The following is a 72089-nucleotide window of genomic DNA, read 5'->3' on the forward strand; positions in this document are numbered from 1 at the left end:
AGCCCTTATCCAAACTAACCAAAAGATAGAGAGAGAGCATTCAAATTAACAAAATCAGAAATGAAAAGGGGGACATAACAACAGAGAATGATGAAATCCAGAGAATCATCAGGTCATACTTCAAAAACGTCTACTCCACAAGAGTTGAAAATCTAAAAGAAATGGATAATTTTCTGGATAGGTACCACATACCTAAGTTAAATCAAGACCAGATATATCATTTAAATAGTCCAATAACCCCTAAGGAAATAGAATCAGTCATTACAAGTCTCCAAACCAAAAAAAGGCCAGGACCAGATGGTTTCACTGCAGAATTCTACCATATCTTCAAAGAAGACTTAATATCAATATTCTTTAAATTCTTCCACACAATAGAAGCAGAAGGAATATTACCAAACTCCTTCTATGAAGCTACAATTACCCTGATTCCTAAACCAAACAAAGATGCAACAAAGAAAGAGAACTACAGACCAATCTCCCTCATGAACTTTGATGCAAAATTACTCCATAAAATACTGGCTAACAGACTCTAAGAACACAACAAAACAATTATCCACCATGATCAAATAGGCTTCATCCTAGAGATGCAAGGGTGGTTCGACATACAAAAGTCCGTCAATGTAATACACCATATAAACAAACTCAAAGAAAAAACCCACATGATCATCTCACTAGATGCAGAAAAGGCATTTGACAAAATTCAACACCTCTTCATTATAAAGGTCTTGGAGCGATCAGGAATACAGGGAACATACCTAAACATAATAAAGGCAATCTACAGCAAGCCAACAGCTAACATCAAATTAAATGGAGAGAAACTCAAAGCAATACCACTAAAATCAGGAACAAGGCAAGGCTGTCCCCTCTCCCCACACTTATTCAATATAGTACTGGAAGATATAGACAGAGCAATAAGACAACATAAAGAGATTAAGGTGATACAAATTGGAAACAAAGAAGTCAAACTTTGCCTATTTGGAGATGACATGATAGTATACGTGAGTGACCCCAAAAATTCAACCAAGGAACTGATACAGCGAATAAAAACCTTCACAAACATAGCAGTGTACAAGTTTAACTCAAAAAAATCAGTAGATCTCCTATATAGAATAGACAAACAGGCTGAGAAGGAAATCAGATACATTACCCTTTACAATAGCCACAAATGATATAAAATACCTTGGGGTTACTCTAACTAAGCATGTGAAGGACCTATATGACAAGAACTTTAAGTCCCTGAAAAAAGAATTTGAAGAAGATGACAGAAAATGGAAAGATTTCCCATGCTCTTGGATAGGCAGGATTAACATGGTAAAAATGGCAATCTTATCAAAAGCAATCTACAGATTCAACCCAATCCCGATCAAATTACCAACACAATAATTCACAGATCTGGAAAGAATAATACTCAACTTCATATGGAAAAACGAAAAACCCAGGATGGCCAAAGAATCCTGTACAATAAAACAACCTCTGGAGGCATCATGATCCCTGACCCCAAGCTCTATTATAGAACTACAGTAATAAAAACTGCTTGGTACTGGCATAAAAACTGAAATGGGGACCAATGGAATCAAAATGAAGACCCTGACATTAATCTGCACACCTGTGAACATATAATTTGTAACAAAGAAGCCAAAAATGTACAATGGAAAAGAGAAAGCATCTTCAACAAATGGTGCTGGCATAACTGGATGTTGCAAATAGATCCATATCTGTCCCAGCTGGATCAAGAACAGAAAGGGAAACAAGGAATAACAGACCATGATAAATGAAGACCACATGAGAACAGGAATAGGCAGAGTGCTGGAGAGGTCCCCTGAAATCCACAATGATAAATCCTCTGTTGACTGCTGGCAATGGTCGAGAGAAAGGCTGATCTGACCTAGTCTGGTGATCAGATGGCCAAACACCCTAACAGTCAAGCTGGAACTCTCATCCAATAACTGATGGAAGTGGATGCAGGGATCCTCAGCCAGGCCCCAGAAAAAATGGTCAAGAAATCTCAAAAAAAGATCATCATCCTTATCTATTAGGGAAATGCAAATCAAATAATTCATCTTACCTGAGCAAGAATGACAAAGATTAGTAAAACAAAGCCCAACAAATGTTAGTGGTGGTACAATCCTACTCAAGCCAAGGAGTCTTCAGGGAGTGGAGGTAGGGTGGCAGGAAGATCTTCTGAAGCTAGACTGTTAAGGTAGAGGAGGGCAGGAAGGATAATGAACCTCCTGTGACCTAGCCCAGTAATATTGATTCATCACTATCAAGGGGAAGACAATATGATTGATACACAATGATTCACATTCTATGTGGTGCACAGTTTTCATTGTGGTCACCTTGATATTAATATGCATCATGGCTACCATGTCACATACATAGAGTCACAAACTTAACTCATCCCTCTGCTTATGGAAAGAGGGTCCTTCTCTGACAGGTTTGCTCAGTGTTTTGAGGGGTGAAAACCTAAAATATTTCTAAGGTATTATACTTCTTAATGACACTATGTTCTAAGACATAAACAGTGGGTTGACCCAATGTTCTAAGATTAGGGAATATCATGACAATATGTTGGTTCAATGCTTCACAGTGGATAAAAGAATATAAGAGAAGTCAAAGTTTACTCAAACAGGAAACTTGATTTCTGTGTCAGCATGAAGTTGATATTTAAAAATCAATTTGGCAGAACCATTAGTTTCATCAGAAGAAAGAGTCACAAATTGTTTAGGAAGGGGCATGGATATAATACTGATGTTCATACATACATCTGTAGAAAAGGATTCTGTGACACATGGAAAACAAAACTAGGATTGAGAGTCTCCAGTTCTACAGAACACGGTGTCTGCTATTGTGTCTTGGTCAGGCCTGGCATTTTTCATTTTGACCCTTTTCTCTTTTAACTACCATGGTATCTTCTAGTATAACAAGTTTGTGTCCTCATAAGAGGCTTTCCCATGAGTCCTTTCTTGATTTACACTGTGGAAGAATCTACTAAGTGGATTTCATGTCTTGGGACTGGTTCTCTATGGTCTTGGATGAAATCATACTGCCCCTGGCTGGATAAGATCCTAAAAACTATTTTTGTGCATATTGTTTGTTATTGTGAATTCAAGGCCTCGGATTCAATGCCTGAGGGTGGAAAATATTGGATAATTCCACAGGTGAGTGAAGAATCCTGTCAGAAAGGACTTGGGATGATTCAAGGGAAAACTCCAGTCAACAATACAATTATAATCAAACATTTCCACACACATGAGCTCTGTATATATGTGCTGGACCCTGCAAAGTCCACCTCATCATACTCATGGGTGGGCAGATGTTTGGTTAATATGCTGCTCGCTTGGATTTTTATCTCTTGCTTTCTGCAGCTTCCTATTCTTATGTACTCCTACAGAAATACTGGGTGTTTAGTCAGAATGAATTACCATTTAACTGGTGAAGGAAATGTGGTGATTGTTGGACTTTTCCCTGCTTATGCTGTCTACCCACTCAACAAAACAATTGACTGGAGAATGACTAAATTTAACAGAGATTTTACAGTTGAGTAAGTGCTTTAATTAATTATTCTTTTTCAAGGTTTGACATTCACAAGCCCTAGGGGAATAGAGATTCAAACATTGTTTTTCCCTCTTTACCCATTAAGAAGTTCCCACTCTTCCATTTCTATATGTTTCCAATGCGCTGTCTTCCTAGTGACTCATCTGGTATTTTCAAAAGGGAAGAAGGAATTTGGGTTTTATTCTTTTCCCTTTTTTGTGTCTTATTTTTTTATAATTTAATTTAATTTTATATATCAACCATGGATTTCCCTGTCCTCCCTCCTCCCACCTCCCCACCCTCCCCCCAGCCCACCCTCCATTCCCATCTCCTCTTTTCTTCAGTAGACCCTGGGAATTTCTTCCATATTCTCTACATTGCCTGTAACTCCTCTGGATTTGGATGTTTGCAATGCTAGCTCTGAAAAAGAAAGTTTATATATTATATACGAGAGGATTGACAGAAGGGGATTCTAGAAGTCTAGATGCTTCTGTGATAATGGATGATGTCACTAAAATTAGTGGCCAGTAATTTCCTTGAGTGTTGCTGGTGTGACAAATATTGACTCTGTTTGCTGCTTAAGATTTGGGAGTAGAAATGTCAGAATTAGACACTGGGACCTACTCTCTGCTTTAGAAATGCCATCATCTCTCTCAGATTCTTGTATCTGACTTTTAATATTTGTACTGTTTGTTTGCTTACCATGTTTACCTGTTTGCTGCATATATAATATATCCAATGTGTATTTGTTCATTGTTATGAATGTGTTTCTGTGCATACATTGACTGTGATAAGGCCTCTGAGAGATGTTTCTGGGCATTCTCAAAGATGCAAGATTAAGACATAGTGTCAGACAAGTCTGCTTGAGTAACTTCAGTCCTGCTAAAGAGAAACAACCAATAAGTTAGGATTTAAAAGGTGTAAGGTATATTTTATCCCAGGCTGACACGCTCCTAGCTGGAGGTAACTATATAATAAGTATCAGAAAATGAGAAGTGCAGCTTTCCCTCAAGTCTTAACTCAACAAAGCCAACATGGAAATACATGTTCAGGATCAGGTTGGAGGCAATGAGTGGAACACCACCTGAAACAAATATTGGAATGATGGATTGTTGTCCATGTGACATTACTGTGTCTGCTGAAATATGGCTATGGAGTAAGTCTTCAGTTCAGCAGTGGTAGAGGAAAAGTATTCAAGTGTGAAACATCATTTGACATAAAGGATATTGTGTAGGTTTAGTCTGGAATCCCATACCAAAGGTAGCTTTGAAAATTTAAAAACTGGCATGTAAATAAAATATTCTGTGGAGGAGTTTACTGTCTCCAGGGCTTGTCAAGTTATAAAGAATTCTAGCCTTTTTCTGTTTTTTGTTTGTTTGTTCGTTTGTTTGATTGAATGAATTATGGAACAAAATGTTGTCTAACTAAAATGAATGCAAATTGCTGAGCTGCCTTGGTTTATTGCAGAAAAGGTGTTGAAAGTTCTAAGGAAAGTATAGTTTTAGGGAATTTCCTGTAAGTTCCCTTCACCCCCTCTGCAGGGCCAGAGGAAACACATTTTACCATCATTATAAAAAACAGGTTTAAAAGAGGAAATCCAATACCCAAGTGATCAAATTTCTGTGGACTCTAAGTTTAAATTGCCATTTGATTAGGAAACTTGAATGTGGTACGACTAGTTGAATCTTTAAATGACAGAACTGCCCGGAATGGCATATAAGATGCCTGATGTGCTGCCAGCAGAGACTGGAGAAAATAGGACCCAAGATTGTGGGCCATCAACCCTCCGTGTGTTCCCCTCTGGATATTCTCCTTAACGTGCCTCTAGAGGGTCAAAGCAGAAATGCCTACGTGTCCCAGGGCCATGCTTTATGGCGTGCACATGTCATGTCCAAATAAATATTTCTTGTAATACTATTCTTTTTCTTCTATCTGATCTTCATGTTCTGTGTTTCTTAGATCAATGGTGATTTCTGTGAAGTAAATTTCACAGGAAATTATACAGAGATGATTGATCACCCAGGATTGGCTTTAGGCAATTATGCAGCTCATGGAAAAGAACCTGCAGCCCGGGGAAGCTTTTTAGGCTTGAATAAATTGTGCCGGATGTGTGGTCAACTATAGCACATGGTATGATGTGTATCAACACACTGGACTTAAATTGGCCATGATGAATAATTCAGTTTCTGATGATATTCCATAGACATTGTATAAAACTTGAGACTCTAAGGGGTATTGGCTAAAGACTATGGATGGAGTAACATATAGTTAGGATGACAAACTAAAAGTGTGGGAACCTAAAATAGGAGGAGAATAGTGACCTCGACCAAGAAAGGGAGATGGCAACTTTAATTCAGATACTTTTTATTCCTCCTCAAGGAGTGTGGAGATAATGTGACACATTGATGGAGTGATTGCTACAAGCTTTATTGGGTTCCTAGATTGAAAAGTGCTGCCAAGAAAGGTGAGCTTCTTTTCATAGAAGCTCTGTAAATTAGATTAGGTCTTCCTTGGAATTGTTGGATATAGAAGGACAGAAGTTACTGACTGGCAGGGACAGATTTCTTGTCTGAGGTCATTGGAGTCCACCAGTCATGGAGATTAGTGTTTGCAGAGGGGTGAGGAGGATCTTAGGCAGCTTCAGGGGTCTTGAGGTCGGAGCAGGCTATGTGAGAAGGAAATGACTGCCTGGTACATTGACCACTGTTCTTAATTTTACCTTTTTTTGCAAAATTCCAGGGATCATTGCTTACTTCAAGTAACGTTTCAGCATTGAATGCTCTACCAAACATTTGACCTTGCATGATAGCAGGAGACTCCTCTGCTTTACAGCAGATGGTGTTCCTGTTCCTCCCTGTTCCTCCTCTTCTTCTCTGCTCTCCATTACCAGCAACTCAGGCACCACTGTACATCAACCTGAGTCCCTCTTCAGGTTCTACAGCAGCCCCATGCCTGCAAAGATTACAATTGCAACTACATGAGCTCCTGTGGCTGGCTTGTCTAATATGTACAAGAAGAGGGTGCTGTGTCAATGTGATTTGATATCTTACAAAGTCAGAAAGAAACTAAAATAAACTTATAAAGCTATAAGCAATTAACCTATTTGATTTAGGCAACCCATTTTTAAATTTCACTTTTCATAGAGAATGAAGCACATGCAAGCATATACAAATCAAGGCTCACAATAATTTCATGCTTTTGATGAAATCTTTTATATAGGTTGGGAAACTATGTCTGTAATGTGGAAGAGGAATTTTTGTGACTTTTTCCAGTTAAATTTCTTCATTGTAGATGCATAAATATATTTATCATAATTACCATGACTACAAAAGGCTAGAAGTTTTGCAGCTAGCATTAATTTCTATCACACTAAATTTGTGTGTTCTAATTTTATTCAATTTTAATTAATTCTCAATATTAGGGAGATGGTAAATTAATGTCTATTAGCTGCAAAATATGACTACCATATTAAAGCAGATTAATCTACATAAGCATATGTTGATGCACACTACAGAATCTTTGATGCATAGTGGTTAATTTCCCTGCAAAGTAATGATGGCACTTTCTCACTGTGTATGAGAGTGCTTTTCCTTAACACTAACTTAAAAATAAAGTTTACTTACTATGTCCACGTTGCATTGCATTAGCTAGGTGTGCATTTGTATATTAATAACTTGAAACAATTTGTTTTAGAAAAATATGAAAACTCATATTTTAAGATTTTTTTTCTGTTTTTCTATGGATATTTTCCTTTTTTAGTTTTTCCAAATGAAAGGGCATAAATGTCTGCTTACTGGTTACTTGAAGATATTTCTACAATGTAACATTTATTTTAAATATTTACACTATGTCATACTGAAGGTGTAAATTAACACAAACTTTTAGTTGTGCAAGGCATATGTACCAGTTATCAAAACTGTATTTTTCAGAAATAGCACAGATTTCATGCATGTTTTAAAACTATGTGCAGTAATTTCTTTAAGTTTTGCATTGTGATAGTTATCAATAATATTTATACATGTCCATTTATTATCATGACATCAGTATCTGTTTATGGGGTATAGGATGATTATTCATCATATTTGAAAATGTGCAGCAATTGAACCATGGAATGTAACATGTCCTCCTTTTCAAATTTAATCATATTAATTGTCCAGTTAAGTACAAGTCATATGCTATCAGAACCAAGCATCTCAATGGCCATAATTGTGGTTCATGCCTTTAATCTGAGCATTTGTAAGGCACAGACAGGTGAACCTGTTTTCAAAGCAAGCATAGTCTACAGAGAAATTCTAGAACATTAAATAAATATAATGAGTATTCTTCTAGAAACATCTTTTTAGATTCTCTTACTTTACAAGTAGAACTAGTAAAACAATATAGTTTGGAAATAACTTTTAGTGAAAATTCGCACATAATATTTGGTGAGGATATATATTCCTCTTGAGTTGCCCACAATGTGTTTGTATCTTGGTTCCCAGGACAACAAAATGTCAAGCTCTAAGCCTGTGTGCTCACAATGAGTTGGAGAACCATCATCCCATTCAGTTTTGCATTGTTGTGTTCATAGTGCATATAAATATAAAGGAGTCCTTATTAGTATCATATGATCTCTGTAGATGTGAAAAAGCTTTTAAAATAATGTATTTTAATTAAAATTGTCTGCTCAAAATATTGAGCCTCATTATCCCATTGGTTGGCAGAAAATAGGAGGTTTCTTGGCCAGAATGCTCATATTTTGAAGACATTTTGAAAGTATTGTTTCTTGTGAGTGGGTTATTGAAGGGTACAGTGTGGATGGTGGACAAAAAGTACATTCTGTAAAAATCATCTATCTAGAGCATTGCAAGTGAACAGGGTGTGTTAAATGTAGAGTTATGATGTCATTTAACTTCAGAATATCTCTATTTACTTTTTTCCATGTTACCTGTCTCTTATTGAAATTGGGGTATTGAACAAACCCGCCATCTCTGTCCTAAGGTTGATCTGTTATTTTAAATCTAAGACTGTTTCATTAGAGAAGTTGGGGACTCCTGTATTTGATGTCTATTTGATTAGCATTGTTATACCCTGTTGTTGGATTTTTCCTTTAGTGAGTAGAAAGGACACTTCACTGCCTCTTCTGAATACGTTTTGTTGGATGTCTGTTTTGTCACATTTTAAGATAATTGTGCCTGCTTAGATTTGTGGGGATGGTCTGATTTTTGTTTTGTTTTGTTTTCAGTACATCCTGACTGCAGTTTTCTTTCCCTGCATTCCTCCCAGTTCCCTGCTTTCCCTCTCCCCCAGATCCACTCCTCCTCCATTCCCATTCAGAAGAGAGCAGGCCTCCCATGGATATCATCCCAACAGGACATAACAAGATACAATAAGACTAAACACAAACCCTCATGTTGTGGCTGGGAGAGGCAACACAGTATGAGGAAAAGAGTCCCAGAGCAAATGAAAGAGTCAAAGTCAACCCCACTCCCACTGTTAGGGGTCCCACAAAAACAGCAAGCTAACAATTGTTATATGTATGCAGAGCACCTAGTACAGACACATACAAGCTTTGTTGTGGCTGCATCAGTTTCTGTGAGCCTCTGTGAGTCTTGCTTAGTTGACTCTGTCAAACTGTTTTCCTGGCGTTCTTGACCCCTTTGGATCCCGAAATTCTTCCTTCCACTCTTCCATGGAGGTCTCCAAGCTCCAAGATGAGGGACCCAATGGAGATCTCCAACTGGGCACTAACTCTGCCTAATGTTTAGCTATGTATCTCTGCATCTGCTCCCATTAGCTGACAGTGAAGAAATTTCTGATGACAATTGGACTGGGCACCATCTATGAGTATAGGAGAATATCACTAAGAATCATTATACTGACAGTTTATTTATCATAGATCTCTGGGCTATCCAGCTACCAGTTCATAGTCATCTTGATAGTTTCAGTTCCCCTCTATGGCTTCAGGCTCAAATTGGACCAAGTCATTAGTTTGTTCAGTCACATCAAATTCTGAATCTCCACTGAACCTAGGATGTCTTGAAGGGCAGGATTAAATTGGGTAGGGGGAAGGTTTTGTGGCGGTGTTGGTGTCCGCAGTCACAAGCACTGGAAAGCTTACCTGGTTCTGAAGACTGGATAGTTCATTACCATGTCCTCCTAAATTACTAGGAATCCCCCAGGTACCTTCAATAAATCCAGGGAGCATCTACTGGACTAAGGTTGCTTCCACAATGTACCCCATTCCAGTTACTCTCCCAGTACTTTTTCCTTCATATCTTCCCCAACCTGATCCTCCTGTTCAGATGCCCAACCCAACTCCCCACTCCTTATCCACTCCAATAAAATATCAGTTTCAATTTCCCCTTCCCTGAAGAGATCATGTGTCCACTTAAAGCTCTAGCTATTATTTTAAGCTTCTGGTTTGTGGGACTGTAGCATGATTACCATTTGCTTAACAACTAATATCCACCTATAAGTGAGTACAATCATGTTGTTCTTTTTGGGGTCCATGTTACCTGTCTTAAAAAGGATTCTTTTTTCTAGTTCCATCCATTTGCCTGCAAATTTCATGAGGTCGCTTTTTATTCTAACAGCTGAATAATACTCCACTGCATAAATATATACCAAATTTTCTTTATCCATTCTTTGGTTGAAGGGCAACTAGATTGTTTTCAGCTTCTGGCTATTGGGAATAAAGGCACAATGAACATAGCTGAGCAAGTATCCTTGTGGTAGGATAGAGCGTCCTTTGGGTACACACCCAAGAGTGGTATAGCTGGGTGTTAAGTTAGGTCAATTGTCAGTTTTCTAAGAAACTACCATATTGATTTCCATAGCTACTGTACATGTTTACACTCTTGCCAGCAATGGAGGAGTGTTGTCCTTCCTCCACATTCTTACCAGCATGAGTTGTCACTTGTGTTATTGATCTTAGCCATTCTGATGGTGCAAGACGAAATCTCAAAGTCTTTTTTATTTGCATTTCCCAGATAGCTGAGTATGTTGAACGTTCTTTAAGTGTTTCTTGGCCATTTTGGGTTCTTCTTTTGGGAATTATCAGTTTAGCTCTGTACCCCACTTTTTAATTGAATTATTTGTTTTGTTGTTGTCTAGTTTCTTGAGATCTCCATACATTTTGCATATTAGCCCATTATCTAAAGTAGAGTTGGTTAAAAAAAAAAAAAAAAAAAAAAAAAAAAAAAAAAAAAAAACACTTTTCCATTCTGTTGGTTGATATTTTGTCCCATTGATGGTGTTCTTTGCATTACAGAGGCTTTTCGATTCCATGAGGTCCCATTTATTAATTGTTGATCTTAGTGCCAAGACTAGCTATTGATGTTCTGTTCAGAAAGTCATCTCCTGTGCTAATGCGTTCAAGGCTACTTCCTACCTTTTCTTCTGTTAGGTTCAATGTATCTAATTTTATTTTGATGTCTTTGATTCACTTGGACTTGAATTTTATACAGGGTCATAAATGTGGAACAATTTGAATTATTCTACAAGCACACATCTAGTTAGACCAGCACCATTTATTCAACATGCTTTCTTTTTCATTTCCTTTTTTCATTGTCTTTCTGGATTCTTCATTAAAACTCAATTGTCCAAAAGTTTTTGATCATATAATTCTATGGCTCTGTTGCTTGGTTCGACTTACCCAAGTTGTTTTATATTATCTGTGGCTGTTGTGAAGGCGTTCTTCCCCTTTTTTTTCTCAGTCCATTTGTCCTTGTATATAGGAAAGCTACTGATTTTTTTAGATAATCTTGTATCCAGCCACATTGCTGAAGGTTTTTTATCAGCTGTAGGAGTTCCCTTGTAGAATTTTGGGGCTCACTTATGTATAATATGATATCATCTTTGAATAGTGATACTTTGAATTCCTCCTTTCAAATTTCTATCCCCTTGATCTCCTTTGGTTTTCTTATTGCTACAGCTGGAATTTCAAGCACTATGTTGAATAGATATGAAGAGAGCACACAGCCCTTCTTGTTTCTGATTTTAGTGGTCTTCACTCAAGTTTCTCTATATTTAATTTGATGTTGGCTCTAGGCTTGCTATAATTTGACTTTATTATGTTGAAGTATGTTCCTTGTATCCCTATTCTTTCCAGCATGCTTAATTTTCAGTTATATTTTATTGGAACCCTTTTCTCAATCCTTGAACCCTAACTTGGGGTCTGTTTATGATTGTGAATTGTGTTGCTTGGAAACAACAAAAACTTGTGTATTAATTTATGGTTCAATATCTATATCTTGTCTCTTAATTAACATTATGAGACCATAAATATTAAAAGATATTATTGAATGGTGTATATTAATTCCTGGCATTTTGTTTGGTTTTCTGTTGTTGTTGTTGTTCTATTAGAGGTTTATTATTCAGATTTATTATTTAGAAACAAATTCTGGAATTGTTTATTGTTCCCTGTGCAATCTTGAATATGTTTATACTTTGTTTCAGACCTAACAACTCTTTCATTTACCCTCTACAAAATTGGTTTAGTGCTCATAATTTTGTTCAACCTCTTTTTATCATGAAAAGTTCACCTTTCTCTTTCATAGTGATTGATAGTTTTTGCTGGGTATGGTAGTCTGGAAGAGCACTGGTGCTGTTCTATAACTTGTAGAATAATAGCCCAATCCCTTCTGTCTTTCTAGTCTCTACTGAAAGAATTTGTTGCTATTCTGATGGGTCCCTCTTTGAATATGACTTGAGTTTTCTCTTTGTAGCTTTCCATGTCCTTTCTTGATTCTGTACATTAACTACCACTATTCTTTTATAACATAGGAAGATTCTTTTGTATTCCTTTATATTTGGATTTCTGCAAAATCAAACAGACAACACATATCTAGAGAATTTTCCAACCAAAACTAAAGAATATAAATTCTTCTCTGCATTTCATAAGATTTTCTCTAAAATAAACTACATAATTGGATAAAAGCAAGTCTCTAATGTACAGGAAAATTTAAATCACATCCTGCACTCTATCAAACCACCATGAACTACCAGGATATAAAAAACAGAAAAGAAAGAACACAAATTCATGGATGCTAAGTTACACAAAATAGTACCAAAATTGTTTGAAGGGAGAAACCAAGAAGGAAATTGACATTACTAGTATTAAATAGAAATGAAATCATAACATACCAAAACCTATGGAACATAATGAAAGCTGTTATAAGAGGAAAGTTTATGGAACAGTGAATCCATGTCAGAAAATTTAAGAGATCACAAATTAATGAATTTATGAGATAACTGAAAACTTTAAAAATAGGAAAACGGCCAACACTCATAAAGGTAAATGGGAAGAGTTCATCAAAATCAGGGCAAAAATTAATAAACTGGAAATGAAAAATTCAATACAAAGAATGAATAAAACCAATACTAAGATTGACATGTTAGCCAAATTAACAAAAGAAAAAGGTAGAGAATTCAAATTAATAAAATTAGAGATGGAAAAGAGACATTAAAAGAGACACTGAGAAAATCCAGGGAATCATAAGGATGTGCTTAAAAATATATATTCCTCTAAATTAGAATATTTTAAAGAAATAAATGAACTTTAGATACACATATGACATACCAATGTTAAATATAAATCAAGTTAATATTTCAAATTGGCCTATAACATACAGTGAAATTTAAACAATAATTAAAATACCCCAATTAGAAAAAAAAGCTTAAGTCAGATAGAGTCAGTGCAGAATTCTACCAGACCTTCATAGAAGAGCTGACACTAATACATCTCAAATTATTATACAAAACAGAAAAAGAAAGAACATTTACATGGGAATGTGGTATTACCCTGATTTAAAAAACATACAAAGACCCTACTAAAAACAAAGAAAAATTATAGGACAATCCCTTATGAACATAGGCACAAATAAAATGCTTGAAAACTGAACTCAAGAACACACAAAAATAATTATACACCATAATCATGTTGGCCTCATCCAAGACATGCATGAGTGGTTCAACACCTCTGAATCAATTAATGTAATCCACCATATAAACAGACTAAACTGCATAAAATCAGTAATCCTCTGGTTAAATGGAGTAAGGTCCAAAATCATCTCCTGGTGAAAGTTTAGGAGGCAATAAGTACCTGCAGAATATAGCCTGCTTTCTTATCATGTGAGCTGAAAGTGTTATTCTTCTCCTTTGCTGTACAACCCAGCAACAAGAAGAAGATAACATCGCATGCATATGAATCACTAAAAGCATGTCAACATAGGACTGAACTTTGGAACACAAACCAAACAATGATTTATAAAACACATCTTTAATAAAGCAAACATTTCTGCATATTATATTTTTGTGAAATGACATAATATTCTTTCACGTGTGAAAAATTGGTTGTTACAGAGTGCGAGTTATTTCCTCACTGGTGACTAATATTAAGAGACTGAGTAGACAGGTCAAAAGGTAACAAGTTTGCATTGCAAATATAGCAACTGAGTTTACTTTTGCAGATCACAAAAGCAAAAACAGAGGCGGGGGACATCGCAGTGCAGATGTGTAAACCTGTTGCTTTTGGAGAAATGAGCTGCAGAAGGAGGAGAAATCCCACAAGTTTATGTGCCACAAACAGACCTATTCTTAAATACCATGGAAGATAACTCCTCTTTGAAGTTTTCTCTGTCCAGCATCATGTGCATGCACACACACCACAGAGAAATATATACATGTATCACACAATTCACATATAAAAACAAATGGTTATAGAAATATCCACTGCTGTTCAGACAGGTTGAATGGCCTGGATGTTCTTGAATTAGGCACTTTCTTAGTAACTGATAGCTTGATCAAGAAACATCTGATTTTTTTGTGGTTGTGAAGATTGAAAGTTGAATTTGAGGAGATTTGAAGACCTTGTCCTAACTCATAGAGAGCATTCATCACTGATATAAAGCAACTAAATCTTACGTTACTCTCTTAGAGCTCAAGTTATTGGGAGGTTCACATTCAGGGTTTTACATAGTCCTAAAAAATAAAACAAAGAGCCTCCTAAGCCATATTGAAACTTAATACAGAAGAAACTTCTTAAAACACACACATATGAGAGAAATCTCAATGGAATCACCAAATAACAGGGAAGACAGTGAGATATTTCTTACCACCAAGCAAAACATCCAGTTTGCAGAAGGGTTAATTGAGTTGTTAGCAAAACAGGGCCATGAAAATGCCCAAACAACCCAGGATACTGCCAAAGCTATTGGATGCTCTCCACAAATTGATGGTAAAGCCCCATTACTGAAGACAACACTACAGGACTCCTTGAGCATGGAGAAGTTCGTTGCCTACCTAGAGCCTTTATTCCAATGAACTAGTGTTCATGGAAGGGACCCTGCATGCAACCAAAGGAGAAATGTAAACACCAATATAACTATAGACCCTCCAATCTACAGTGGTAGTCTCCTTGCAAGATATGCTGGTGCAAAATGCCACAAAACTTGTAGGACTAAGCAACCGATATCTGATTGGATTTTAGGTTCACTCTGAGAGATGGTACCCAACACCTCTCAGATTGTCAAGAACCTGAGACTAGACAGACCATGGACCCAGGGGGAAATCAAATAATATTGTTTTGCTAAAGAAATATAGCAATAAAATGTCTCCTAAGTATATTCTGCCATATTAATAGATCATTGGAACACTCACTTCTAAATGGGATGTCCTCTTAAAGTCCCTTCCCTCAGGGTCAGGGAACCCAAAAGAAGAGGAAATGGAAAGATTATAAGAGTCAGAGAAAGTCAAAGACACTGAGGAAACAAGACCTTCTAAACATAGCAGGATTGATACACACATGAACTCAAGAGACCGGGAAGGATGCACAGGACCTACACCACTAAGACAGATGGGTTGCCAGCACTGAGAGGGGAAGTGGACACAAGCCCTCATCTTTAATTCAGAAGCCAACTGCAAGTTGTCTCAAACCTCCATCTAGAACCCAGTTACAAATAATACAAAAATTAGTTTCCTCCAAGGGAGTCACCCTGGGTATACAAACAATTCTTAAAGGCAGGCCCCACGCTCAATAGTAGATGGAAAACAAAAATAGTAACTCAATGGCAATTTGGGAGGTTAATTTATTCAACCTTACATGGCTTTTATATATAATTATGGTATCTAATGTTTTGTTTTTATGATTTTCTGTGTATGAAAACACATGTGACTCTACATCTATGTTTGTCTTGTCCTGGTTCTTTGGCTCTTTTTCTTATATTTGTTTGTTTGTTTTGTCCAATTCTGGCTTGTTTGTTTTCATTTTAATTTATTATATTTTAGATATTTGATTGTTTTCTAATAAGAGAGAGAAGAAGAAGCCTAGATTTGAGTGGGAGGGAAAGAGGAGAGAATGTGGAAGGAGATGGTGGAAGGGAAACTATAATTAGAAAATATTTCATCAAAAAGTCTATTTTCAATTAAAAACATTTAAAAAGCAAATAATACTCCCATTCTAATTCCAGTAAATACTGAAAATATATTTAAACATGGATTTGGGTAAAAGCCAGTGCACTAAGCTTGCACATATATAATTTGTTGTGTGGTATGAATCTTCCTCCTAAATATTGTTCTGCCTTCTCTGCAGGTTTAAGTTGAGGAACTACCAATGTATTTTGGCCATGATGTTTGCAATTGAGAAGATCAACAGCAATCCATATATTTTACCTAATACATCCCTGGGATTCGAGGTCCAAAATGTCTGCCATGGTCAGAGGCGCACTCTGGTCAATCTCTTTGGCTTGTTTTCAGGTACTGGTTATGCCCTCCCTAACTACAGATGTTCAAGAGAGAGCATGTCAGCTGCTGTACTTACAGGACCATCATGGGCAATAATTGAATACTTAGGGACACTGCTGGATCTTTACAAATTTCCACAGGTGAGAGAAGGTGATGGACTATGACATGATGTCAGCTCTACTTGATGGTATTTCAGCTGTCTGTGTGGGAAAGGGGGAAATGAGTAGCTCTTCATGGATAGGGAAATAGGCAGACATAGTTGATGATACATATGTATTTTTTGTAGCTTAGAATAGAGATAAGGGGAAGGAAGGGTGGAGCAGGCACACCACCCTATTGAACCTCTAAATATTGTCTGTACTGTCAAGGGATATTCAGTCATAATGTTAACCCTAAGATTGTGTTTGTGTTTAATTTAAAAAACAACCTTAAGGCTGGAGAGATGGCTCAGAAGTTAAGAGCACTGCTTGCTCTTCCAAAGGTCCTGAGTTCAATTCCCAGCAACCACATGGTGGCTCACAATCATCTGTAATGAGATTTGGTGCCCTCTTCTGGACTGCAGGAATATGTGCAGATAGAATACTGTATACATAATAAATGAATAAATCTAAAAAAAAAACCTTAGTTTAGGGGGTGAAGAGAAACTAGGTGACTGGAATTAGCCATAGAGAGTCTGGATGATCCAGGAATGCAGATAGACACACAGGAAGGGGTAATGTGGGACTAGGAGTCTGGTGCTTTCTTTTAGGTTTGGGATGAATGAAGAGACATGTCTATTGCTGGGTCTCTGGCAAAAAAGAAGGTCAACTGGTTGCTTCTCATCCTCTCTGACATGACAGGTTTTCACCCTCACATCTGACTTCTGAGTATTTGTTGATAAATAAAAAAAATTCAGACTTAGTTTAAACCTATACTTAGCAGCCAGGCCTATACTTAGTACCCAGGCCTTGGGACTGGAAGTCCCTCCAGGCTGAAATCTGAGTAGCTGTTGGCACTATGGGACTGCAGACAGCACTTAAAATATCAGTAGATTCATGTGCAGCTGCTGAGCTGACAGAAGAACATCATTGTACTTTTCTGATAAACCCATAGATATATGGATTTGAACTTCAAAGCAGTATTGATCTAAAGGCTTCAAACCATTGCTGTAGGATTGAGTTAAATTTCATGACAATGTTCTTCTTTCTGACTGTTTCTCCCTACAGCTAAGTTTTGGGCCTTTTGATACCACCCTCAGTGAAGAAGGACGGTTTTCTTCCCTATACCAGGTGGCCCCCAAGGACACATATCTGACACTTGGCATTGTATCTTTGATGCTTCATTTCCACTGGAACTGGGTGGGGCTGTTCATCATAGATGATCACATAGGTGCCCAGATTCTGTCAGATTTGAGAAGTGAACTGGGGAAAAATGGAGTCTGCATAGCATTTGTGGAAATGATGCTAACCATCAGGGGTTCATTTCTGACCACACCCTGGAAAAATCAGGTGCAGATCCTGGAATCATCAGCAAATGTGATTATTATTTATGGGGACACTGATTCCCTATTAAGCTTAATAGTAAATATTATGCAGAAGTTAGTCACATGGAAAGTCTGGGTCCTGAACTCACACTGGGATCATTCCACATTTGATAACTATTTCCTGTTAGATGCATTGCATGGTGCCCTTATTTTTTCACACCACAATGAGGAGATCAATAATTTTACAGATTTTATCCAGACAGCCAATCCTTACAAATACCCACAAGACATTTATCTTCATGTATTGTGGCACTCATTCTTCAATTGCTCATTTTTTGGAGAAGACTGTAAAATTGTGGATAACTGTCTGCCTAATGCCTCCTTGGAATTCTTGCCAGGGAACATATTTGACATGGCCATGAGTGAAGAGAGTTACAATGTGTACAATGCAGTGTATGCTGTGGCCCACAGTCTACATGAAATGACTCTCCATCAAGTACAATTTCAAACTCTTGGAAAAGGAAAAGAGATGGTATTCTTCCCCTGGCAGGTAACAGCCTTTCTGTAGTATTATATCATCAACAATATGCCACCCCAAGAGTTGATAAATACCCTAAAACTAAGTAATACATTAGATTATTTTGTTAAAAAGCTGCAAGAGAGACTTACAAGGAGTCTGTTTTAAGTCGATATGTAGTTGTATTACAAAGGTTTGTGCAATATTTGTAGGGTAAATTTTTCAATATAAAAAGTTCATTTACCTCGGAGATTTCACATAACAGTAAAGACAAAGACAAAGAATTGTCACAACGGACATGAAGACTTCTAAAACGGTTATGTTACATAAATGAACACTCATAAAATCATTTATTTTTACATAGTGAAACTCTAAATATTTTCAAAACTTAATTGGGTATGACTACACTTCCTCTTTCTATTTTATTTTTTCATTTTGTGAACATTAGTGTTTTGCCTACATACATGTCTGTGTGAGGGGGTAGGGTCCCCTTGAACTGGAGTTATAGGCAGTTGTGAGCTACTATGTGGGTGTTGGGAATTGAACCAGGGTCCTCTGGAAGACAAGACAGTGCTCTTCACCTCAGAGCCTTCTCCCCAACCCAGGTATGAATATATTTTCTAAGAAGATGAGAGTTTTTTCATTCATATTTATAATTTAGGAGTTCTGGGTTCTATGTTTTCTAAAGGAACTGATTGGAATATATTACAAGTATAATGATGTTTCCAATACTGTTGAGTGTAGTTGAAGAGCTTTTCTCCAGGTGCCACCAAGCCCTGTTAGTCCAACAATCCACTTGTAAAATAAACATACAGACATTTATATTATTTAAACTGCTTGGCCATTAGCTCAGGCCTACCATTGTCTAGCTCTTACTCTTATATTTAGCCCATTTCTATTAATCTATACTTTGCCAAGTGGCTCGTGGCTTACCAGTACCTTATTTCTTTCTTGTCATGGCGGCGGCTGGCAGTATCTCCCTGCCTCAGCCTTCATTTTCCAGAAGTCTCCTCCTCCTTGTCCTGCCTACCCTATCCTTCCTGCCTGGCTACTGGCCAATCAGCACTTTATTTATTTTAACCAATCAGATCAACACATTTGACATACAGAACATCCCACAGCAGTTGAGTATCATTTGTTTGATACTAGTGGTACCTATATTAAAGGTGCTTGTCACAATAGGGATTAAAATCAAGAAGAGATGCTCCCTGATTCTGCCTCTGTTATATTTCTCTGAAGTTATGTAGCATAAAGCATGTATCTCTTTTAGCTTCACCCTTTTCTAAAGAACACACAACTCATCAATCATGCTGGAGACCAGATGGTCCTGGATTGGAAAATGAAATCTCAAGCAGAATATGACATTCTCAATTTTTGGAATTTCCCAAAAGGTCTTGGGATAAATGCAAAAGTAGGAACATTTTCTCCAAATGTTCCAGAGGGCCAGGAATTGTCCTTATCTTATCACATGATACAGTGGGCAACAGGATTAACAGAGGTGGGTTGCATCTTACTTGAGTAATTTGACCTATATAAATTTCAAAAAATATATATATATTCCTGTGTGTCATGACCCTTCACTGCTCACACAGAGTCCATTTATAGACACATAATGACCAATATAAAACATTGTCTTCATACCTAATTTTGCTGAATGAGCTATTTTCCAATCTTCTCATTTTTTTAACTTTTTTTAAAGATTTATTTATTTATTATGTATACAGCATGTTTGACTGCAGGCCAAAGAGGGAACTAAATCTCATTACAGGTGGTTGTGAGCCACCATGTGGTTGCTGGGAATTGAACTCAGGACCTCTGGAAGAGCAGTCAGTGCTCTTAACCTCTGAGCCATCTCTCCAGCCCCATCTTATCTTTTTCTAACATATATACAAGTATCTTTTTCAGGATGATTTCCATCATTTTCACAAATCACCTAACAAAAGACTTAGTTTGATCCCATCTTGTAAGGTTTCAGTCATTGGTCAGTTGGCCTTTTGCTTCTAAGCCCTGTCAAGATAGAAGAGCATGATGGGAATATGTAGATGTGTTAGTTATTTGTTTTGCTGTTGCAAAAAGGCTACTTAACAAACAGTATGGGAGACTCTTCCTGGCTCACAGTTTGAGAATATATTCACTCACTGCAGGAAGCCATGTTTTTAGGTGATAGAGGTAGATATTCACATTGCATCAACAGTCAGGATGCACATAGCTGAACTCTGCTGTTATCATCATTTCTTCCTTTTATTTCACTAGACAACCAGGGCCAATAAATTGGGGCCACCCATTTTAAAGAAGTGGTTTATGGGGTTTTTTTGTTTTTTGTTTGTTTGTTTGTTTGTTTGTTTACCTCAAGTAAACTAATCTAGAAAATTTTACACAATAATTTCTGCCAGATTGGTTTACACAGTGGTTCTAAGATGACTCTCTACCATGGAAGACAAGATGAACCCTTATCATGGAAGAAAAAAACTTATTTGCCTTTCTATACAGGAGTCAAGAAACAATAGTTTTGTAGCTATTATGTCACCAAGACATGCTACAAAGGACCTAAATTCTTACTTTTATGCCTCACCTCATAATCTTTGAACAATTTTCCAATAAAGCAATGTTATTAGGGTCAAACATTTACCACATGGGTCTGTGATGATGCACTTTAGCAATAAAAACTTCAACATTCTGCATTTAAAAATACTAACATAAATAAACTAACAGTTCTATATTCAAAAACACTCTACTAGAGATTCCATAAAACATGGGTATTTGCTAACATTCATGTTATTATTCTCAGATTCCTCAGTCTGTATGCAGTGAGAGCTGTCATCCTGGATTTATGAAAACCCACCGAGAGGGTGAGGCTTACTGTTGCTTTGACTGCAAGCAATGCCCAGAGAATGAGATTTCCAATGAGACAGGTATGTCAGTCATGTAGAAAACATTCACAGTTGTCCACAGCTGCAATATCCAAACAAATGAAAAATATCTGTAAGTGAACTCACTTCAGTGAAGACAATCCTCTTCCTTCCAACTGTTAGAAAACCACAGGTTACAGTTCATTTTTCCCACTGAAATAACACACTCTTCACATTGAAATCCATACCTGCTTTGTGTGCCTGAACAATTGTGGAAATGTCTGTCTACAGAAAACTACCTTCTCACACCAGAGCAGTATGCTTCATGTCACCATGCACTTTGTCTCTGTTTGTTTTCTATTGCTATAAAAAGGCACCATGACCCCGCATCTGATAAAAGAAGACCTTTCATTGGGTTACAGTTTCGGACTGTTAGAGTTCATGAAGGCAGAACAGAGGCGTGTGTGGCAGTTTAAATGAGAATGGTCCCCATAGGCTCATATGTTTGAATACTTGGTCTACAGCTGTGGAACTGTTTTGGAAGGATTCGGAGATGTGAGGATTGTCATTTACACTGGGAATGGAGCTGTGAAAAGTCTGCTTCATTCTCATTCTTTCTCCCTCGCTCTCGCTCTCTCTCATCTCTGCGTCATGGGTATAGATCAGGTGTAAGCTCTCAGCTAGTTTTCCAGCTCCATTCCTTCCTGCCTGCAGCTTGCCATGTTCTCCATCTGGAACTGTGAGCCTGCAAGGTGAATTCCTTCTTTTATTAGTTGTCTTGGTTATGATGCGTCTTCATAGCAATAGAAATTTAACCAAGACAGCATGACAACAGGAACAGTTGGGACTTTACAGACTGATCCCCAAGTAGGAGACAGAGAAGCCACACTGTGAACAACAAGATCCTTAAAACCTTTCCACAGCAACAGGCCTCTCTCAAAAGGTCCACATCTCCTAATCCTTTCCAAATAGCTCCACCCCCTGGGGACAAAGGTTACAAATACGTGATGTAAGGAGGGACATTCTCATTCAAAGCACCACAGTTTGCTCCCTTACACCCATAGTGCCTATCATAGTTTTATTTTTTTTACTTTATTTCAATTTTATGAAAATTCCATATATTATACAATTTGTCCCAACCACTTTCTCCCATCCCTTCCCTCCACCTAACCACCCTCACTACCTCACATTCTTCACCAGATCCACTGACAGGCCTCCCAGTGATATCAACTGAACATGACAAAACAAATGCAATTAGACCTAGCATAAAGCCTCATATCATGGCTGGACCAGGCAACACATTAGAAGGAAGACAGGGATTATTGATTGGTGTGTAAAATGATTCCTGCTTCAGTCTCTGTGAGCCCCTATGAGCCCTGTGCATGTGATCCTTTGGGCCCTGTTCTCCTGTTGATCTCAAACTTTCTGGTTTCTACAATCCTTTCTCCTCCTTCTCTGTGTGGTTCACGAAGCTCCCTATAATGTGTGGCTATGCGTCTCTGCATCTGCTCTCATCAGCTGCTAGAGTAAGACTTCCTGATGAAGACTGGACTAAGCACCAGTCAATGAGTATATCAAAATATGATTAAAAATCATTTCGTTGACTTTTTCTTTCTTTCTCTCTCTTTCTTTTTTTTTTCTTTTTTTCTTTCTTTTTTTTTGTCAGCAGTGTGTGGTTCTATGCTAGGTCTCTGAGCATTCAGATTAAGATTCCTGGACATGCAGACAATGAGACAAAGGCAAGCATGGGCTGTTTCTCATGACTTGGGTCTCAATACAGATCAGTCACTGATTGGCCACCCCCACAAGCTCTGGGCCTCCATTGCTCCAACACAGCTTGCTGGCAGGACAAGTTGTGGTTGGAAAGCTTTCTGGCTGGATTGTTGTCCAAGTCCCACCAATGAGAGCCTAGCCTGCTGAAATAAGATGGCCAGTTTAGGCTCCATATCCTCCATTACTAGGAGTCCTCTCAATGGTTACCCTCCTAGCTTCCAGAGAGTATCCACTGCACTGGATTTCCACATAGCTCCCTATGTATCTACCTATTCCAATAGTATCTTCCCATACCCTCTCCCTGTGTCCCTCCCTCCCATCCTGATCACTCTGTTACCATCCCCACCTGACCCAGTATACCCACAAAAATCTATTATATTTCCCTTTCCCAAGGAGATCCCTTTGTCACCCCTAGAACCCTTCTTGTTACTTAACCTCTCTGTGTCTGTGAATTATACGTGATTATCCTCTACTTAACAGCTAATATTCAAGTATAAGTGAGAATATATCATATTTCTCTCTCTGGCACTGCGTTACTTCACAAAGGATGATTTTTTTTCTAGTTCCATCCATTTACCAGGAAATTTCATGATGTCATTTTTTTCTAACAGATGAATAATAGCCCATTGTGTACCACATTGCTTTATCCATTCTTTGGTTGAGGGGTATCTAGATTGTTTCCAATTTCTAGCTATTATGAATAATGCTGCTGTAAACAGAGTTGAGGAAATATCTTTATGGTGGGATGGAGCATCCTCTGGGTATATGCTCAAGAGTGGTATAGCTGGGTCATGAGGTAGGTCAGTTCCCGGTTTTCTGAGGAATCACCATATTGATTTCCAAGTGCTATACAAGTTTACACTCCCACCAGCAATGGAGGAGTCTTCCCTTTGCTCTGCTTCGTCACCAGCAAAAGTAGTCACTTGTATTATTGATCATAGCCATTCTTACTGGTACAAGATGGAATCTCAAAAAAAATTCTTTTTTTTTTTTATTGGTTTTTTGAGACAGGGTTTCTCTGTGCAGCTTTGTGACTTTCCTGGATCACACTCTGTAGACCAGGCTGGCCTTGAAGTCACAGAGATCCACCTGCCTTTGCCTCCTGAGTGCTGGGATTAAAGGTGTGTGCCACCACTGCCTGGCTAACTCAAAATATTTTTGATTTGTATTTGCCTGATGGCTAAGAATGTTGAACATTTCTTTCAGTGTTTCTCAGCCATATTTGTTTCCTTGATGGAAAATTCTGTTTAGATTTGCACCTCATCTTTTTTTTTTTATTAAGAAAATGTTTTTGGGTTGGGGATTTAGCTCAGTGGTAGAGCACTCGCCTAGCAAGCCAAGGCCCTGGGTTCGATCCTCAGCTCCAAAAACAAAAACAAAAAAAGAAAAAGAGAAAGAAAAAGGAAATGTTTTCATTCATTTTACACACAAATCAAAGATGCCCCTCTTCTTTCCTCCCACTCCTCAGCCTCCACCTCCCAATGCACACTCCACTCTTCCCATGTGGAGGCACATTCATTAGAGGCAAATCCAAGCCCTTCCCCTGCCTCAAGGCTGCATGTGGTTCCCATCATAGGTAGTGGGGTCCACAAAGCCAGCTCATGCACCAGAGATGGATTCTGATCCTACCACCAGGGGGCCTCCCAAGCATATCAAGCTACATAACTGTCTTGCCATGCAAAGGGCCTACTCCAGTCCCATGTAGGATCCATAGCCATTGATCCAACTTTCATGAGTTCCCTCTAGTTTGGTTTGGTCATCTCTGCATGTTTTCCCATCATGATCCTGATGCACTTGCTCATAGAATCCTTCTTCTCTCTCTTTGACTGGACTCCTGGAGCACTGTTTAGTGATTGGCTGTGGATCTCTGCATCTGCTTCCATCAGTCATTGGAGAAAAGTTCTGTCATGACAGTTAAGGTATTCAACGGTCTGATCTCTGGAGCAAGCCAGTTCAGTTCAGGCACCCTCTACACTACTGCTATTGGACCAGGCTGGGGTCATCCTTGGGGATTCCTGGCAGCTTCCCTAGCACTGGGTTTCTCTCTATCCCCGTGATGTCTCTATCATAGTATCTCTTTCATTGCATTCCCCCTCCCTCCCTGTTCTAGCTCAACCATCCTGTTCCCTTATGTTCTCATCCCCTGTCCCTTACCCTCCATTACCCACCCCTCATCCCCAGTTCAATCATGGAGATCTCATCTATTTCCCCTTCCCAAGGCAGCCCATGCACCCCTTTTTGGGTCTTCCCTGTTAGTTAGCTTCTCTGGAGTTGTGGGTTGTTGCCTGATTACCCTTTGCTTTATGTCTAGTATCCACTTATGAGCGGGTACATACAATGTTTGTCCTAATGAGTCTGGGTTACCTCACTCAGGTTCATATTTTCTAGTTCCATCAATTTGCCTGCAAATTTCATGATATCAATGGTTTGTCTCTGCTGAATAGCACTCCATTGTGTATATGTGCCACATTTTCTTAATCAATTCTTCAGTCGAGGGGCATCTAGGTTGTTTCCAGATTCTGATTATAACCAATAATGAACATAGTTGAGCATGTGTCCTTTGTGGTATGATTGAGTATTCCTAGGGTATATGTCCAAGAGTGGTATAGCAGGGGCTTGAGGAAGATTGATTCCCAATTTTCTGAGAAACTGCCATACTGATTTTCAAAGTGGCTGTACCAGTTTGCACTCCCACCAACAATAGAGGAGTGTTCCCCTTACTCCACATCCTCTCCAACATAAGCTGTCTTCAGTGTTTTGGATCTTAGCCATTCTGACAAGTGTAAGATTGTATCTCAGTGTCATTTTGATTTCCATCTCCCTGATAATTAAGGATGTCCTTAAATGTCTATTGGCCATTTGAAATCCTTTGAGAATTTTCTTTTTTTGTTTTATAATTTAATTTAATTTTACATATCAGCCATGGATCCCCCTGTTCTCCCTCCTCCTGCCTTCCCCCAAGCCCACCCCCCATTCCCATCTCCTCCAGGGCAAGGACTCCCCTAGGGATTCAGCTCAACCTGGTAGATTAAGTCCAGGCAGGTCCAGTCCCCTCCTCCCAGGCTGAGCAAAGTGTCCCTGCATAAGCCCCAGGTTCCAAACAGCCAGCTCATGCACTAAAGGCAGGTCCTGGTCCCACTGCCTCCAAACAGTTCAAGCTAATCAACTGGTTCACTTATCTAGAGGGCCTGATCCAGTTGGAGGCTCCTCAGCTATTGGTTCATAGTTCATGTGTTTCCATTAGTTTGGCTATTTGGCTCTATAGCCCATTTTTTAATCAGATTGTTATTTTGATGTCTAGTTTCTTGAGTTCTTTAAATATTTTGGATATCAACCCTCTGTCAGATGAGGCATTGGTGAAAATATTTTCCCATTCTATAGGCTGTCATTTTGTCTTGTTTACTGTGTCCTTTGCCTTACAGAAGCTTCTCAGTTTCAGGGAGTGCCATTTATTAATTGTTGTTCTCAGTGTCTGTGCTACTGGTGTTATAATTAGGAAGTTGTCTCCTGTACCAATACATTCAAGACTATTTCCTCCTTCCTCTTTTATCAGGTTCAGAGTAACTGGGTTTATGTTGAGGTCTTTGATCCACTTGGACTTGAGTTTTGTGCATGGCAATTGATATGGATCTATTTGCAGCCCTCTACATGTTGATGTCCAGTTACGCCAGCACCATTTGTTAAAGATGCTTTCTTTTTTCCATTGTACAGTTTTCACTTCTTTGTCAAAAATCATGTGTTTATAGGTGGGTGGGCTAATGTCAGGGTCTTCAGTTCGATTCCATTGGTCCACATGTCAGTTTTTATGCTAATACCAAGCTTGTTTTATTGCTGTAGCTATATAGTAGAGCTTCATGTCAGGGATACTGATGCCTCTAGAAGGGGTTGGTTGTACAGGATTCTTTTAGCTCTCCTGGGTTTTTTGTTTTTCCAAATGATGTTGAGTATTGTTCTTTCCAGGTCTGTGAGGAATTGTGTTGGTATTTTGATGGGGATTGCATTGAATCTGTAGATTGCTTTTGGTGAGATTGTCATTGTTACTATGTTAATCCTTCCTCTCTGTGAGCATGGGAGATCTTTCCATTTTCTGACATCTTCAATTTCTTTCTTCAGAGACATAAACTTCTCTTTATACAGGTCTTTCACTTGCATAGTTAGTGTTACCCCAAAGAATTTCATACTGTTTATGGCTATGTACAGGGCGGTGTTGCTCTTATTTCTTTCTCAGTCCATTTGTGATGATTTGTATATAGGAGAGCTACTGATTTTTTTTAGTGAATCTTGTATCCTGCCACATTCCTGAAGATGTTTATCAGCTGTAGGAGTTCCCTGGTATAATTTGTGGGGTCACTTATATATATACTATCATATCATCTGAAAATAGTAAAAGTTTGCTTCTTCCTGTTTCTATGACCTTGACCTCCTTTTGTTGTCTTATTGCTCTAGCTAGAATTTCAAGTACTATATTGAATAAATATGAGGAGAGCAGACAGCCTTGTCTTGTTCCTGAATTTAATTGAATTTATTTGAGTTTCTGTCCATTCACTTTAATATTGGCTATAGGCTGGATGTAAATTGCCTTAGTAATGATTAAGTATGTTCCTTGTATACCTAATTTCTCTAAGACTTTTATCATGAAGGGGTGTTGAATTTTGTCAAAGGATTTTTCAGCATCCAATGAGATGATCATGCTATTTTCTTTCTTTCAGTTTGTTTGTGTGGTGACTATATTCACTGATTTTGATATGTTGAAACATCACTAAATCTTTGGGATGAAGCCTATTTGATCTTTTTGATATGTTCTTGGATTCTGCTTGCAAGTATTTTATTATTTTTGCATCTATGTTCATAAAGGAAATTAGTCTGTGACTCTGTTTCTTTGATGACACTTTTTGTGGTTTGAGTATCAGGGTGACAATGGCCTCATAAAATTAATTTGCCCATGTGCCTTCTGTTTCTGTTTTGTGGACTAATTGGAGGAGTGTTGATATTAGCTCTTCTTCAAAGGTCTGGGAGAATTCTTTGATAAAGCCATCTGGCCTCTGGCTTTCTTTAGTTGAAAGATTTTTAATGGCCGCTTCTATTTCCTTGAGGTTTATAGGTCTGTTTAAATTGTTTAATTGATCTTGATTTCTTTGGTAAGTTGTATCTGCCAAGAAAAATACCCATTTCTTTTACATTTTCCAGTTTTGTGGAGTATGAGTTTTAAAAGTATGACCTAATGTTTCTTTGGGCTTCCTTGCTGACTGTTGTTGTGCCCCACTTGTCATCTCTGCTTATGTTAATTTGGGTATTCTCTCCTTGCCTTCTAATTAGTTTGGATGGAGGTTTGTCTGTCTTGATGATTTTCTCAAAAATCAATTGTTTCATTGATTCTTTGTAATGATCGTTATGTTTCTGTGCACTAATTTTAGCCCTCAGCCTGATTATTTTTTCCATCTACTCCTCTTTGGTGTTCTTGCTTTGTTTTGTTCTAAAACTTTCAGATGTACTCTTACATTCCTGTCCTTTTTCATGTAGGCAATTAGTCTTATGAACTTTCCTCTACACCACTTTCACTGGGTCACATAAGTGTAGATGAAATTATAAACGGTCTTATTAAATAAGAAACAGAGAGCCAAATACACAGTTAAAAGCCCAAAAGATTGGAACACTAGCAAATAGCCTTTAGCTTACAAGTCGCTGCCATCCTTCACCTGAGAGAGAGACCTTCTCATGTGTCCTGTCTTTTTATTGCCTTTTTGTTCTACATTCTCATTGGCTTTAAACCCAACCACATGATTTCCTCATCACTGCCTGTCTATACAGATCTCATACTGGAATATGGATACCAGAGAAAGGGATGCTTTGGTCCCTAGAACCAGTCTGGCCCCTGGTAAAGCAAAAGTCTTTTGCTGAAGTTGTGGGCAGATATATTGAGCCCAGGGAAGATAGTGCAGTCTGGAGATTTGGGGCAGGTTGGAGTCTCTAGGATGAGCTGGCCTCCAGTAAACCTGTCAGAGTTGTGGGCTAGAATATGGGGCTCAGGGAAGGAGATGCTGTTTGAGGCTGCAATTCTTATTATTTTCTTCTGGGCTTTTTGGACTTTTCCTTTATACTTTATACTTTGGTTTACAGCTTTGTGTTTAGTAGATTGTGTGCCTGTGTGAGAGAGTAATTTTAATTGTCATTTTGTTGGCATTTTATTTATTTCTCTCTTTTAAAGAAAGAGAGAAAGAAAAGGGGTGGAATTGGGTGGGCATGGAGATGGGGAGAATCTGGGAGGAGTTGGAGAAGGGTAAAAATCATGATATGAATATATTATATAAGGATTATGAGTGGTAATGTGATGTTATAAAAAGAATTAAATATATATCACAAAGAAAAATGTATATAGAAATATGGACATTATTAATATATTGAAAATATTGCAGAAAAATCCATAAGCATAAAATCATAATCTAGGAGTAAATTGATAAGATATCAGGAACACAGTGTTAAAACACTGTTCCATAAAGACATAAGAATACATGAGCAGTTCTGTATCAATGCACTACATAGATACTATTTTACAGAGCTATGAGAAAAGTGTCAAGGCTGCAAGAATTTGAGAAATTAAATTTACTCAGATTCCTTCAGAGAATGAGGAAACTTAGATAATACTCTGGACTTCATCAATGTAGTTGCATTTGGAATATATATAAGAAAACAGGATTATAAGATAAGGATTTCAAGGGACATCCTCTCTATCACACTGAAGTCCCATACCCTCTTAAGAATGGAGATGTGCTGGGCAGTGGTGGCGCATACCTTTAATCCAAGCACTCGGGAGGCAGAGGGAGGCGGATCTCTGTGAGTTCAAGGCCAGACTGCTCTCCAAAGCGAGTTCCAGGAAAGGCGCAAAGCTACACAGAGAAACCCTGTCTCGAAAAAAAAAAAAAAAGAAGAATGGAAATGTATTAATGAAGAGGCAATGTCAGAGCAAAATTAGGTTCATGCAATGTGTTCAGTGCTCTAATAACTTGTAAAGCAAATACAACAGTGTCAGTAAAGGTGAGGATACCATACAAGTAACAACAGAGAAAGCATTGGTGCTATTTAATTTCTGTTAGCATGAAGCAGAAGGCAAATGGAGTTTAATTTTTCTGTATTTATATCTGAAACAAAGCAATATGGTCCAGATAACATTGCAATGTTACAGAGCATAGAAGTGGCTTAGGATAAAAGAGAAAACATGAGTATGCATTCATGATTACCTGCATTTCTGCCAGATGTGGAGCAGTGTATGAAGTGTCCAGAAACTCATTATGCAAATACAGAGAAGACACACTGTCAACATAAGAATCTGACATTTCTGTCCTATGATGACCTCTTGGGAAAGATACTCAGCTTCATATCCCTGGGCTTCTCCTCACTCACAGCTGTTGTTCTTGGGGTGTTTCTGAAGCACAGAGACACTCCCATTGTCAAGGCCAATAACCGGCATCTCAGTTACATCCTGCTCATCACTCTGACCCTCTGTTCTCTCTGTCCCTTGCTTTACATTGGCCATCCTAGCACAGTCACCTGTATCCTGCAGCAGAACACATTTGGACTTCTGTTCACTGTGGCTCTTTCCACTGTGCTGGCCAAAACTCTCACTGTACTTATAGCCTTCAAGATCACTGCTCCAGGGAGAATGAGTAGCTGGCTTCTGATAGCAAGGGCCCCTAATTTCATCATTCCCATCTGCACCCTACTGCAAGTTGTTCTCTCTGGAATCTGGCTGGCAACCTCTCCTCCATTTATTGACAAAGATGCTCATTCAGAACATGGACACATCATCATCCTTTGCAACAAAGGCTCAGCTATTGCCTTCTACTGCATCCTGGGATACCTGGGAACATTGGCTATAGGCAGCTACCTTATGGCTTTTTTGTCCAGGAATCTGCCTGACACATTCAATGAAGCCAAGTTGCTGGCTTTCAGCATGCTGGTGTTCTGCAGTGTCTGGGTCAGCTTCCTCCCTGTCTACCACAGCACCAAGGGGAAGGTCATAGTGGCTATGGAAGTCCTCTCTATCTTGGCCTCTAGTACATCACTCTTAGGCATCATCTTTGTCCCCAAGTGCTACATCATATTATTAAGACCAGAAAGGAACTCACTTCATCACATCAGGGACAAAACATATACTACAAGAAAAACCCTTAAAACCTAGCTCACATGTGTCTTAAATTAAAGAGCTTTGAAGCATGATAGTTCTTTACTATCTGAACACTCACACATGAAGCTGTTATTTGGCATTTGATCCCATAGGCTGTTATTTCCTTAAGTAGTCACATTAGGCTAACTAATTTCTGCATCATCCCTTTTTTCATGGTGACATACATCCTGCATGTTGAGTCCTCCTCTTGCATTCACTATCACTTTGGGGTTATTGATTTCATTTGCTGCTGAAATTCCAATTTGTGAGTTCCTCCACTTGGAACATTCACATATTTTATTAACTTGACAACAAGATTATTCAAAAAAATTATTTCCTTTGTCAATTACAAATGCTGATGAACAGATTCAAGAGTTATATATGTAAATATTATTAGACATTGTGTAAATTTGACATACAGTATAACAAACTTGTGTCAATATAATGTATTGTTTCTGAAGTCCTTAAGACATCTCACCAATTTGTCATGCTTTCATTTCTTATGTATTTTTATTCTGGAGAAATCCAAATTCTTTACATTAGTTGTAACTTTTTGTGAAGATTGTACTATATAGGTCACTGCATAATGAGCTACATACTAAGTTATGGCAAACTTAGGACCTCATTTTATAACCTATCACTAAATGTCAACCAGAACAACCAATTTGTAGTCAATACATGGAGCTTCTCTTTGAATTATGGTGCCCTGTGTCAATACCTAGATGTAACTACTCCCACTGACTCTGTACTCACTTCTCTGTGTTACTCTATCCATCCACACAGCCTTTATCTTGTCACTTCCTCACAGTCCATTACCTTTTGCTAAATTGGTGCATATTCCTTCAACTCATATGGACTGGGAAAGACCTTCAATCCAGGAAGGGCATTTGCAGTCATTGAGATGGAGGCTTCTCTGTATCCAAGACTCCAGATAGAATCAGCAGAAGATCCTTGGCACTCAGGTTCAGAACCGGTCTGTGGATTGGCTGTATGTGAACCAGGACTTCATGAACCATGTCTGAGAGAGCAAGATCAGTCAGGAAGACAAGAGTAAATAATAATCCATAAAGAAGGTGGGGACTGGTACACACTCTTATACACACAGGGTCCCCAAAAGATGAAGATGATGCCTCAAATTCTCTAAAGCCCCAGGACTCTTCCCATTATGCACTTCCCTCATTCTCATGGAAATCCACTTTCTTCAGTTGCCTGAAGTTACCATTCAAATAGTACGTGTGTGTGTGTGTGTGTGTGTGTGTGTGTGTGTGTGTGTATGCATGTGAGTGTGTGTGTATGTGTGTGTGTGTAAGAGAAAAAAAGGAAAAATGGAATAAAATAAGGGAATTTTTTTAATCTCATCATAGAAGCTGTAGTGTGAGACAAGGGTTCATGCTGTGAACCCCTTTGTGCATTTATCTTCACTTGGAAGTGTTCATTGCAAAGAGTCATTGGTCTGGTTCAAGGCCTTTGGTTTCTACTATCTAATTAATGCTGGACCCACACTAGGGCTCCTCATGGATATCCTGTTGTTACCCTGTGCTGTAGAGATCATGAGATGTTAGGTCTACAGGCAAGGTCCTCGCACAAGCTCCAGCAGATCATAGATGGGGTGTATAGTGTTGCAGCTGGTGGGGGCCAGGCATAGCTCTCTCCCTCTTATGACCACAGAGCCAGCTCTCTCACTTGCCCCAGATATTGATGGGCATGGGTGGAGGAGGGCAACTCTTCTCCACCCATGCCACCTCAAGACAGATGGGTAATTCAGACAGAACTCCCATGCTCACAATTTTTAAGCTGGCTCATCCACAACCACACTAAGAAGGTTGGCTTTATTGTGCCTTTCTCATGAAGTATAGGGTTTGCTCGACCAAGTGTTGCAACTGCTGGGGGTCAGGGATAGTTCTCCCATTCCTATGAACACAGGACATGCTCTCTATCTGTCTGGTGGGGGCATGGGTGGGGATGCGTGGCCCTCCTCCTCCTCCCCTCAAACAGCAATGACTGGGCCTTGTGGAAGAGCTGGCCTGTGGACATAAGAGCTGATGGCATTCTTTTAATTGATGTCCCCTCTTCTCAGATGACTTTAGATGTGATTATTCCTATGTCATGTTGTTAGGAAACTATCCAGCACAATTGACTCCATATCATCTTGACACACAAATACATCACCACAAAGCTATCTTTCCTTTTCCAGTCATCCCCAAGATCTCACATTAAATACTAAGTAGGGGATGGAAAGATGGTTCAGCATTTAACAGCACTGGTTATTCTTCCTGAGGACCCAGGTTCAAGTCTAGCACCAACATGGCAGATCACAATTGTCTGTAACTTCAATTCCATGGGATCCAATACCCTGACACAAATATACATTCATGAAAAACACCAATGAACATGAAATAAAAATAAATATTTTTAAAAACATAAATAACATTAAATGTCACACAGTCTTAAAAGGTCCACAATGGAACACACTAAAATAAAACTCAGAGGTTAAGAGTACTACAAGCTCTTCCAGAGATCCTGAGTTCAAATCGCAGGAATTCCATGTTGGCTCACAACCAGCTATAATGAGAGCTGGTACCTTATTCTGGTGTTCAGGAATACATGAAGGCAAAACACTATACATAAAAAATAAATGTTTTTTTTTTTTAAAAATCAGTCTTGCTGGGCAGTGGTGGCACAAATCTTTACTCCTAGCATTCAGGAGACAGAGACAGGTGGATCTCTGTGATTTCAAAGCCATTCAGATCTATAGAGTGAGTTCTAGGCCAGCCAGTACTACACAGAGCAACCCTGTCTCAAAAACAAAAATCAGTCTCTTTAACACATCCAGTCTCTTTTAAAATCCAAAAATGTTTTTAAGGGTTTGAAATCTCTCAAGTGTGGGCTCCTAAAAAAATATAAATTAGGTTAAATAATTCCTTACTTCAAGAGGGGAAGGCACAAGGCAAAGTCTCTCCCTGACAAATGAAATCCACTCTCCAACTGTATAATAGTTTGATTTCCAATGTCTGTATCCACTCACTGTCTTGTGGGCTTCTCCAAAGGGCTTGGGGCACTTCTTCAGCTCCATCCTCTGAGACACTCACAGCTTGCCTTCCATGCTCAGGATGGCTCCACTCTATAGCTGCTGCTGTTCCTGTCAGTCATCCCACAGTGCTGACATCAACCACAATGCTGGGTCTTCTGCTGCAACCTGGCTACACTTTCATCAACACCTCTCATAGACTCTCTTCATGGTTCCAAGTATCAAATTCTCTGTATGACTCCTTTAATTCTGGATATTCAACTACTACTGTGCTTGCACCTTCACCAATGGCATGTACTGGCCTCTCACAGTGCCAAGCCTCAGCAGCAATCCATGACCAATTCATGCCCTCAAAACCAGTACCACCTGGGTGACTCTCACACCACCATATTTGACTGCCAGCATGAAATACAACTACCTCTGGGACACAGCATCCATGTGCTCTCAGATTTCAACTCAGCAATGCTGGGCTCCTTTTATGGTGGGGAGGGAGCAAGAAGGGTTTCTAGACAAGGTTTCTCTGTATAGTTTTGATACCTGACCTGGAACTCACTCTGTAGCCCAGGCTAGCCTTGAACTCACAGAGATCCGCCTGGCTCTGCCTCCTGAGTGCTTGGATCAAAAGCATGTGCCACCACCGTGGGCTCATCTTGATCACCACTAATTTCTCAACTCCAGCCAACCATCATCGAGTATCTCAGTAAAACAAAGGTTTCACATTAGTAGCTCTGATATTTTGTTAATCATAGCTGATTATTCAGCCCCAGCAAACCAGGGCCTCATAATCTTAATTCAAAATAATAAATGGCCCCAATAGAGTCTTTAAACTTCCCTCTGAAAGTTTACAAGCCATGTTCCCACCTTGTGCATTGCTCTCAACATTATTATATTCCAACCTACTATGGAACAGCTCACCAAGTATTAAACACTCAAAGGATATTTTTTACAGCACCAACTGCTCTTCCAGAAATCCTGAGTTCAATTCCTATCACCCACATGGTGGATTACAACCATCTGTAATGCAATCTGACGCCCTCTTCTGTATACATAATAAATAAATAAATCTTAAAAAAAAAAAAAAAAACAGCAGGACCACACTCCCGGTACCAACTTGTCTTAGAGTTTCTATTGCTGCAATAAAACAACATGGCCAGAACTCCCATCTGGACCAGAGGTGAGTGCCTGGGGTTAAAGTCAGAGAGGAAACCAGCACTGGGTCCCACCCAGCCCCCACCTCCCATCTGCCCCAGAACACCCATCAGGACCAGAGAGACCGTCCAGTGGACACTACAACCTCATGGCCTTGCCCCCACACCCATCTGCTAGAGACCCCAGCAACTTCCGGAGACATAGAGACCAGGGTCCAGCATTACATCATGCCCCGGAACTCCCAAATGGACCAGAGAGCCCCCACCTACCATCCGCCCTGGAACTCCCATCTGGACCAGGGCTTCCATCCTGTCCCAGAACTCTCATCTGAACAAGAGGAGCTCCCATCTGCACAAGATAAGAAGACCTCAGGGACTTCCTGAGACTCAGAGTCCTGCCCCTCAGCTCCTGTCCAGCCAGCACTCTCATCTAGACCACAGCTTCCATCTGGACCAGAGAGAGGCTCCCTAAGTCTGTCAGCTCTGTCTGGACTGAGTACACTGATAAAGACAAGAATGAACCCACAAAGAGATGGGCAGACACCAAGGCAGAAGTACATACAACAAAATAAAGATTAATACAACATCACCAGAACCTCGCCCCTTCTCCAACAGCTAGACTTGAACATCACAGAATGGAAGAAGAAGAAAACAACCTTATAAGTAACATCATGAAGAGGCTAGAGCCTTATATAGAAGAAATCAAAAATAAAGTGGAGGAAGAGACAAACAAAAAATGGGAAGAACACTATAAAAAACTAGAGGAAAGGACAATTAAAGCAGAAGAAAACAATAAGTCCCTGAAAGAAAATCAGGAAAAAGCAAGGTAAACAGTCCAAGACCAGAAGAGGGAAATAAAAAAATTAAGAAGACACTAGCAGAAGGAATGCTGGAAATAGAATACCTGAGTAAACAAACAGGAACTTCAGATGCAAAAATAACCAACAGAATGCAAGAGATGGAAGAGAGGATCTCTGGTGTTGAAGATAGGTTAGAAGAAGTAGATCCATCAGTAAAAAGAAAACACTAAAGCCAACCAAGTCATGATCCAAAATGTCCAAGAAATTTGGGACACCATGAAAAGACCAAACCTATGAATAATAAGGATAGAGAAAGGAGAAGAATACCAACTCAAATGCACAGAAGATATATTTAACAAGATCATAGAAGAAAACTTTCCCAACTTAAAGAACGAAATGCCTATGAAGATACAAGAAGCCTATAGAACACCAAACACACTAGACCCCCCAAAAAAGTCCCCTTGCCACTTAATAATTAAACAAATAAACATACAGAATAAAGAAAGAATATTAAGAGTAGCAGAGGAAAAAGGCCAAGTGACTTATAAAGGCAAACCCATCAGAATAACACCCAATTTCTCAATGGAGACTTTGAAAGCCAGAAGGACCTGGACAGATATAATGCAGACACTAAGAGACCATGGATGCCAGCCTAGACTAATATACTCGGCAAAATTTTCAATCATCATAGATAGAGTAAACAAGACCTTCCAAGACAGAACCCGATTTAAAAAATACTTATCCACAAACCCAGCCCTACAGAAAGCACTAGGAGGAAAATTAGAACCTAAGGAAGGCAGATACGCCCATGAAAACACAGGCAACAGACAAGACCACAGTAGTAAACCCCAAAGAAGAGAAGTACACACACACTACCACCAAAAAATAAAAATAATAACAGGAACGAACAATCACTGGTCATTATATCCCTTAATATCAATGACTTAATTCACCTATAAAAAGACACAGGCTAACAGAATGGATACAAAAACAGGACCCATCTTTCTGCTGCATACAAGAAACACACCTCAAATTCAAAGACAGACACCTCCTAAGAATAAAAGGCTGGGGAAAGACTTTCCAATCAAATGGTCTTAAGAAGCAAGCTGGTGTAGCCATCTTAATATCCAGCAAAATAGACCTCAAAAAAAATCAATCAAAAGAGATGATGAAGGACATTACATACTCAACGCAGGAAAGATCCACCAAGATGAAGTCTCAATTCTGAATATTTGTGCCCCAAACATAAAAGCACACATACATGTAAAAGAAACATTACTAAAGATTAAATCACATATAAAACCCCACACATTAATAGTGGGAGACTTCAACACCCCATTTTCACCTCTGGACAGATTGGCCAAATTGAAACTTAACAGAGACATAATGGTCTTGACTGATGTTATGGCTCAAATGAACTTAATCAATATCTACAGAACATTCCACCTGAACGAAAAAGCATATACATTCTTCTCACCACCCCATGGAACTTTCTCTAAAATCGACCACATACTTGGCCACAAAGCAAATCTCAACAGATACAAAACAATTGGAATAACCTCCTGTGTTCTATCAGACAACCATGGTTTAAAGTTAGATTTCAACAACAGAAAAAACTACAGAAATCCTACAATCTCATGGAAACTGAATAATGCTCAACTGAATCACCAATGGATTAAGGAAGAAATAAAGAAAGAAATGAAAGACCTCCTAGAGATCAATGAAAATGAATACACCACATACCAAAACTTATGGAATACTATGAAAGCACTGCTAAGAGGGAAATTCATAGCACTGAATGCCCACATAAAGAAGCTGGAGAAATCTCATGCTAGTGACTTGACAGCACACCTGAAAGCCCTTGAACAGGAAGAAGCAAAGTCTCCCAGGAGGAAGAGACACCAGGAAATTATCAAATCGAGAGCTGAAATCAATAAAATAGAAATAAAGAGAACAATATAAAAGATTAATGAAACAAAGAGTTGGATCTTTGAGAAGATCAACAAGATAGATAAGCCCTTATCCAAACTAACCGAAAGACAGAGAGAGAGAGCATCCATATTATCAAAATCAGAAATGAAAAGGGGGACATAAGAACAGACAATGAGGAAATCTAGAAAATCGTCAGGTCATACTTCAAACACCTCTACTCCACAAAACTGGAAAATCTAAAAGAAATGGAAAATTTTCTGGATAGGTACCACATACCTAAGTTAAATCAAGACCAGATAAACCATTTAAATAGTCCAATAACCCCTAAGGAAATAGAATCAGTCATTAAAAGTCTCCCAACCAAAACAAGCCCAGGACCAGATGGTTTCTCTGCAGAATTCTACCAGATCTTCAAAGAAGACTTAATTTCAATACTCTTTAAATTCTTCCACACAATAGGAGCAAAAGGAATATTACCAAACTCCTTCTATGAGGCTACAATTACCCTGATTCCTAAACCAAACAAAGATGCAACAAAGAAAGAGAACTACAGACCGATCTCCCTCATGAACATTGATGCAAAAATACTCAATAAAATACTGGCAAACAGACTCCAAGAACACATCAAAACAATTATCTGCGATGATCAAGTAGGCTTCATCCCAGGTATGCAAGGGTGGTTTGACATACGAAAGTCCATCAATGTAATACACTATATAAACAAACTCAAAGGAAAAAAAATACATGATCATCTCACTAGATGCAGAAAAGGCATTTGACAAAATCCCACACTCATTCATGATAAAGGTCTTGGAGCCATCAGGAATACAGGGAACATACCTAAACATAATAAAAGCAATCTACAGCAACCCAACAGCCAACATCAAATTAAATGGAGAGAAACTCAAAGCAATACCACTAAAATCAGGAACAGGGCAAGGCTGTCCCCTCTCTCCATACTTACTCAATATAGTACTTGAAGTTCTAGCCAGAGCTATAAGACAACATAAGGAGATTAAGGGCATAGAAATTGGAAAGTAAGAAGTCAAGCTCTCCCTATTTGCAGATGACATGATAGTATACATGAGTGACCCCAAAAATTCAACCAAGGAACTGATACAGCTAATAAAAACCTTCAGCAACATAGCACAGTACAAGATCAACTCAAAAAAATCAGTAGTCCTCCTATATACAATAGACAAACAGGCTGAGAAAGAAATCAGATACATCACCCTTTACAAGAGCCACAAATGATATAAAATACCTTGGGGTTACTCTAACTAAGCATGTGAAGGTCCTATATGACAAGAACTTTAAGTCCCTAAAAAAAAAAAATTGAAGAAGATGTCAGAAAATGGAAAGATCTCCCATTCTCATGGATAGGCAGGATTAACATAGTAAAAATGGCGATCTTACCAAAAGCAGTCTACAGATTCAACACAATTCCCATCAATTACCAACACAAATCTTCACAGATCTGGAAAGAATAATACTCAACTTCATATGGAAAAAACCCAGGATAGCCAAAAGAATCCTGTACAATAAAACAACCACTGGAGGCATCACGATCCCCAACCTCAAGCTCTACTATAGAGTTACAGTAATAAAAAATGCTTGGTACTGGCATAAAAATTGACATGTGGACCAATGGAATCGAATTCAAGACCCTGACATTAACCCGCACACTTATGAACATATAATTTTTGACAAAGAAGCCAAAAATGTACAATGGGAAAAAGAAAGCATCTTCAACAAATGGTGCTGGCATAACAGGATGTCAATGTGTAGAAGGCTGCAAATAGATCCATATCTGTCACCATGCACAAAACTTAAATCCAAATGGATCAAAGGCCTCAACATAAATCCAGTTACTCTGAACCTGATAGATGAGAAAGTAGGAAGTACTCTTAAACGCATTGGCACTGGAGATCACTTTCTAAATATAACACCAGTAGCACAGACACTGAGAGAAACAATCAATCAATGGGACCTGTTGAAACTGAGAAGCTTTTGTAGAGCAAAGGACATGGTCAACAAGACTAAGCAACAGCCTATAGAATGGGAAAAGGTCTTCACCAACCCCACATCTGACAGAGGGCTGATATCCAGAATATAGAAAGAACTCAGGAAATTAGACATCAAAATGCCTAATAGTCCAATTAAGAAATAGGCTTACAGAACTAAACAGAGAATTCTCAAAAGAGGAAGTTCAAATGTCTGACAGCCATTTAAGGAATTGCTCAACATCCATAATTATCCGGGAAATGCAAATCAAAATGACTCTGAGATACCACCTTATACCTGTCAGAATGGCTAAGATCAAAAACATAGAAGGCAGCTTATGCTGAAGAGGATGTGGAGCGAGGGGAACTCTCCTCCACTGCTGGTGGGAATTCAAGCTTGTACAGACACTTTGGAAATCAATATGGTGCTTCCTTAGAAAATTGGGAATCCATCTCCCCCAAGACCCAGCCATACCACTCTTGGGCATATACCTAAGGAATGTTCAATCATACCACAAGGGCATTTGCTCAGCTATGTTCATATCAGCATTGTTTGTAATAGCCAGAACCTGGAAACAACCTACATGCCCTTCAACTGAAAAATGGATAAAGAAAATATGGTACAAATACACAATGGAGTACTACTCAACAGCGAAAAACAATGACATCATCAGGTTTGCAGGCAAATGGATGGATCTAGAAAAAATCATCCTGAGTGAGGTAGCCCAGACTCAGAAGGACAAACATGGTATGTACTCACTCATTGGAGGATACTAGATATAAAACAAAGATGACTAGACTGCTACACAACTCCACAGAGGCTACCTAGAAAATGGGACCCTAGGAAAGACCCAGGGATCACCCAATGACAGAGAAATGGATGAGATCTATATGAACAACCTGTACGACAGTGGGAGTAATGAAGGGCAAGGTTTGAGGGAAAGAAAGCTTTGGGGAGCAGGAGATCCCCACTGGATCAAGAACAGAAAGGGAGAACAAGGAATAACAAACCATGATAAATGAAGACAACATGAGAACAGGAATAGGCAGAGTGCTGGAGAGGTCCCCTGAAATCCACAATGATACATCCTCTGTAGACTGTTGGCAATGGTCGAGAGAAAACCTGATCTGACCTAGTCTGGTGATCAGATGGCCAAACACCCTAACAGTCAAGCTGGAACTCTCATCCAATAATTGATGGAAATGGATGCAGAGATCCTCAGCCAGGCCCCAGGTGGAGCACCAGGTGTCCAATTGTCGAGAAAGAGGAGGGATTGTAAAAGCATGAATTGTTGAGACCAAGATTAGAAAAAGCACAGGGACAAATAGTCAAATGAATGGAAGCACATGAATTATGAACCAAAGGCTATGGAGCCCCCAGCTGGATCAGGCCCTCCGGATAAGTGAGACAATTTAATAGCTTGAACTGCTTGGGAGGCATCCAGGCTGTGGGACTGGGAGCTGTCCTTAGTGCATGAGGTGGCTGTTTGGAACCTTGGGCTTACACAGGGACACTTTGCTCAGCCTGGAAGGAGGGGACTGGACCTTCCTGTACTGAATCCACCAGGATTAAATGAATTCCGAGGGGAGTCTTGACCATGGAGGAAATGGGAATGGAGGGGAGGAGGTGGGTGGAAGGTTGGGGTGGATGCGGGAGGGGGGAGGACAGGGGAACCCATGGCTGATGTGTAAAATTAAAACACAAATATAATAATAATAATAATAATAATAATAATAATAATAATAATAATAAAAAACATGGCCAAAAACCAAGTTGGAGAAGAAGGGGCTTATTTTAACACACTTTTACATTTGAATCCATCATTGAAGGAAGCCAGGAACTGAAGTCAAAGAGGGCAGAGACCTGGAGGTAGGAACTGAGGCAGAGGCCATGGAGAGGTGCTGCTTACTGCCTTGCTCAGCCTGCTTTCTTATAGAACTCAGGACCACCAGCCTAGGAATGTCACCACCCACTTTGAGCTGGCCCCTGCCAGTCAATCCCTGATTAAGAAAATGCCCTATAGCTGGATCTCATTGAGACATTTTCTTTTGGGAGTGTGGGTTTCTTTATGTAGCCTTGGCTATCCTGTAACTAACTCTGAGGACCAGGCTGGCCTCAGACTTACAGACATCTGCCAGCCTATGCCTCCCAAGTGCTGGGATTAAACATGTGCACCAACACCAACATCTTAAAACACTTTATTAATTGAGGTTCCCTCCTCAAATGACTTTAGCTTGTGTCAGATGGAGAAAACACTATCCAGTGCAGGGTACTTGAACTGAAAGGAGAAGTGGACACATGCCTCATTCCAAACCCAGAAGCAATATCCAGTGGATAGCCAGCTGCTACTGAAAGTTTAGTTTCCTCCAAGGGAGTCTCCCTGGGAAACCAACCATGCTAAAGGGGAGAATGCACGTGCAACAGTGGATGGCAACAGACAATGAACTCAGTGGCTTCTTTGGATGTTTCTTATCTTACAATATCATGTCAGGGTGTTTTACTTTCTTGTTTGTTTCTTGATGTTTTTAATCTTGTTTTTGTTGTCTTGTCTTGTTTTGTTTTGTCTTCTTATCTTTTTCTTCTCTCATTTTACCCTATTGGTTTCTTTGTGTATGTACAATGGCTACCACTTTACAGTTTTGATGGGACTGAGAATGTGCATCCAAGTGGGTCTCTGATTTATCTGACTTTTCTTGGGCTCTTTTCCTTCTCTTTGTTTCTTTTGTTCAATCTAACGTGCTATTTTTTGTTTTATCCTACTCTATTTTATTTTACTGTATTTTATTTTATTATTACCCCATAGAAAACTCTTTGCTTTCCAGTGATAGACAGAAAGGGTTTGGATTCTGGTGTGTGTGTGTGTGTGTGTGTGTGTGTGTGTGTGTGTGTGTGTGTGTGGTGTGGTGTGTGGTTGTGTGTGTGTGTTTGTGTGTGTATGAGTCTTGGAGGCCCAAGGAGGACATTGATCCCCTTAGAGCTACTATTTCAGATGGTATGAACTACATTTTATGAAGGCTATGTATTGAACTCTGCCATTTTGCAAGAGAAGCACATGATTTTGTCTCCTGAGACATCTCTCCAGCTTCTGCAATATTCTGCAATATCTGTTTATTGAAACATCCCTCTCGCTCCTAAGTTCTACTCCTCTAACTACCAGGATGCATCAGGTTTCTCCAGTCTTCCCCTATAAGGGCTAGCATTGTTTTTCCTTCATCTACAAATATGAGTTCACAAACTCCCTTCAGATTCTTTCAATATTCATGTGTTGTCGAAGTTTTACATTCACTAAGATATCAAAAAGAAGCCTCAGATTTTATTTTAAATCTTATGGTATATACAAGACAAATAGAACATTACCACTCTGCACTAATGTCAAACAGCCATGTCTGATAAAAATGGGGGACTAAGTGGAGGATTGTGGGAGACAAAGAAGATAAAAGTAGTATACATGACACTGATAAACAAAACCATTAGAAAAAACAGTGAGAGTCACTAGCTAATGAATAATCTTGCATCATATCCTAATAGGTTGTTCAGTACCAACATTACATTTGTCAGTTAAAATTTATGAAATGTGAGTTCTGGAAGATGATTTCTCCCTTAACTTTTGAAGAGAATTTCTCTCTGGTCTTAACAAAATGATGTAGCATTTGGGGACAAAGACACATCCCAGCAAGCCAGCACAGGAGGCTAAGATGGAGAAGACCTCCACAGCCACCAGGACCTTACCCTTGGAGCTGTGGTAGACAGGGAGAAAAGTGACCCAGACACTGCAGAACAACAGCATGCTGAATGTCAAGAATTTGGCTTCATTGAATGTGTCAGGGAGATTCCTGGCCAAGAAAGCCATAGTGAAGCTCCCCAGGGCCAGAGAGCCTAGGTATCCTAAGACAGAGTAGAAAGCAGTTACTGAGCCCTTGTTACACACAATGATGATGTGGCCATGCTCAGAGTGTGCATCAGTGTCAACAGAGGGAGGAGAAGCTCCCAGCCAGATTGCACAGAGAATAATTTGGAAGACCGTGCAGGTGGGAATGATGTAGGTTGGTGCCCCTGATACAAGGAGCCACTTTATCCTTCTTCCAGGAGTAGTGACTTTGAAGGCCAAAACCACAGTAATTGTCTTAGCCAACACGGTGGAAACAGCCACAGTAAATATGAATCCATATGTTGTTTGTTGCAGAATACAGGTAGCTGAGTTGGGATGGCCAATGAAGAGCAAGGAACAGAGGAAACAGAAGATGAGAGAGATGAGCAGGATGTAGCTGAGAGTGAGCTTATTGGCCTTCACAATGGGAGTGTCTTGGTACTTCACAAAGATCCCAAGAACCAGAACTGTGAATGCAGACAAACACAAGGCCATGCAAGATAGAGTCATCCCCAAGGGGTCATCAAACGCTAGAAAGGTCACATCTTTGTGGAGGCAGTGGTTCTGCTCTGTGTTGGCATACTTGTCCTCTGGACACTTCATACACTGATCCACATCTGATGCAGAAAGCAAATGTATTTTTAATGGAACATCAGCATTTTTATTGAAAGGCCACATCAGTGTATTGTGTAAGCTCTGCAACATCCACATGCTTTATCAATGAAGATGTAATTGAGACTTTTCTGAAGAACAATGCTTCCATTTCATAATGCCTATGTTCTTCAAGGACAAACACAGATCCTATTGATACGTTATAACATGAATCTTTCTATCTGAATTAGAAGTGATGCCCTCATGAGAGATGGAGACTTGGTCTTATCCAGGATGAAACCTCTTATAGCTTTTTTTTATTCCCACATGACCATCACCAAACACAGGAGTAGCCAATCAACAGCAAATAGAATCTATTGTGTGTGTCTGTGCGCAAGTGCATATGAATGTGAAACAGTAAATGAAAAAGAGTGCTTGAAAATAGTAAATGAAGAAGAGCTCATGAGTTTCAGAGTTTTGTTGCATGTGATGTGTGGGAAATAGAATGGGAAGAGAAAGAGGTTTTATAATCATGTGTGAAGTTCTAGGGATTAGGGGTTTAGCTCAGTGGAAGAGCACTTGCTTAGCAAGCGCAAGGCCCTAGGTTCGGTCTTCAGCTCTGGTGGGAAAAAAGACAAAATAACAAAAAAGACCAAAAACCAAATTCTAAAAATAAATTAATGAAATATGATACCCTTATTTGTGTCCTCATCGGGAAATAGGGATACTCAACAGTTTATAAATGAAATAACCCTAGTACTAAAGGTAGAAAACTCTATACATACATAACATCCAGAATTCTTGTATCTTATACCACCACCTTAGTGAGCACAGAGCACCTACTCCTGCCCTAATTTTCTTCTCTATGAAACCTGTGTGGGGGACCCGTCCCCACACTTTCCCCCTGGTATTCTTGAGGAATGAGGGATAAGGAATTTAGATAGAAATATAGAGGGAAATAGAGTGAGAGAGAGACAGAAACACAGGATAGCCTCAGAGGGGCCTATATCCTAATCCACCAGCCCAGAACTTTATTCCAAAGGGCTTTTTACATCAATGCCAAGGTGGGAAAAAGACCTCACCCTTGCTAGATACAACCAAGTTGTAGACCCTACCAAATACCTAGTACCCATGTCTGAGGTCCAATTATCAACTTATGCTGCTCTGCTGGTAAAGCTAGCTCAGATCTCACTAGGAAACCTCTGTGGTCTTCAACAGACCTGGGTTCTATTAATGTACTCAATGGTGAAGGAGTTATTGGTTAAAAAAAAAGATGAACAAGACAACATGAGAACACTCAAGTGTGAGTGGTAACACAGAATATTTTAATTGAACAATAATTCCCCATTCATAAGTTGTAATTTCCACCACAGCAAGTAAAGAAAATAGGATTGTAATTGTGCTAAATTGTGGATAATAATGGAGAGCAATGATATGCTTCCAGGATTTAAAGTCATTCCATGAAAAAAAAAAAACAACCTAGCATTTATGGTCAGCTATGATTACAGTTTTTTGTTTGTTGTTATTTAAGGGCTCAGCTGTTAAGAACATGGTCTGCTCTTACAGGGGGCCTAAGTCCAGTTCCCAGAAAATGTCAAGTGTCACACTATCACCTGTGACTCTGGTACATAGGACATCAGAGGCACCCGGTGGTCTTCACATGGACATGACCCTGTATGGACTTACTGACCTCTACAGATACCTAATTCAAATATTCATAAAGTGTTTGTTTGTTTTTGTTCATATTTATTATTATAAATACCCTTCATAGTTATTATCTTAAAACTACTTTATTACCATCTGCTGTGGATATCTATATGCTATGAATTGGTTACTCTGATTGGTTAATAAATAAAGTGCTGATTTGTAGTGGGTAGCCATTCCAGCTTTGATCTGGAAGTTCCAACCCCCTTTGAGGCTTCAGTAACTGTCACACCTACAAGGCAGGGCTGAGAAAGTACCCTGAAGACCTGAGATCCAGGTGGGCCAGCTCTCTTGGTTCCTGGACCCTGGACACTGGAAGAAGACCAAGCAGAGTTCTCCATAAAACACCCCTGGACTGTGCTACACCTTTACTAGACCCTGTTACCTATCCCTTCATTTGTAAGTTACCCCACAAAATAAACCTCTCTTTTTAACTACATGGAATTGCCTTAATAATTTCACCAATACTGATTAGCCAGTAGCCAGGCAGAAAGTATAGGTGTGACAAAGAGAGGAGAAATCTGGGAACAGAAGGGCTGAGTGAGGAGACACTGCCAGACACTGCTATGAGATACATGATGTAAAGTACCAGTTAGCCACAAGCCATGTGGAAAGGTATAGATTTATAGAAATGGATTATTTTAAGATATAAGAACTAGATAGCAAGAAGCCTGATTCATTAGGCCAAACAGTTTATATGATATAAGCATCTATATGTTTCTTTGGGTCTCAGTGGCTGTGAGCCCAGGCGGGACTGGAGATAACTCCAGCTACAACAATCTGTTTATATTTTTACGTGTGTGTGTGTGTGTGTGTGTGTGTGTGTGTGTGTGTGTGTGTGTATGTGTGTGTGTGTGTGTATAAAGTGCAAGGTGTCACGAAGGAATCTTGTAGGAATTGGTTCCATCTCATTCCAATGGGCATTCTGGGATAAACTTGGGTCAGTGGCCTGTGACAAAAGATTTACCTGCTAACTCTTCTCATTGACCCTGAATGTCTTTCTTTTAAGATTTATTCATTTATTGTGTATACAGTGCTCTGCCTGCATGTATGCCTGCACACAAGAAGAGGGCTCTAGAACTCATTGCAGAGAGTTGTGAGCCACCATTTGTGGCTAGGAATTGAACTCAGGGCCTCGGGAAGAGCAACCAGTGCTCTTAACCACTGAGAAATCTCTCCAGCCACATACATTTCTTTGTAAATATTCTTTGCATTGTAGACAATGACTGGCAATAAGAATAACAAACAATTCTGGCCTCACCTTTGAATTTTACCATCTCCAAATCAATAACCAGTGGATTGAGAATGCCACCCTATCATTGGAATAATCGTGACTATTTCTTTTCACTACAAAGCTATTCTATTAATAGTATTGTGACATTTATTGCTACCATGTACAAAAATCTTAAGTAGGACATCTGTCTTTCTCTACATCAAGTGTCCACATGTATCCGCAGTTGTTTGTTTGTTTGTTTGTTTTTTTATGAAATCAAATGCTGTCTCATGTTCAGCTGTTTCTAGTAATTTTACTCACAATTCCTACTCCTTAGTCACCTGACATCCTACAATGGCATCAGTCTCAAAACTCTCTGGGAACCTCCCTCCCATGGAGGCAACAGCCCTTGCATCATCCTTAAGGCTCCTTAGCAGGTTCCCATTTCAGCCTTATGATACCACCCTGAATTCACATCCTCATGCTATCTTCCCCACTCACCTGTCAGCTAAATGACAACACAAAACACCAGACATTCACCAAATGCTGTATAAACAGCAAGTCCACCACCACACAGTAATGATTTACCATCACAACATACAATGACTCAATCTCTCTTTGTCAGCAATGTTTGTGGGCAGTAGAAAGAACAAGTTGTGTAGGATTCATGACTGCAGTGGCAGGACACGACTCAACAGTTAAGAATGCTTACAGCTCTGCAGAGAACAAGGGTTTGGACTCAGCATTCATGTGGAAGCTTATACCTGACTGTAACTCAAGTTACACTTTTTTGGACTATTTATGCACTATTTTGGCCTCCATAATCTCCTGCACAAAAACTCACACAGAAACACATACATACATTCAAGGAGGATAAATGAATAACCAAATATTTAAAAAGACTTCTCATTACAATCTAGTCTACATGTATCTTTACTGAGATGTAAGCATAGGGACAGATATACTGTAGAATTCCCTCACAGGGCTGTTAGATTTTTCAAAACACTTTCTTTTAGAAAATACTACTGGTGATGAATTTACAATGAGTCAAAGATGTATGTGAAGGCAGAGTTTGTTATTTATGGGGACATTATGAATGATCATATACTTGTAAAGACAAAACTGGGAAAGGAATAGATTTTATTTGTGCTGTAACAGGTCACAGAACTTAGTAGGTCCACAGACTCTAGCTTAATTCCATGATAGAAGTATCATTCAGACTATAAAACTCAGCACATAGACAGCACCACCTGCAAAACTAAAATAAAGACCTAATCCATAGAGTCCTTATAGTTCTGGGAAACTCTCCAAATGTACTAACCTTGTTTTTCAGCGACCATCAATCTGCTTAGAGTGAACTCTTCTGGGCCACACAGCAGTGCAGCTCCCTCCCAGGCGCCTTCAATGGCACAGTGTGTATAGGAGAAGTCAGTCAATGTGAAGGATTTCTCCCTGCAGTAAACACTTACCTGTCTCATTGGAAATCTCATTTGCTGGGCAGGGGATGCAATCAAAACAGCAGGCTGCCATTCCCTCCTGATGGAATTTTCTGAATCCAGGCTGACAATCAACACTGCACACAGCAGAGGGCATCTGAGGAAAATCAGACAGATGCTGGGCCAGGAGTTGACTACTCCTTCAGTACTTATAGCATCTCATCATGTTGAGTAGTTAACAAGTTTTCTTTCTATACATGACCTGAGCGAAGACATTACATTCAGTAATTTGTACAAGGCCACACATGAATATATGATAACAAAATGATGAAATGTTGAGGTGTTTCCAAACTACTAAAAGTTCAGGAATATATAGAAGTATATGTTGTGTGACCACTGGAATGCCTGTACTGTACACCCTACCCACCCATTGTGCTGGGTGGTTTTTGTCAACTTGACACAAAGCAGAGCCACAATAGAAAAAGTGAAACTTAATTGAGAACCTGTCTCCATCTATCTGGCCTCTGATCACATTAGTGAATTGTTTTCTTAATTGCTCATTCCTTCTGGGAAGCACCACCACACCAGGTCCCATTTCTGAATGTAATGCAAATGCTTTGAGTTTCTCTCTATGTAGTACAATGTTGTACATGCTTTGTCTTACAGAACATACTTTTGACAAGAAATGTTCTTCCTATTCACTTTGGGAGAAGAGGGGATTCAGGTTTGTTGTTTGTTGTTTTTCCCTGAAGAGATGCTGGACATTGCTAAATACCTTTCCTGTATCTTTATAGATAATCATATGATTTCTGTCCTAGAGTATAATATGTGATATATTATTTCTATATGTTGAACCATTCCTGAATCCCTGTAATAAAGTCATCTTGGGCATAGTGATTAATATTTCTGTGGAGATCTGTTTGCCAGTATTTATTTGAGAATTTTTCCATCCATGTTCATTAGATTGAACAATTTTCTTCTTTCCAATTCATTTTACCTAGAATAGTCTTTTTCCTTTACTGCTGAGACTCTGTTCTTCTTTGTGAGTGCAGTGTGTTCATTCTGAGCAACAAAGTATTGTTGGTTAAAAAAAATTTCCTTGTCTGTGTCCTTTGATTAGAGAGTGGAACTCTTTAAATTCAGTTATTATTGAAAGTTGTTTGGTGATTCTAGTCAATTTGTGTTTTTGTGAGTTTTTATGTATTTCTAACCTTCATCTTTCTGTCTAGTGATCTAGTGTAGTCTATCCATTCTTGTGACATCTACTGTTTAACTTAATATTCAGTGTGAAGTAAAGACACTATTCAAGGGTCTTCCTTAGTGCTGTTCCAGTAGCTATATATTCCTGTAATTTGTGTTCACCACTGCAAGTTTTTCTATCTTCCTGACATTATAAAGTAATTGAAATTGGAAGTTTTGTCTCTAACTGTTTGAAACACATAATTGATACTACATCCTTTTAAAGTGACTGTTAAGAAAGCTATGTTATTATAATCGAGCCTTTCAATGAAGTTGACTTCTTTCTTGTATCCTCCAATTCCTCTTTAATCTGAATAATTCAGATTTTAAGCAATATTCAACAGGGGCAGGTCCTTTTGTGAAGCTGTCTGTTAGGCATTTTGACTGCTTCCTGTATCTGAATGGCCATATTTCCCTCTTGTATTTTGTAAAATTTTGGCTATAATTTTATTAGAAATACCTTTGTTGCCTTTTATAAGTTGTTCTCCTCATATGCCTGTGCTTTCTTAACTTGGTCTTTTCTTTTTTAGTTTTTCGAGACAGGGTTTCTCTGTGTAGCTTTGTGCCTTTCCTGGAACTCACTTGGTAGCCCAGACTGGCCTTGAACTCACATAGATCTGCCTGCCTCTGCCTCCCGAGTGCTGGAACTAAAGACGTGCACCACCACTGCCAGGCTTTTTTTTTTTTTTTTTTTTTTTGGTTTTTTCAAGACAGGGTTTCACGATGTTGTTTTGGTGCCTGTCCTGGATTTTGCTCTGTAGACCAGACTGGCCTTGAAGTCAAAGAGATCAGCCTGGCTCTGCCTCCTTAGTGCTGGGATTAAAGGTGTGTGCCACCACCTCCCAGGATTTTGGTCTTTTCTTGATGCCTCCTAAGTCTCTTGTGTTTTCTTCATACTTCCTTATTGTTCTGTCTTTGTCATAGTTTGAAATAAAATTTATCTGGCTCATTTCAAGTCCTGATATCTTGTCTTCTACTTGAGACATTCTCTTACTAAGACATTTTATACAGTTTGTTATTTGAATTGTGCCTTTCATTTTCAAAATATTAGTATGAATTCTTCATTTTTATTGTACCTTTATTGAATTTGTGTCAAATCTTCATTCAATTCCTTATGGTTTGCAAGTGTTTGTGATCTAATTAAATTGTCCTTAGAGCTAATTTGTATGCTCTTTGATTTCTTGAGCATTCTTACAATTAATCTTTGAAGTCTTTGTTTAGGATGTCATTGAGTTCACTGTCATGTAGGCCTATGATTGTATCATTTGGAGTCCTGCTCCTTCACTGTTTGCAAGTTTCATTTCTGCATTACAATTTGCATATCTGGAATAGAGCACATATTAGGTTGTTTTTAGTCCTTACTACACTTTTGCTGATGTTTTTGTAATGTTCAAGTTAGGCCTGGTAGAAGCAGGCTTGTGATTTCATTGCTCACGTCTGATCTAGTGGTATAGGCCAGTAGCTAAAACTTCAACCAATTTGCTCTGTTTTCTGAGCATAATTTTCTCATCACTGTGAAAATAGAATATTAACTCTTGATTTAACCCTATCTGAGGAACCTGAAATATCACTTCAAATTAAGTTTGCAGACTTTCTGGAAGTTAACATTTTTCAAACTCAACACACAGCATTGAAGTAGGCAATCTAGTTCAGATACTATAAAACTAGACATACCTGAATAAATACCTATAATATACCTCGGAACACATAAAGGGATATTTTATTTACAAATATCCTCAAAGCCAAATTATTATGACTATGAGTACCTGTCCGACCAAACAAGAAAAGAAGACAAATTTTGTTTGTTTGTTTGTTTGTTCATTTGTCTGTTTATTTGAATGAGTTATAGAAGAATTAAGATGCAAATAAATGCTCTTCTACTGAGGGATTCCTTTAGAAGTTATGATTCAGGGCTGGAGAGGTGGCTCAGCAATCTATCACACTTGCTGTTCAATCCCACACTCCTACACTTAGGCTCAAAATTTTCTCCAGTTCCTGGGTATCTTAATCCCTCTCTAGGCATCCTAGGCCACCTCATACTCATACGGAACACAGATATATAGAGGCAAAATATCCACACTCATAAAAAAGTCTAAAAAACAATTTATAATTAATAAAATATCTAAGGTGGGCCATGAAAATGCTAATGTATTGTTAGAGATGTTGGTAATTTAGGACCTCCTAAACAAAGTGCTTGAATAAAATTATAGAATAAAAATTAATGACTTGCATATATGTTCATTGTTCCAAATCTTTCCTTACAATTCACACTTTTCAGCATCTGGATTAAAGGTTCCACAGAAGAGAAGAAAAGCAATGGGTAGTAATCAGAAAGGTACCAAGGAAATATTAATAACTTTACTGGGAACAATATCAAACATTGGTCACATCCAGTTTTATATTTGTTTACAAATCAGAGAGTTTCTGATATGGTAAAACTACATCATATGTGTGGCTTAGATTTTCAGAGAATTACATAAAAAATCATATATTTTAAAATCTGAAGGGAAGAAACATCATCTAGAAGTTTAAAATTGAGTCTTTACATGGCCATCCATCTAATTTCACTAAGTCACAGGGAAACCCAAATGGCCTCACTTGACATTGGTTACAACTGGGAGGTGCACATCAGTACATTTTGGTCAGACCCACCTGTCTATTTCCTGTGGCCCACTCTATCATGTCTTCATATAAATGGAGCTGTTGGCCATGTGGAAAATAAGGCTTAAACTCTCCTATTTTCACCTTAAGTCCAACACCATGGGGAAAACTCCAAATATGGAAAATGCCATACTCTGCTTGCAGTTTTTCTTTCTGATTCATATTTATTACATCTCCAACAGGATTAACAAAGAGCATATTCTTCAGAAATAGGTGAAGCTGAAAGATGGCAAACACTCTTCAGTGCATATTCCCTTATTTTAAGTCTGAAAATCTGTTCTGATTTCATCCTAAGGCAACGTCATTGAAGGTGCCGAAGGGAGAACCTCAATGAAAGCCTGTGAATAAATAAAGTCATTGTGTTCCTAGAATTTTAGTTCTCTCAGGGTAATCCATCAAACACAAACACAGACATGCACACAGCCATCAAATATAAATAGGCACTACACACACACACACACACACACACACAAACACTTCTATACAGACACCCATGCAGAGGCACACACATAATACAGCCACACTTATTTACACATATACACACTAAAACACACATACAGGCAGACCTCTACAATCAAATACACACGAAGACACAGAAACACACACAGGCGAATACAGACAGAAAACACACACAGAGAGACACATGTAGACACAAACATTCACAAAGAGACATATGTACACATAACAAAATATGCTCATATCCACAGTCTCACACAGGCACACAGTAAGAGAGAGAGAGAGAGAGAGAGAGAGAGAGAGAGAGAGAGAGAGAGAGAGAAAGAGAAGAGATATTCATATATGGAAAATAGTACATCTAAACACACACATATGAAGATACAGAAACATATGTAGACACTCAGAAACACACAATACATGTACACAGAAACATACACAAAGACATACGGAAAATGAGAAACACACAGGCACACAAGTATGTACTGAACTGAATGAATCTCGGTGCTATTTCCTGTGTTATTATTCTCAGAGAATCAACAGAGTAAGGTCTCCAGAGCCTGCAACAGGGTAAGAATCAGTTGAATATACTTATGTAAACCATCCACTACAGTGACCACCACATATATAACAATTAAATAAACAATGTCACAGCTGAGTGTGATAGCACCGGCTTTAAGCCCAACACTCAGGCAGCAGGGGCAAGTGAAACTCTGATATCAAAGCCAGCATCATCTGAATAGTGTGTTTCAGGACAGCCAGAGCTACACAGTGAGACCCTGTCCCCAAAACAAAATAAAAGAAAAAGGTCTCATCTTGGAAGGATTTTATGAGAAAAGATTGACTCTGTTTGCAATATTGGAACAAGTCTGACAATGTCGAGGTCGTCTGTAACAAAACAACTGAACTACATTAAAAAAATTCTGTCTTCCACACCACTGATTTTGTCTTAAAGGATTATAAACACATCTAGATTTACTTCCTTGGCAGAATAAAATTTTAACAATCACCGTCCATTGGAAGATACAGTACCTGTGAGCAGTCAGAATCCAGTGTTATCTGAGTGTTGATTGGCTGGTTTTCTACTTGTTGAAGAAGCATTTCATGGAGAGCATGGGCCATAGCATACACAGCATTGTATACATCATAACCATCATCAGTAAAGGCCATGTCAAAACTCTGTAGCATTAACCATTCCAGTGAGGCGTTTGATGAGCAGTTCTCCAGTGTCTCATAGTTAGTTGTTGGGGCTTCACAGCTAAAGTACATCCACCCCAGTCGTGCCAGGGATATGTCTGTGTATTTGGAAGGGTCCAATGTCTGAACAAAATTTTTAAAACCAGAAATCTCAGCATGGTGGTGTGCAAAAGCAACAGTCCCATGGAATGTGTCAAGGGTGAAGTCTCCCTTACTTGTAGTGACATCCCACTGTGAGGTGGTGACCCATATTCTCTGAATACCCTGTGATACCCACATTCTAAAGCACACAGCTAGAGTGCTGTCTGTGTCACCATAGATGATAACAACATTTGTGGATGATGTCTCAATTTGGTTGTTATAGTGTTTAGCTCTTAACATGTATAACTCCACATTGACTGGGATCATGATCACAAAGGCTAAGCAGACTCTTTTGACTTCAGTTTCTCCTCTCAGATCTGACAGAAATTGGAGGCCCTGGTCATCATCTGAGATGGCCAGCCCAACCCAGTTCCAGTTGAGGGGAATCATCAAAGAGACCATGGCCAGGGCCAGAGCAGTGTCCTTGGGGGCCATCTGATACAGATTGGGAAATTGTACATGATCATTCAGGATAGGATAGAAAGGTCCATAGGTGAACTGAAGTACATAAAACACAGGGAGCAGGATGAGGTAGACAATTGTCAGAAATCTCAATGGAAGCCCTGAGGTGTGTGAAGCCCCAATTTGAAATGAAGGGGAATTTTTTCCTATTACTACAGGTATACAACACTGATGGAAATATGAAAAAATAACTTTCTACAGTTTGTTCAAGGAATATCCCCCTGACTGCTAATTCTTCTTCTCATGTACATATCAAACAATGAATTGGGAATGTCCCATTGAGTGGCTGATTAATTACACCTGAACTTGATTTACATGAATGTAAAGCCAATCTCTTTATACTCTCTTCAGCCTCAGGCTAAGCCAAATGATAAGATTACATACTTTCCCACCCAAACAACCTCACCTGTGGATATTTGAAGAAATGCAAATATTGTGCCAGACTCAAGGATGGTGCTAACATTGGTCCTGTAATCATTGCACAACATTTGCTCACATCTTTACAAATGTAGTTAAGGGGAAGTGTATGCATTTTTACAGTTTTGTATACTAAATTTTGAAATGCTTGTTTATCATGATAATTGTCAGTGAAGAAGTAAAATATGAGAGACACATTTGGTAGAAGATACAGATTCCTGTTGATTTCCTCCACAGCAAAAGCCAAAGGCAAAGCAAACCGGCGGTTTTTAGTTGGTATTCTGAAAATAAGGGATGGGGGGTTAGTAAGTATAAGGCTCTATGGATTAATGCTTTGTAGTTCATACAGGGATTATCATGCATTTGATGTCATTTTCAGATATAGCTTGACAAATTCTCATGTGTTGTAGGGTTGGAAAAACAAGAGATGCTTGAGAGCTTGAAAACACCTAAAATTTTGATGAGAGTAGATGTCACAAAAATAACAAATGTGTTCTTGTCCACTTTGATGGAGAAGTTCAGCATGGCTATTTGAGTACTCGATACATATTTGATATATGATATGTGTGTGTATCTATACAAAGCTTGAGAATGCAGTTTTGGGGGCCAAAATAGGAAGCTAGTTCCTGCAGAGCTGAAATTTTAAGTGGTTTTGAGGTGCCTGCCAACATGGGTGTTTGAAACTGAACTCAGATCCTTTGACAGAACTGCAAATGCCCTTAAATGCTGACTCATGTCTACAGCCCCAGTTTATTGATACTTTTTATATTCTAGATATTCTTCAGTCTATTATAGCCAGTAGATATATTTCTATTTGTGTGTAGGCTGTCTCCAAACATGCTCACAACATATTTGAATGCAAACAAAATTAGTTCTATGCAATCACACTTGTTAAAATAGGGTCTTATTTCCTGAGTTTTTCTATATATTTAGATGTTTTCTCCATGTTTTCCTTATCAGATTCTTGCTTTCTAGTCTTACACTAGATCCATGTGGACTTGATTTTGGAACAGGACAATAGTTGGAAGACACTTCATTTCAACCTCTGGATGACAGGTTTCCACTAGCATTTCTTCAGTAGACTGTCTATTCTCCAATTTATATATGGGGGAATTACCTACTATTAAATTGAAAATTTTCCTAGAGTGTATTTTGATAATGATATTTCTTCTGGGTCTTTCCCAGCACCTACTTACCTACTTTTATATTGTTTTTTTTTTCTCTCTCTTTCTTTAAAAACAAAGCCAAAAAGTGGAGAAAAGGCAAAGAGAATAAATACCACAAAGGTGACTAGGGATTTAGCTTAGTGGTAAAGCACTTGACTCATAATTCTGTCTGTCTCCTCTTCCACATAGATCTCTGAGCCTTGAGTAGAAGGAATTGATAAGACAACCACTGAAGAGTGTGTGGTCCAAAGTTCCCCCCTCCCTGCACACTGTGCAGGGTGGATTTCTGGGTGAGTTTCCATCTACTACAGAAGAATCTTCTCTGGTGAGAGCTGGTTAGGTGATGCACTAGGAGATCAATGAGTATAGCAGAATATCATTAGGATTGTTTTTGTTGCTGAGCTCCTCAAACAGAATAATAGTACTAGATTTTCACCTTTGTGTTTGACATGCATAATCTGAGGTTCTGGGAATCTTTATCCATGTCAGGTCGAGTTGCATTTCATGGAGTGGACCATATCCAGCCAGACATTGGTTGGTTAAACCCTAATATTTATGCCATTATTGTATGTATGTATCATGCAGGAAGGTCACCACTGTAGACACAGAGTCTGTAGCTGGATTGGGGGTTACAATTCTCCTCTGGTAGAATTCAGAATATGTTCAGTACCACAAATGAAATTCAGTGGTTGTTGAAGGCTCTAAGTAAGAACTAACTGGACTTCTCCATGTTCAATGAAATAGTCAGTGGTGTCTTCTGCAATAAAGCTTTACCAGAAACTTGTGTAGAGTAACCCACAGCCTTGGGAATAGCCAATGATGTTTGGTTGTTTCCATGGATGCCCTCAACAAGTTATATAACCAGTTCCTGGCACTGGATAAATACTTGGTGCAGAGAATGTCTAGCTGGGGCACTGTTCCCTCCTTTATTTGATGATTCCATTTAGACTTCCTCAAAACCTGTAAATACTTTATGATCCTTCCAAGTAGCAGGTTTCCAAGTAGTTTTCAACTAGCCTTGAGTGTGAGTTGCCCTTCTAAACACACCTACATTTACCACTCTCTGCATTCCCTCCCTATGTAATCTTCTAATTCTAGTTTGCCTTGTGTCTCTCCATAACATAATGTATACTTACTATATTACCATTATTATTATAACTATTAATAATTATTAACATAACATAATATATACTTAACTTCTGTGGGTATTCAGATGGTAGCACACACATAAAATTTTTAAAATCTAATAGCAACATGTAAAAGAAAACATGTATTTGTCTTTTTCTATTTGGGTCTTAGGTACATTTCTCAAGATGATTTTTCACTAGTTCCAATAATTACTTGTGGATTTTGGGAATTCCTTCCTAAAATGTTTATTTATTACTTTATATCCTGACCATAGTTTCCCCTCCCTCCTCTCATTCCAGTACTTTACCCCACCTCAGCTCTCACCTGCCCCCATCCACTCTTCCTACTTTTCTATTCAGAAAGGGTCAGACATCCAATGGTTATCAACAAATTATGCCATATCAAGTATCAGGAAAACTAAGCACATCCCCTTGTACTATGGCAGCCCAGGATAAAGAGTAGGGTCCCAATGCCAGCAAAGTTGTCAGACATAGCCCCTGTTCCCACTGTTAGGATTCCCACAAGAAGACAAAGCTATACAACTGTCACATATATGCAGAACACCTCTGTCACTACCATGCAGGCTCCCTGTTGTTGATATGTCTTTCAAGGCATTTGATTATTGATTGATATATGATGGCCCAGCTCACTGTAGGCCATACCATCCCTGAGCAGATAGACCTGAGTTGTATTAAAAATCAATCTGAGCAAGCTGTTGAGAGCAAGCCAGTAGGCAATGTTCCTCCATGGTTCTTGCCTCTGCTCCTGCTGGAGTTTCTGAAATGTCTTCCTTCAGTGATGGACTGTCATTAGGCGAGGAAAGCAAGATAAAAATGGATCCTCTATAATTTTCTTTTGGTTGTTATTTTATAACAGCAACAGAACAAAATAAAATATATACCATCACTTCCATAATATTTGTGACAAGGAACCAAGAATGTAAGAAACAGAAAGAAACTCGCTATTTCTGCTTAAACCAAGAAAAACATAAGGGCTTTCATATAGTCCATTTGGAATTAAGGATGGGAAAGTGTCATAAAAGGTATCTTAGTTAGGCATTTTATTGATTTGAAGAGACACTATGACCATGCCACCTCTTCTAAATAAAAGCAATTAACTGAGGTGTCTTCCTTATAATTTCAGAGTTTCAGTCCATTATCATCAAGAAGAGGAGCATGGCAGCACACTGACAGGTGTGGTGCTAGACCTGAGAGGTTTACATGTTCACTCAGAGGCAACAGGAAGTGGACTGAGGGTCACGCAGAGGCCGGTTTGAGAAAAGAGACCTCAAATCCTTCCCCCAAGTGACACATTTCTTTCAACAAGGCCATACATGCTAATAGTGCCACGGCATTTGGTTTCCATTTTATTTCAAACCACCACAGTGGTAAATCTGGTTGGCCTGGAACACACTTTGCAAAGCATGCTAGCCTCAAAACCACAAAGTTCTGTTTACCACTACTTCCAGAGTGCTAGGATTAAAGCAGTTCACCACTATGTCCAGCCTCTTTCTCCATTTAATGCTATGCAGTGAGTGAAGTCTTATCCATAGAAAAAGGACAAAAGATGATATACAAGGGATGCAAATAGGAAAGCAAGAAACCAAAGTTTGCTCCCTTGAAGAAGACATGCTTCCATTGTGGAATATTATTTTGAGAATGGTAACATTTGATGATGCTGTTCCAATGTTGCAAACATGGGTTGCATTCTTTTATATTGCATTCATTTAACCCTGTGAAGCTGTGTTATTTTGCCTGTATAAAACACATGATTGGTCTAATAAATATTTCATGTCCAGTAGCTTGGCAGGAGAAAGGATAGTAAAGGCTGTAAGACAAATGGGATAAAAAGGAGGAAAAATTATGGAAGAAAAGATTGAGAAGTAAGAAAAGGAAGAGTGGAGGAATCAAGATGTCAGCCATCAAGCTACAGAGAAAACAACACTCTAATATGTAAAGAAAGAAATACAGAAATAGAGAAAGAAAAAAGGCAAAGGCAAAAGGTAAAGGGGATCCCTGTGCACCAGCCATTCCAGCGAAGACCTGCCCAACTTGGCCCCAGGTTCTGGCCATCGGGCAAGACCCCCCCCCATACACACCCATTAGGAAGATTCCCCTTCTCCAAGACCTCAAGCATAACCTGCAATCTCCACGCCCTGCCCCCACACCCATCCGCCTGAAACCCCAGCCACTTCCTGATACTCAGCTACCAGTCCCCAGCTCACAACAGGCCTGAAATTCCCATCTACACCAGAAGTGATTGCCTGTGCTCATACCTGCAAAGGCCTGCACCCACTACCATCCCTGGGCAGCAGCCATCCCAGGGAAAACCTGCCCAACTTGACCCCAGGTTCGGGCAATCAGGCAGGATGCCCTCCAAAAAGGTCGCTGTCTCCAAGATCCCCCCCCAGCAGATCCTACAATTTCCATGCCCTGCCCCACAACTATCTGACCAAGACCCCAGCCACTGCCTGAGACTCAGAGACCAGTCCCCAGCTCCCACCCAGCCCAGAGCTTCCTTCTGGACCAGAGAGAGGCTTCCTGAATCTGTCAGCTCTGTCTGGACCAATAGCATTGATAAGACCAAGAACGAATCCATGAGAAGATGGACAGATGTCAAGGCAGAAGTACAAACAACAAAATTAAGAACAATATAGCATCACCAGAACCTAATCCTCCTACAGAGCTAGACCTGAACATCTCAGAATGGAAGAAGCAGAAGAAAAAACCTACAGATGACATCACAAAGATTCTAGAGGCTTATAAAGAAGAAATCAAGAATGATATGGAGGAACAGACAAACAAAAAAAATGAGAAGAATGTTATAAAAAAATAAAACTAGAGGAAAGGACAAATAAAGCAGAAGAAAACAATAAATCCCTGAAAGAAAATCATGAAAAAGCAATAAAACAGATGAGGAAAACAGTCCAAGACCTGACAAGGGAAACAGAAAAAATGAAGAAGAAACTAACAGAGGGAATGCTGGAAATAGAAAATCTGAGTAAATGAACAGGAACTTCAGAAGCAAGTTTAACAAACAGAATGCAAGAGGTGGAAGACAGGATCTCTGGCATTAAAGATAGAGTAGAATAAATAGATTCATCAGTCAAAGAAAACACTAAAGCCAACAAAGTCATGACCCAAAATGTCCAAGAAATTTGGGACACCATGAAAACACCAAACCTACAAATAATAGGGGTAGTAGAAGGATAAGAATACCAACTCAAAGGCACAGAAACTATATTCAACAAGATCATAGAAGAAAACTTTCCCACCTTAAAGAAGGAAATGCCTATGAAGATACAAGAAGCCTATAGAAAACCGAACAGACTATACCCCCAAATAAAGTTCCCTTGCCGCATAATAAATAAACATCTAAACATAGAGAATAAAGAAAGAATATTAAGAGCAGCAAAGGAATAAGGCAAAGGGACTTATAAAGGTAAACCCATCAGAATAACACCCGATTTCTCAATGGAGACTTTGAAAGCCAGAAGGACTTGGACAGATATAATGCAGACACTAAAAGACCATGGTTGCCAGCCTAGACTAATATACCCAGCAAAACTTTGAACCAACATAGATGGAGTGAACAATACATTCCAAACCAAAGCCAGGTTTAAACAATACTTATTTACAAACCCAGACCTAAAAAACACTAGAAGGAGTATTTCAACCTAAGAAAGTCAGATACACCCTCAAAAAGACAGTCAATACATAACAAAACAGCAGAAAAATACAAAGAAGAAAAGTGCACCCACACTACCACCACCAATAATAATAATAATAATAATAATAATAACAGGAAGGAACAATCACTGGCCATTAATATCCCTTAGAATCAATGGACTTAATTCACCTACAAAAAGACATAGGCTAAAAGAATGGATACAAAAGAAAAAACCATCTTTCTTTGCATACAAGAAACACACCTCAAATTACAAAAAATAAGCAAGAACTAAGAATAAAAGGCTGGGAAGAGACTTTCTAATCAAATGTTCTTAAGAAGCATGCTCGTGTAGCCATCCCAAAATACAACAAAAAACATCTTCAAACTAAAATCAATCAAAAGAGATCAAGAAGGGCATTACATACTCATCATAGGAAAGATCCACCAAAATAAAGTTTCAATTCTGAACAGTTACGCCCCAAACACTAAAGCACCCATACATATAAAAGAAACATACCAAAGCTTAAATCACATATAAAATCCCACACATTAATAGTGGGAGACATCAACACCCCACTTTCACCAGTGGACAGATCTGCAATTCAAAGCTTAACATAGAAATAAATTGATGTTATGACTCAAATGGACTTAATATCTAAAGAACATTCCATCCAACCAAAAAAGAATATACCATCGTCTCAGCATTCTATGGAACCTTCTCTAAAATCAACCACATACTTGGCCACAGAGCAAATCTCAACAGATACAACACAATTGGCACAATTGGTTCTATCAGACCACCAAGGTTTAAAGTCAGATTTCAACAACCAAAAAAAGCTTCAGAGAACATATAATCTCATGGAAACTGAATATAGCTCAACTGAATCACCAAAGGGTTAAGGAAGGAATAAAGAAAGAAATTAAAGACTTCCTAGAAATCAACAAAATGAATACACATCATACCCAAACTTATGGGACACTATGAAAGCAGTGCTGAGAGGGAAATTCATAGCTCTAAATGCCCACATAAAGAAGTTGGAGAAATCTCACACTAGTGACTTAACAGCACAACTGAAAGATCTAGAACAAGAAGAAGCAATCTCACCCAGGAGAAAGAGACGCCAGGAAATTATCAAATTGAGAGCTGATATCAATAAAATAGAAACAAAGAGAAAAATACAAAAAAATAATGGAACAAAGAGTTGGTTCTTTCAGAAAATCAACAAGATAGACAATCCCTTATCCAAGCTAACCAAAAGACAGAGAGAGAGAGCATCCAAATTAACAAAATCAGAAATGAAAAGGGGGACATAACAACAGACAATGAGGAAATTCAGAGAATCATCAGGTCATACTTCAAAAACTTCTACTACACAGAACTGGAAAATCTAAAAGAAATGGATAATTTTCTTTATAGGTACCACATACCTAAGTTAAATCAAGACCACATAAACCATTTAAATAGTCCAATAACCCCTAAGGAAATAGAATCAGTGATTAAAGCTCTCCCAACCAAAAAAAGCCTAGGACCAGATGTTTTCAGCACAGAATTATAACAGATCTTCACCATCAGATCATACCAATATTTTTTAATTTGTTCCACATAATAGAAGCAGAAGGAACATTACCTAACTCCGTCTATGAGGCTACAAATACCCTGATTCCTAAACCAAACAAAGATGCAACAAAGAAAGATAAAATTCGGAATCCATCTCCCCCAAGACACAGCAGTTCCACTCTTTGGCATATAAACAAGGAATGCTCAATCACACCACAAGGGCCCTTACTCATCTATGTTCATATCAGCATTGTTTGTAATAGCCAGATTTGTACTCACTCATAGGAGGATACTAGGTGTAAAACAAAGATGACTAGACTGCTACCCCCAACTCCAGGGAGGCAACCTAGAAAACAGGACCCTAAGAAAGACACAGGGATTTCTGAATGACAGAAATGAATGACATCAACATGAACAACCTGGACATGAGTGGGAGTAATGAAGGGCAAGTTTCAAGGGAAAGAGAGCTTAGAGGATCGGGAGATCCCACATGGATCAAGAACAGAAAGGGAGAACAAGGAATAAGAGACCATGACAAATGAAGACCACATGAGAATAGGAAGAAGCAAAGTGCTACAGAGGTCCCCAGAAATCCACAAAGATACCTCCACTGTAGACTACTGGCAATGGTCTCAAGAAACCCCAAACTGACCTACTCTGGTGATTGGATAGCCAAATACCCTAACTGTTGCAATAGAAATCTCATCCAATGACTGAGGGAAGAGGATGCAAAAATCCATGGCCAGACCCCAGGTGGAGTTCCAGTAGTCTAATTCTCAACAAAAGGAGAGATTCTATGAGCCAGAATTGTTGAGACAAAGACTGGAAAAAGTACAGGAACAAATAGCCAAACTAATGGACACACATGAACTATGAACCACAGCTGAGCAGCCCCCAACTGGATCAGGCACTCTGGATAAGCAAGACAGTTGATTAGCTCGAATTGTTTGGAAGGCACCCAGGCAGTGGGACCCAGACCTGACCTTAGTGATTGAGCTGGCTTTTTGGAACTTGGAGCTTATGCAGGGACACTTTCCTCAGCCTGGGAGGAGGAGATTGCATCTGCCTGGACTGAATCTACCAGGTTCAGCTGAATGCTCAGAGGGTAGTCTTTGCCCTCGAGGATATGGAAATGGGGGTTGGCCTGAGGGAAAGGTGGGGAAGGCTGTAAGGGGGGGGAGAACATAGGACAGGGGAATCTATAGCTGATATGTAAAATTAAATTTAAATATGAAAGAAAATTTTAAAAAGGTAAAGGGGATATTTTGGATAAATAAAGCTGGCTTTTAAAAAAAGCCAAGCTAAGGCCAAGTAGTCACAATTAAGAATAGACTCCATCTATTTGAGAACATGGTGTTGGTTCTCCCAAATACACTAACAGCAAAAAAAGAAACCAACAACAGGCTTCCATAACTGAGATCCTAAATACTCCATAGAAAATATTTACATCAAAATGGCAGAATTAAAAATTACCACAAAAGACAGTTACTTTCCTACATACAAAGAACACATTTGCTGAAAAAGAAACTAAGAAAACCTCATTCACAATTGTCTCAGAAATATGGTAAAATAAACTTAATAAAATCTTGAATGACATCAATAATGAAAACTTTAAATAATGAAGAAACTGAATATGTCATTAGTAGATGGGGAAATTTTACACACACACACACACATACACACACACACATATGTATATATATGTATATGAATGCTCAATATTGTAAAAATGATTACTTTAAAAAATTGAGAGAATATTTGGGAATAGGATGGTTGAGGTAGAATTGGGACAGAGTGAGAGAGCAATGAAAGAGATACCACAATAAAGGGAGACATCATGGGGACAGATAGAAAATGAGTACTAGGGAAGTTCCCAGGATTCCTCAAGGATACCCCAGCTTAGACTACTAGCAATAGTGGAGAAGTGCCAAAACTGGCTTACTCCAGTGATCACATCAGTGAATACCTTATCTGTCATCATAGAGCATTCATCCAGTAACTAATGAAAGCACTTGCAGAGATACACAGCCAAGAACCAGGTCAGCACCAGGAGTTCAGGTGAAGAGAGAGAAGAGGAATTCTATGAGCAATGGGCATCAAGATCATGATATAGAAACCTACAGTGAAAAACCACTGCAAACTAGTGGGACTTCATGAACTTTGACCAACAGCTGTGGAGCATCCATGGGACTGGACTACACCCTCTGCATAAGGGAGACAGTTGAGGAGATAATCTGATTAAGGGGCCCCCTGGCAGTAGGATCAGGATCCATCCCTAGTGCATGAACTTCCTTTTTGGAGCATACTACCTATGGTTTGACACCTTGCACAGCCTTGGTACAGGGAGAGGGACTAGGACCTGCCACTACTGAATGTAACAGACTCTGCTGAATCCTGATTGGAGGACTCTTTGTTGAAAGAGGGCATGAATAGTGGTTTGGGAGGGTGGGGAAGATGGAGGGGTGGGAGGAGAAAAGGGAGGGAGATACATAGTTGGTGTATAAAATTAATAAAAATCCTTTAATAAAACATGAAACAAGAAAAAGAGGAATAGAGGTAAATATAAATATCAGAGAATAAAATATTTAGACTTAAAAACATCAGACACATACATCTTTACAGAAGTAGAGATGACCCAGTGTGTAGTCTCCCCATCCCAGTTTCAAACATTGACAGCAACCACAGGCAGCACCTGCCACTATAGCAAGTGAGAAGGGAGTCAGCAGTCACCACAGTAAGTGATATCCTAGCTTTTTCAGAATGACAACACAGCATTTGAAATGCAGACATTACTCTTTTACTTTGAAGGTACAGAAAGACCTGGCCTTTGTAACCCCTAAAAGCCTATGACTGTGGATGTGTTCAAGTGAGGGAAGGACAAGGGACACACCCAAGTGCCTCACAGTAGACAGATCTCATACATCCTCCCCATCACAGCTTCAGAGGTGTGGAATGGTCCCATGCAGGGTATCTGAAAGCTTAACTAAAAGGTTACATGGATGCTCTCCCCAGTAAAGAGTGCCACAAACATTAGATACGCTCCATCTGCAATAGAGTCACACACTGAAACACATGACATTAGCAGACTCGGGAAGATATTTGAATGCACTTTGTGACTACAGAACTCAGTGTAGTAGTCTGTAGTTTCTTGTCTTAGGACAACACTGAACACCTCACAATGGCCCCTGAGAAAGGGAAGGCTACCTATGAGAGAAAAAAGTAAAGAATGCTGTTATCAACGTGGCTTTCATTCTTGTAAATGGAGGCTAATTGGGAAAAAATTTTAAAAGTCTCACAGATTCATAGTGAGGAAAGTGTGATTGGTAAAAATCCAAACATATTTTGCAACACTTCTTGGTGACAATGTTGGGAGAAATGCACAGAAGTTCCCTGCATTGCTCTGCATATTCCCACCTCTATGCTGCATTATGTATCATGACATTCACATGAAAAAGGCAAACACACTTACAGCACATCCAGGGCATAGCTGTAAAACATTTTGTCCACCTGCACTTCAGTGCTTGGCACTGCAATAAGGAAAAAGACACAACCTGACACCACATTTCCATGCTTGTCTTGACTCTGCTTCATTCTCCAAAAACACTTGGGGTGAGTGAGGTTGGACAGGAGAAGGGGGGTGTACAGGATCCAGAAGAAGAAATACAGAGTGATCATCAGGTCAAGTCTCCAAATCTCTAAGCCAGTAGTGTGGTCTGTGGATGCATATCAGTTTATCAAATGGATAACCATGTATACACATCTGCTTTTATGTCTGATGTCCACTGAAGAAAATACTTATGTGGATGAGATGGCTTGCTCTGCAGCTGGCTCCACTACGCTGGAGAAATGCCAAGCACTCTCTGACCTAGGGCTCTGCAGTTGAGGTCCACAGCAGAGGTAAAAACATGGTTTGGAAAACAATCTGAGGACATCTCAGCCTCAGGTCCTATGACATCAACTCATATCCCTGGGTATTGATGCCCATGGGAGAAAGCAATGTTGGGCAGATTGGTCCCAGGACAGTGTCAATGAGTTATTTGTTTGAACACATTTAAAACTATCTCAGCAGAATGTCTGAACATCCACAGTTAGATGTGAAGGTAAAGTTTTGAAACGACCCATGACATTCAGAGTTCATGTGGACATACTGTGTGTTCTATTCCCAAATACAAATCAGACAGCCTCCACCTATGTGTACAACATCCACCATTCATGGAGCATGAGCAGTATGACTCATGCTACATCTGTCCCAGAGACCATATAACCAAGCAGTATCCCTACTCTCCATTGTGTGAAGCTACAATAATCAGGTCAAATCCAGAAATTCCTTGGTTATACTGTGTCCAGAAATGCTCATAAATCATTCTTCATGAGAAACCAAGTTGAGAATTTGAGTTATGATATATGAACTCCTTCTCTGAAGCCAGTACCTTCTGTTGACCTATTTCTTCAACTTTATCCTTCTTTATCTACTCGCTCATTTTTCTCTTAGAATGCAGTAGTGACTCTAAAGCAGCACCATGTTCAGTACCTTAGAACACATTAGTCAGCTGGGCAATGGTGGTGCATGAGTTTAATCCCAACACTCAAGAGGCAGAGGCTTAGGGATCTCTGTGAGTTCATGGCCAGCTAGGTCTACACAGCAAGTTCCAGGACAACCAGAGATACACAGAAAGACTCTCTCTCAAAAAAACAAAACAACAAAAGAGGACATCATAAAATTTACAGGCAGATGGATAGTACTAGAAAAAAGAAACATCCAGAGTCAGGTAACATAGGCCCAGTATGATAAATATGGTATGTATTCACTTATATGTGGGTATTAACCCTTAGATAAGTGATAACCAACTTATAATCCATAGACCCAGAGAGGTTAGGTATAGAAGAAGGCTCTGGGAGAACACATAAATTTATCAGTGGGAGAAATAGAATAGATTATATGGGTGGAGTGGGGTTAGGGAACATGAATGGGGTGTCAGGTGGGCAGTGTGAAGAGAAATGGAGTTGAGGAAGGGAATCTGGTGACAGACAGCTGTAATTGAGGAGCAGTTGATGGATGGTATAGAAACCTATTGCTTTGAAGACATTCTAAAATATATGAAGGGGATCCTCATGAGGTCTCCTAATACTGGGGTATATTGAGTCCCAACTGACTTGGCAATTACTTGTTACTAAATAATATAACAAAAATCTTTTTATATGTATATTTACTTTATTGGTGGTGTCACATTGAATTTTCAATATCCTCTAGGTATGCAGAAAGTCATACAGACCTGCTCAGCTCATCATTCACTCTTTAGTTAAAATTTTGGACTTTCTAACAATTATAGTTTCATCCAGTGGAAATAACAATAATTTTATTTTTTTCCCTTCATGATTGAACTTTCTTTTCCTTGCTTGATTAACCAAGAGGTTTTTTTTGGGGGGGGTGTGGTAGTTGTTTGTTTTTTGTATTTGTTTTTGCTTTTTGTTTTCATTTTTGTTTTTTGTAAAAGTGGACATAATGGGAAATCTGGTTCTTTTCTCAACTACACCAAGTTGTTTTTGTTGTTAACATTTGATCATTTAGCATGATAATTTTTCTCATAGGTGTTTATGACAGACTAAGTAATTACACTCTTAATTTTTAAATTTTTTATTATTTTTTAATTTGTGTGTATATATGTGACATATATGTGTGTGTGCATGTGCACACGCATGCGTGCACACATGCATTGTGTGTAAATACAGACACTTAAAATGTGGGTGTGGAAATCAGAGGGTAGTTCTCAGAATCTATTTTTTCCTGTCACTGTGGGAACCTGGGTTTGTCTCAGAGCCTCAGATCTATCAGTGTCTTGCCACCACCAAGACATCTTGCTGACCTTGGTATAAGTTTTTTAGTAAATCTTCTGTTGTTACTAAGAATTGAAATTGATCAGGTAAGATGGCAGTTTAGAAGCCACGCTAGAACCAGCAAATGATTATAGTTGGAGAAACATAGGGTTCAGGAACATTTCATCACTCCATCAGCTGCTTCTACAGACCCTGGGATATAGTTACTCAATATCCCAGTATGCACGGTTTCAGTACTCATTGCCAACAATAGTCTGAATAATATTTAATGGAAAAATCCCACATACAAGTCATTTGTAAGTTCTAAGTTAATGTCATTTTAAGTGGCATGATAAAATACTGAGTCTTTTCCTTCTTTCTTGCCTGAGATATGAATTTCTTTGTCCAACATGTCCATACTGGACGTGCTTCCCACTAGTTAACATCTTGGCTATGAGAATGACAGTCATGATATCTGAATGCATGTGTTCATATAACACTTATATAAAGTTTTCATTTGAGAAAGGTGGCTGGACACTTCCATGCCTTTTCATCTAGTCCTCAAGTTCTTTTATATGGATATGTTTTTAGATTTTCTGTTCTGTGAATTCCAATTCTATTAATACAGGAAAGTATTTAAAACTACATAATATTTATATTAGGATTTTTACTGAAAAAAATAATGAAACCAAGATCTCCATTTCAGATTTAATTTAATTATTTTTTTCTTTTTTCCCATTTTTTATTAAAAATGTTCTACTCACCCTACATAGCACCCACAGATCCCACCTCCATCCTCCTCCTTCCTCTCAGCCCTCCCTCTCAAGCCACCCCACATCTCCACATCCTCAAATCAAGGTCTCCCATGGAGAGTCAGCAGAGCCTGGGATACCAAGCCCCACCCCGCTGCACCAAGACTGCACAAGGTGCCACACCCCAGACACCCGGCTCCCCAAAGCCTGCCCATGCACTAGAGATGGATCCTGATGCCCTCACCCAGGTGTCACCCAAACAGTTCATGCCAAACAACTGTCTCCGGCATCCAGAGGGCCTAGTCCAGTCCCATGGGGGCTCCACAGCCACCAGTCCACAGTTCATGGGCTTCCACTAGTATGGTCATCATCTGTGCATGTCTTCTCATCATGATCTCAATGTCCCTCATGATTAGATCTCTCCTGTCTCCCATCCACTGGATTCCCAGTTGCCTGCATCTGCCTCCACCAGCCACTGAATAAAGGCTCTATAATGACAGGGTAGTCACTAGACGGGTCACCAGGGTAGACCAGTCCAGGCAGCACCCTCCATCACTGCCAGCAGTCCAAGGTGGGGTCATCCCTGTGGATTCCTGAGAGCTTCCACAACAACCTGCCTCTTAATGCTCCCATGATGTAGGGCAAGGGATGGCCAGAATGCAGGCCATAGCTTCGGAGAGGCTAGCTGACAGGGAGGGACACATGGATAGCCCAGCAAAGGAGAGGTGGATGGGATCTGCAAGAGAAGGATAGGGGTGGATGTTGTGGCAGATGGGCAAGCAATGGCAGGTGAGAGAAAATAGGGAAATGGGAAGGTTGAGCTGGTGTGTGGGGACAGAGTGGAAGGGCAGGGAAGGAGATTCTGTGATGACATGAAATTTTAAAGGAGTTCATGAATGAGAAAATTGTTACTGGCAGAAATGAACCCTATAATTAAAAATTAGTAACCAGAACCTATACCTTATGTAAAATTCAAAACATGAATAATTAGACTAGTATCTCACCTTTTACGTAAAATTCAAAATTACTGATTGTGTTCTCTTAGAATTGAAGTATAAATTTTCCTCCAGATAGAATTCTCTTTCTATTTAATAATGCTATTTTGTATGCTTTGGTGTTCTGTGGGGTTTGCTGTTTTGCATATGTTTATATATTATATTGAGATTCAATTTTATATAATATTTTGATTAAGTCTTTGAGTATATAATCCCTCATATTTCCATCATACTCACCACCAAGGCCTCCCAGATCCAGCCCGTACCTCTCCTCCAGCATTTCATCCTCTGTACTTTATGTAAGCCCCTGTGCCCAATGTGTTGCCCATATACTCATGGCTCTGAGGTATTTACTACAACATGGTTGATCTAGCGTTCAGTTGCTTCTCAGATAGCCATGCGGATTAAGGAGCCACTTCCATCTCCATTCTTAGTTAAAAGCATTGCTCATCTACCAGCTTTGTTCTGGCAAACACAGCTGATATTATTTGATGAGTACTGAATCTTATTTTTTGTCTTTTTTTCTTTATTAAGAAATTTTCTACTCATTCTACATACCACCCACAGATCCCTCCTCCTCACTCTTCCCATATCCCAGCCCTCCCTCCCAAGCCACCCCACATCCCCACATGCCCCAAATCAAGGTCTCCCATGGGGAGCCAGCAGAGCTTGGCACACAGCCTAGGCAGGTCCAAGCCCCTTCCCACTGTACCAATGCTGCGCAAGGCGCTGCACCACAGGCACCAGATTCCCAAAAGCCTGTCCATGTACCAGGGACAGATCCCGATGCCCCTGCCTGGGTGTTCCCCAAACAGTTGAAGCCAAACAACCTTCTTCCATATTAAGAGGGCTTAAATCAGTCCCTTGGGGGCTTCACAGCCACTAGCTCCTGGTTCTCCAATAGTGCAACCAGTCATCACTGCACTTCTTCCCCTCATGGTCTCAAAGTCCTTTGCATCAGAATCCCTTCTCTCTCTCATCTTTTGGATTCCCAGAGCTCATCCTGGTGCCTGGCCATTGATCTTGGCATTTGCCTCCATCACTCACTGTACAAAAGCTCTATGATGATAGTTAGGATATTTGCTAGATTGGTTACCAGAGTATACCAGTCCAGGCACCCTCTGCCTGAAGTCCAAGGTGGTATCATCCTTCTGGGTTCCTGAGAACCTCCCCAGTACCCTGCCTCTTCCTTTTCCCATGATGTCTTCATCTTGGTACCTTCCTCCCTGCCCTCCACTCTGTCCGTGTTCCAGCCTTACCCTCCCATTTCCCTACATTCTCATCCCCCACTCCTTGCACTCCTCCACCCCCCCACTCCCATTTTGCTCATTTATATCTCATCCACTTCTCCTTTGGTGGGTCATCCATGTGTCCCTCCTAGGGTCTTTCCCTGTTAGCTAGCCTTTCTGGAGCTGTGGGTTGCAGTCTGGCTATCCCGTCCCTCATGTCTGGTATCCACTATGAGTGAGTACATACTATATTTGTCCTTCTGAGTCTGGGTTACCTCACTCATGATGATATTTTCTAATTCCATCCATTTGACTGCAAATTTCATGGTATCATTGTTTTTTACTGCAGAGTATTACTCCATTGTGTATATGTGCCACATTTTTTTATCCATTCTTCAATTGAAGGGCATCTAGGCTGTTTCCAGGTTCTTGTTATTAAAAATAGTAATGATATGAACATAG

General features: G+C 39.3%; 2 protein-coding genes across 3 annotated transcripts; one reads left to right on the plus strand and one right to left on the minus strand.

Moving 5' to 3' along the window:
• The first annotated feature begins 3329 nt into the window (after positions 1-3329).
• LOC118575340 (vomeronasal type-2 receptor 116-like) lies at positions 3330-31037 on the plus strand. Its single transcript, XM_036175923.1, has 6 exons — positions 3330-3544; positions 16109-16400; positions 17466-18272; positions 19510-19737; positions 21028-21151; positions 30112-31037. The coding sequence occupies exons 1-6, from the start codon at positions 3330-3332 to the stop codon at positions 31035-31037; spliced, it is 2592 nt and encodes an 863-aa protein (XP_036031816.1).
• Positions 31038-43499: 12462 nt separating this feature from the next.
• Positions 43500-66512, minus strand: LOC118575342 (vomeronasal type-2 receptor 116-like). 2 transcript variants are annotated; one of them, XM_036175926.1, is made up of 6 exons: positions 66307-66512; positions 55361-55597; positions 54132-54987; positions 52638-52865; positions 48780-48903; positions 43500-44419 (listed from the first exon to the last, which is right to left on the minus strand). In XM_036175926.1, exons 1-6 carry the CDS (start codon positions 66510-66512, stop codon positions 43500-43502), a joined length of 2571 nt encoding a protein of 856 aa, XP_036031819.1. The 2 variants fall into 2 exon arrangements, with proteins under 2 accessions (XP_036031819.1, XP_036031818.1); XM_036175925.1 differs by having other exon boundaries at positions 54132-54935; positions 55306-55597.
• Positions 66513-72089: the final 5577 nt, after the last annotated feature.

The sequence above is a fragment of the Onychomys torridus genome, unplaced genomic scaffold (genome assembly GCF_903995425.1).
Source record: "Onychomys torridus unplaced genomic scaffold, mOncTor1.1, whole genome shotgun sequence".
Classification (NCBI taxonomy): domain Eukaryota; kingdom Metazoa; phylum Chordata; class Mammalia; order Rodentia; family Cricetidae; genus Onychomys; species Onychomys torridus.

Bases quoted from the DNA above. Each gene is read 5' to 3' on its own strand.
- LOC118575340 (XM_036175923.1), top strand. From the start codon at position 3,330: ATGCTGCTCGCTTGGATTTTTATCTCTTGCTTTCTGCAGCTTCCTATT. The intron at 16,401-17,465 runs GTGAGAGAAGGT...TTCTCCCTACAG, and splicing joins ATCTTTACAAATTTCCACAG to CTAAGTTTTGGGCCTTTTGA. The intron at 18,273-19,509 runs GTAACAGCCTTT...TATCTCTTTTAG, and splicing joins TGGTATTCTTCCCCTGGCAG to CTTCACCCTTTTCTAAAGAA.
- LOC118575342 (XM_036175925.1), bottom strand. From the start codon at position 66,512: ATGATCACTCTGTATTTCTTCTTCTGGATCCTGTACACCCCCCTTCTC. The intron at 48,904-52,637 runs GTGGGTCTGACC...GATTTTCCTCAG, and splicing joins GGGCCACAGGAAATAGACAG to ATGCCCTCTGCTGTGTGCAG. The intron at 44,420-48,779 runs GTAAGTGTTTAC...TTTCTGCATCAG, and splicing joins TGAGATTTCCAATGAGACAG to ATGTGGATCAGTGTATGAAG.